Below are 72,089 nucleotides of genomic sequence, written 5' to 3' on the forward strand. Positions count from 1 at the left end.
TTGAATGCCATGTCAACATCATGATCCCCCATGCCATGTCACCACTGATTGACATGTGGCACGAATTGCCATGTCATCTAATCTGCCACATAAGCAGTCCACATCAGTAGGCATGTCATCATTGTCCAGCCAACTACCATCTCATCAGTGCCACATGGCAATTTTACCCTCTGCTGACATCATTAGACCTTGAGTTAGTCAACCAGACCCTAGGGTTAGTCAACCAGACCATGGCTTGGTGAGCATGACCCTGGAATAGGTCAGGCAGTGCCACATCAGCACAACACAATCAGCATTGACCCCTGCCAGAGGCATACACAGTGCTCCACAGGCAATTCATGTGAACACTCTTGCCACACTACCTCATAGGCACAGTTAGTCCATGTGACTCCCTGACTGCCACATCATCATTGAGCACATTTGCACTCCTTTTGCCCCTCCACCTAAATCAAGTTGTATCTCTTGATCTAGGAAGAATTTGAGGGCACTCCAAAAAGAAAAATTACTAAATTTTTTGTGCTCTATGCACTTGTCACATCACACACACACTTTGGCACAAGTGTCACTCACTTTAATGCTTCATCAACAAATCCACTTCCTACATGCACGTCAGCCTCTACATTGATGCATCTAACCTAGCACTTAAAAAGAACAAAAGAAAAGAAATCATTGTAAGAAAATAATACGTCTGTGCTCAACAGATAACATGATCTCGTACGCAAGAGAGAAAACAAGATAGTATGGAGAATCAAAAAATTTGATTACTATAGAACTGATACAATAGATGGCACTGCCTCCCAACCGTGCGCTCCTGTGAAAGAAACTTCGATGGCATGCCAGAAACAGTAGAAGATGGAGGTTGGATGCTAAGGAATCAGGGTTGCTGTGGCCAGTGATGAAATGGGCTTCACGGGCTTGCTCTTATATAGCCACCAATCGTAGCCGGTTAGGATCAATTGGGTGGTCGACCCAGTTCACCCAAAACAGTCGACAGGGGGTCGGTCCTAAAATAGGCCACCGACCATACGATAGAACTGGTGCGCAAAACAGAGCAACTACCCTATGGTCTCCGTTCGGCCCACAGCCATCTAGGATCATCTGAGGCTCCAAACGGGCCCCACAACCTGAGAGTGGGCTGCCTTGGGAAATGCTCCATCTACCCTCAGTGCAGTCAGTCAAGGAATGCCTTCTCGGACTTGCATGTAGCCTAGTTGGCAGTGTGCCAACTCTATCTGAAGCCATCCAGCCATCAGGCCATACATGGCCCCCATCTGGTGTCCAAACCAGGACCTACCGGATAACTGACCTACTCAAATGCCTTCTTCTCATATGGGGGGCTTACAAGTAGAGTTAGCTGGTTCCTGCGTAGTTACATGAGAGTGGAGCATTGATATCTAATAATTATTTGCTATTCTTTCATCGATCGATGGTTGCTATAGATCTAGATCAGAGTAGACTAGATCACCATAGAGGGGAGGCTTTGAATTTCCCCAAGTTGCCAATCTAAGCCATGCCAAAAATTCTCGACTAGTACCTACTCAGAATTAGTCCATAGACTCACATACGGTTTCACATCATCACATTACCTTCATCAGATCGGTGAGCAGACTTTAGAGTGTTTAGAGGCATTGTCGATTGTTGAATGGCCAGAAAACACATGATTTGATTTCACACACACATGCCATCATTGTAAAGCCTATTTGGCTATTTCATGGCATTGTGCACATCATTTCAGCCTTGTAAAGCCTCTTGGCTATTCCCAGCATCATTTGCCACAAGCGTTGTAACAAATCTGATTTTATATATTGCAGTTCTATCTTCACCAACATTTTAGATTTCACTTGCCACAGTCAGTGTTTTGCATTGATTCATACAGAATTTTCATGCCACTTTGAGTAAATTTCTTACACCATGTGTACGACTAGCAACCTCAATCTAGAAGCATCTGCTAAGCTAGACAATTGCAATTACGGCACATGGAAATACCAAACGGAGACCATTATAGTACTTCAAGAAAAATGGGAGTATGTTGATGGATCTAAACCTAGACCATTGGACGATCCAGCTAGTAGTAGCTCTACTCCACCTCATGTCACAGCACCAACAGTGGGATCTATAGTAGGATCTCCAACTACACAAATAGTTTCCGCACCTATAGCAAATCCTGCCATTTCCTGAGCGCAAGCAGAATGGGATAAGAAAGATAAGTATGCATATCATCTGATCAAGTAGAATGTGCAAGATGTCATGCTAGGACAGCACAACACAATCAAGACATCAAAAGAAGCATGGGATATGTTCGCAGCTTACAAGTCCAAGAACACTTCCAGGATTCTCACACTAAGAAACCAAATCAACTAGACTTTCCGCAACAATAGGAAAACCAGTCATCCTTACGTACTCAAAATCAAAGAGTCCTACAACAATAACTTGCAGCAACAGGAGAGACTATGAATCTAGCATAAATGGTTCAAGTCATCCTGAATGGACTAGGAGAGGGATACGAGAATCTAGTCCAAAGTATTGTCATTCAATGGCAACTTTTGACACTTGAAGAACTTCAGTCAATCCTACTTGGTGATGAAGAACTCAGGACTTAGACCATTCATGCACACAAAGGTCATTCTAACGATCAGGCATTCACAACTTCAAACAAAAGTAGAGGTAGATGCAAGGTAGAGGTAGACCATTCCAAAGATGTGGTCATCATCAGCTGACACTATCAGCAAAGTCAGCATCAGCATCAGCATCATCATCATCCTCAGCAATAGACTTAGCAAAGAGGAAATCATTCTAATCGAGGAAGATTCCAAGGGTTAAGGAATGCATCTACCAAAGTGTCAAACATCAAATGTAGCTACTATCATAAGTTTGGACACTATGAAAGAGATTGCCACAAGAAGCAATACGACCAGGGCAATCAATCCAGTAGCAATTGAGGCAATCTTGGTGGTGGCAGAGGAAATCATCATGGTGGACATTCTAGCATTAGGGGAGAATTGGGGTCTCCAAAGGGCCCCCAATTAGTGTTTCTTAATTTCAAGGGATTAGTGAAGTATTTGAGTTGTACCAATGGGAGTGCTCCTTTTTGTGGGGCAATGCCATGTTGAGATGGAGGATGGGCAAACCTATAAACATCCCCTATTGACTACTTGTCTTACATCGGGGACCACTCAAACCATCCCCCCCCTCAACCCGTGCTTGACCCTTCTTCCATCTGCACCTCCACCAAACAAACCTACAAGTCATTCAAGGGGCGGTGGGCCCTTTTGGGCAAATTTTTCCCCCCTCTAAGCTTGTTACAGGCTTGCCCCCTCCTCTTCTCTGGTCCAACTCCATTCTCCCTCCATTTTTCAAATGTGGGAACACATTTGGCATCTTCTCTGCCCCCTCCTGCTCTGGTCCACTGTGTTTCTCCCTCTCCAGCACCACCTATAGCAGTTTCTCATTCTCGCTCCACTCCTAGCTATAGCACCTCCTATAGCAGTAGCTGCTCATCCCCCTCTACTCTTTCTTCCTCCATTCCTAGCTATAATACCTCTTGTAGTGGCTACTCATCCCCCATTCCTAGCTACAACACCTCCTGGAGAAGCTGCTCATCCCCCTCTACTCTTTCTCCCTCCATTCCTAGCTACAGCACCTCTTGGAGCTTCTCTCAAGCTTCAGTTGCACCCTCTATACCTTCTCCCTTTCTCTCCCTCTATCGGAGTTGCTCTCTCCCTCCAAGATGCACTTTCTAGTCCACTATTGCTGTTGTGACCTCTGTACAAGCATGGTGAGGAGACCATACATGTACTTTCTGTCCCACAGGAGAAAAAATGCACTGGGTGAATGGGTGCCTTGCACCTATAGATTGAATAATTGGATAGTCATGAGAGGATCTGCCAAGGGTCCACATAAGCTTCCCAAGAGCAGAAGAGTTGATCTTTTGCATGAATGGAAGGGCCGCATCATGAAGTTCAAGCTTGGGAAGAAAGGATTGCTTTCAAAGGTGCAATACGTCTACATGGGGAAGGACATGCGCCTTCCTCCGTCAAGCAATCAATCAACAATACCATCGCATTGTAAGTCTGCATTTTGTGTAAGACTTTAAAGTGTAATGAGTCAGCTTGAAATTGTATTTTGAAATAGAACCAGTGTAATGAGTCAGTTTGAAATTGTATTTTGAAACTCGGGGGGGTCACTCATCATATGTAACCCTATCACGTGAGTTCAACAGAAGGATATTTTTTATTCCTAAAATTTATAGAAATAAATATACATAAGGGACTATTTAAAATAGTTTTGGAAAAAATTTACAGATTTGTCTAGAAAATGGATACATTTTATTAATGAAAAAATTTACAGATAAGGGATTTTCAATATAGGCCTTGAACGCACGTGATATAGAGGGTTTATACATAGTGACCCCCCCGAGTTTTGAAATAGCACTTGAGCATATCAGATGTATTTCCTTCAGACTTTGAGGAGTGAGAACCAGTCGAGTGCTTCTTAGGTAAGTTTACTGCCATTCATGAGGATTTAGGAAGGCAAATGCATGCTGGAGAGAAGTCCTCTGCTTTGAAAGATAGAAATATCTATTGGTATAATGCCAAGTACATTACTTCAAGGATGGCATCAGTAGCCTATGGCCATCTTCAATGCATTGCAACACCACAACTTGAAGACATGGACTGTAGCATGGTGGACACAAGAACAATGCAATCATACAAGGAAAATATTGCAAAGGACGTGGGCATGGTCATGAAGTTTACATTTGGCTCTAAATGGGTAAGGTTGTCTTGGTTTATGCCTCTACACACTTTTGCTTTTTGTTTTCGTAATATCCAGATGCATAGAACAAAAACCATGTGGTCATGCAAGTGCCTACATGAAAATTCCCTTGAGGAATTGCTTGGGGTGAATTGGGGAAGCAAGTCAAGTGAACAAAAGGGTGATCTGTTTCAATGCCATGTATGTAAGGACAATGTGGTTGTCAAGTACCACATCTCCTACCAAATGTTATATTTTGCTTTCCAATATAGGCACTGGAAGAAAACAAGTGACAATTGGCTCCTGCTTGACTCTAACAATGATGATAATACAGGGGTAAGTTTATGTATTGGTTCTCATTTAGGAGATGTTAAGAATGTCACTGTCATGTCACAGTGGACTCTCAGGGACGTGCGGGAACACCTATTGGTCATGGAGGATGGCATGTTTGAGTCCTTTCACTTTACCTTAAATAGTGAAAAGGTAGGAAAGCGTGCAGAGAAGCTCGTGCATAGTGCCACTTTTATCCCTCCTACAATATTGAAGATTGTCTAGAAAATGTGGGGTGGAACAATTGTGGATTTTGACATTTTCCAATTAATAGTGGTGCAACTAATTTTGATGTTTTGAATGGTTTTGTTTCATGTCAATGTCAAGTTTTTCCCCAAAATGTTATAATTCTTTTTATTTTTTATATTTAGAACATTTGGGTATACATAGGCTATAAAGTTACTTTAGTTTCAAAGTTTCACTATCATAGCCATAGTTCTCCTAGCTACCAAACTACCATGGATTCTGCTAGGTCTGCCTTCCACGATTTCATCTCCTGTACTCCATTAATTGATAGAGAGGAGTTATTTCCAGTCTTTGATAAGAGCATAGATGTCCTAGGCACCTACTTGGGAGTGCGAGATGATTTTGAAGACCTCATCAAGTACATGCAAGACTACATCACGAGTTTTGCATATCAACTTGATGAGTCTACAAAAAGATGGGTCCCAATTGATTATTTGAAGTACTTGTTCAATCAAGAACCCAGGTTCGTGAAGCATTTAGATCGCTTTCAAGCCCAGCTCACACCCCTAGGGTTTAGAGAGGTGGACACTGATGACCTCCTAGCATGTGGTCATCGGAAACATAGGAAATAGGTTCCTATCCTGGGAAATGACCTTCATTTTCCTTCTCCAGGAGGGACAAATGGAAGAGGAGGACTTGAGCTCAAGCCTTGACCTGCCCCTGCCCTTTCCGATCCTCTTATTTCTGTAGATGAACCCAACATCTACAATGAAGAGCCCATAGATGAAGAAGCTGAGGAGCGGGAAGCTGCATTGGCCCTGGAAGTGCTCCAGTGACCTCTTGAACCCCATTCTACTCAAATTCCATCCACCTTGGGCACCACCTCTATTGACCCCGCAACAATGATATGGTTTCTTGCTCCCCTTCTTGTCGATGGAGAACAATACCTCTTTCTCCATGACATAGAGGTTATATTTGGTCTCCAGGAGGACTCGGGGGGGTCACTCATCATATGTAACCCTATCACGTGAGTTCAACAGAAGGATTTTTTTTATTTTTAAAATTTATAGAAATAAATATACATAAGGGACTATTTAAAATAGTTTTGGAAAAAATTTACAGATTTGTATAGAAAAGGAGTACATTTTATTCATGAAATTTTTTACAGATAAGGGACTTTAAATATAGGCCTTGAACGCACGTGATATAGAGGGTTTATACATAGTGACCCCCCCAAGCAGGAGGATGAAGCTCTTGGTATCATGTGTGGATATACGAGGTGGACACGGCTATGCAAGAACCTAGGTTTTTGGGAGTAGATGATTCAATAGAAGAGGTTCTTGCTTTAACACTCGACCAAATCAAAGATGCAGAGACATCAATCTACTTTGACCTACCTAATTTTCTAGAAGAAGCCTCCACATCTCACTCCAGACAGTAGGAGGCCTCTGTATCCATCCTCATTGACAAAGAGGAAGGGATTGAGCATGATGACACCATAGTGGTAAGAAACTATGAGCTTTGAATTTCTTCTCTCTTGGTATACTTTTTCTTTAATGGAATTCTAATGTAATGTTCTCCACAAAGTTTTGGCAAAGTAGGAAGGACACACTAGTACTACCATGACAATGTGAACAGGTACTATGCGCACATATAAAAATACTCGCTTTTAAATATTCGATGCAAGGAAAATAACATGATTGTATTTGTGTTTGAATTAGGTTGTCTATCAACCAATGGTGGATAATAATAGATGGTGGCATGTCATACCTATTATGCCACGTTCCAAAGTATAGTACATTTACTAATATGGAGCGTATGGAGGATGATCATGGCCATGGATGTGATGATGACCGTGATACGAGAGAGAAGGATGATCATGAGATAGGAGATACAGATATTGAGGCCATTACCTGTGAGGACGAGCCTACCATTGGTGATGCTGATTTCGATGAGCACATGAGTAGCACAAGTAGTAGTGGGTTGAATGTTTTTGTAGATCTAAACACTTGGTTGGATTTTGAAGTAGATAGTTTGGCAAGGGTTGATCTCATTGAGGATGAGATTGAACCGTAGCCCATCATTGATATTGGCAAAACTATTTTACATATTGTCTCATTCTCCTCACCTCACTTAATTCTTGTATATGTAGGCTTGCAAAAAAGCATTGATGTTTTTGTTAAAATTATGTGCTTTGGTGGCCAATGTTTGAAAAGCAATGATGTACACCAAAATCTCACTTTCTATATTCTCTGGTTTGCGTCTAAATACGCGTCTAATTCCCAGTGTAAACACACTAATAAACGCGCTAATACACGCGCAAATAGACGCACTGATAAACGCAATGTTAAACGGGCCTGTATTTTCTCAGTTTAGACGTGCATGTTTAGTGGCTCTGAATTTGCTGGTTGTGAACATTGCATTTATGGGAAGCAAGTTCAATTACCTCACAAAAAGAAGCTTATGCATAAGCTCTTGCCGTTAGATTTGGTACATACAGATGTGTGTATGATGCCACAGCTTTCTTTGGGTGGTGGCAAGTATTTTATCTTTTATTGATGATGCTACACGAAAGGCATGGGTGTATCCTATGCGTCAGAAAGATGATGTGTTTCATACTTTCAAGATATGGCTTGCATATGTAGAAAATCAAACAGGCAGGTCATAAACTTAACATTGGATTAACAGCTACTGCAAAGGGGCTGGCATTGAGAAGACAAATAAAAATCATAGCATAAAGAGTCGCTATATAGTGATGTTAAGCAAACGTCGCTATATAGCGATGATTATAAAGGTCACTATATAGGGACTTTTAAGTGTTGCTATATAGCGACACTGAGATACTATTTTATAGCGATGTTTTCTAGAGACGTTTTTTACTCATATAGGCCTATCTGAGGTGCCTACTTAAGGACCTCACTCTTCTTCATTCCATAATGCAAGTAATGCAAGAATTCTGAGTTTGTGTCCACTCTTTCCTTTCCTTTCATCTTACCAACATGGTATCAGAGCCCTTTGATCCCCCTTGAGCCCATTTTTGCCACATCATCATCTTCTTCTTCATCTTCTTCTTCACCATCTCTCCCTCTTCTTCCCAAAGTTTGCTTAAGCTTGTTCTCCTCCGGTTCTCAGCCATTTCCCACGTCCTTCCTGCTGGAGATCCACCTTGAAGGGGCAAACCTCTGGCTGAGAGGAATCAAAGAAAACCGCGCCCGTTTTGTCGCCATTACACGATTTCCGTCGATTTTTCGTTCTGCATTTTCTCTCAGCACACCTTATCTTCCTCTAATTCCTTTCAGGGGTAGATTCTCCATGCCTTGGGCTATCCTCTGCTGAAATCTGAGCAGCAATGGTTGCTTATTCAAGCTGAAAACAGAGAAAAACCAGTCGATGTTGGAAAGGCAAGCTATGGAGTTCTGACGCCTTTTTGCACCTCTTCTTCCCAGAGGATCTTCAATGGTATAACAGCTCTCTTTTTCCTTAAAAACTCCCTTTTCCTTTGCTTTGAAGAGTGAGCTACAAGCCCTCCAAGTTCAGCCTTTTAGTTTTGACAGTTTTGGACAAGTTTTTGAAGATGATGCTACATAAAATGCTACTCTAGCATTTCTGGTTTTTTGAATCTTTCAATAACTTCAATACAAGTGTGGCTTCAGTTTTGTTTTGAATTGCTAGACCTGGTTTTGATTGGAAAGTATTCATTTTAGCCACTTCTATGAAGCATGTAAGAAGAAGCATCATTGTTTGAAATTTGGTCACAAGACTTTGCTACATTAAATGCTTATATTTTGAAGCATTTCAGTTGTTATTATAAGCCCTGTAAGAGAGAAGACACTGCCCAATACCTAGGTTAGACCCTCTCATGGCTTGCTTATGCAAAATATGTGAAAAGCCAAAACATAAAGCAATGTCTTGTTATGCTACAAAGGATGAAAATGCCAACCTGACTTCCTTGTTGAAGATTGCCAAAAAGGAAGCATCTACAAAGCCAGAGATCTACCCTCTCATGGCACTTTTATTTGACTCCAAGTACAAGAAAAAGATGAAGGTCAGATACCTAAGATATGCTTCTCTACACAACTATGGAGATGACAAGATAATTGTTCTCTTGAAAGATATGATTTTCAGATCCACTTGTTCTATAATAGTACCATCTTATAAGGCATCTTATAAGGCACTAGACACTGCCCATGTGGTAAGACCTTGCCTTGACATGGATATTTTGCCTCCACAAGATGAGGCATCCCATGAAGATTATGCATTTTAAATCATCTCTATGTATGCTCCAGATCTCTCTTTTTATGTCAAGGTACTCAGCCTGGATAGTCCTCCAAAATGATTGAAATAAACTATTGTGTTTTGTGTGTTTTGTAAACACCTCTGGTCACCTTATGATGTAGGCCATGTGTATGTTTTGCTCCATGGTACCTCTTGCAGACATTGTGTGCATGTACATGCAGGGGAGATAACCATTGGAAAGTCTTTTTCTATCCCTTTTGTTTACCTTACACCCATGGGAACCCTTGCTAGAATGAGAACCTAGCCATAGATTTATCCTTGACCACCATGAGATGGCATGAGAAACTATGAGACTAGATGTATCCTTGACATAGCCTGAGGCATTCCCTTGAGGGGGGGTTTGTTGGGATATCTCAAGGTGTATGCCTCAGGCACACCTTGGTTTCTATGTGTGAGTGCTAGAGGCACAGTTAGGTGCCCACAAGCACATTTAGGTGGTGGAGAGCCACATAGGATGATTGAGAGAATCTAGGAGCAGATTGAGGAGATGATTGTGGAGCTCTGATCAGTGATGTCAGTGAGCATGTATGAGGTGCCTACTTAAGGACCTCACTCTTCTTCATTCCATAATGCAAGTAATGCAAGAATTCTGAGTTTGTGTCCACTCTTTCCTTTCCTTTTAGCTTACCAACACCCTGGTCTGACTCCTCTCGGACGTAGCACTGCGATTACCCCTGGTCTGACTCTTCTCAGACATAGCATTGCCACTACCGGTGGTTCGAATCCTCTCGGACATAGCACTGTGACTACCCCTCGGGGAACTCCTTTGCTAATAGCACATGGCTTTGTCGGAAGTCCCGATGAGTTTGTAGTACAGATGACCGATGAGGAGGCAACAAGATTCTTCTCTTTGCTATCTCAGAGTACCTCAGCAATTCCCTCTCCTACACCGATGGCTGGACCTATTGCCCAGCCATCCCCACCTGTGCCTTCGACGGAGGGGTCATCACCTGCATGTGCCTATCATAAGGGAAGGAAGAGTAGGAGGGGCCGCTTATGTTGTGCTACTCGGGAGATGTAGACAATCAGCACACTCACATCCCTACACGTCTCCACTTGGTCTTCAGACACAGTATCAGTCAGGTCCCTTGCCCTCTCCTACTTCCACTGCTACTCCTCACTCCAAAAGTGCTTGCATAGCTTCCACTCCTTTCGACTCTGCCACTACCATCAGTCCTCCTTACCCAATCGAGGACCTCTCCTATCAAATCACGGCTGCCAAAGAGATAATAGAAGATAGAAAGGACAAAGTGTGATGGCCACCATGTGGTGGTTGATGAGTCGTCACTCTCCATACTATCTGCTTTTCTCTCTTGCATACGAGATCCTATTATCTGTTGAGCACAGACTTTGTATTGTTCTATTACAGAATCCTTCTAGAATTCCAAGGTGGTATATGGAGGATGTTGACATATGGAAAAGAGAGGGTCCCTATGGGCTCCAAGGGAAAAGACTCTTGACTTTCTCAATTTTTAAAGAGTCATGAGGATCTTGTGATGGGACACTTGTTAAAATGTGCTCAAAAGGACATTTGATTGTGACCCATGTCCTTATGTCACCAGGGGGTGAAGAAATTTACTGGGGTTGAAAATGTAACAAGGTGAAGGAGGGTGAGAATTGCTCTATAAAAGAGACCTCTCTCCTCCCTCTCCAACATCTAGTTCTTCCCTTCGTAGTTATGCCATCACTTGTATCTAGCTTTGCCTATCTTTTCCCTTCTCCCTAGAGCAAGGCTCTCACTTTGTACCCCTCCTCTTGCTTTTGATGTTTTGAATAAAGTTCATGCTTCCTTTTCCTCATCAATCTTCCATCTCCTCTCTCCTCACTCCAAAGCTTAGTGTACCCACATGAGTGAGTCATTTCTAGATCTGTGTTAAGGGTATTCTCTACTTCCTTGGGCGACCTCAATTTGCTATGTATATGGGAAGCTACTTCTCTGCTGAAGGAGATCATTGCCCTTTCCATAACTACAGTCCGGTATGGACAGTTTTGACAATCTTCCATAAAATGGTCATAACTTTCTACTTCGAGCTCCGTTTTGAATGAAACTTATATCAAAATATTCGTCTTTTCAAGATCTATATTCAGATATATGTTTCATATAGTATAATAAAAGTTATTGTTGTCTGAGTGGTTGGGTCTATTGTTTTGAGTAGTTTTGAGATCCTTTCGTAAAACCATCATAACTTTCCGTTCCAAGCTCCATTTTGAATGAGACTAATATTAGAATATTCATCTTTTCAAGATCTATTACTGATGTATTCAAACATTTGTTCCATTTAGTAGAATCAAAGTTATTGCTATCTGAGTAGTTAGGTCTGTTGTTTGGAGCAATTTTGAGAACCTTTCATAAAACCGTCGTAACTTTTTGTTCCAAACTCCGTTTTGAATGAAACTGATATCAAAATCTTCATCTTTTTGAGATCTTTGTTTTGTCCCAACCTTCCCATTCAGCCAAATCAGCCCTATCAATTCACGCCTTTCACATAAGTTCACATTATGTTGAGTCAAAGGATGTTCTTCCAACCACGGCTCGCCCTTACTTTTGGGGCTGACCGATTAGCTCAAATCAATGCTTCCCCTCAGCCTTTCTTATTTCCAATGCTAGAGTACAACCTCACCTTTAACATCTATATCTTTGTTTTGATCTAAGAAGATAGAGATGAGTGTCTCTTTAAAGCTTCATCTAATGCCTAAATCTCTTCTCTCTTCTCCAATTTATGGATTGAGACATGACCAAAACCAAAACCCCAGGTTTGTGTCACAATACCATGACAAAATATGAAGAGGCAAGAGGAGAAGAGTGGAGATGAGGAGAGAGGGCATAATTAGAGAGCACACCAAAAATGACTAACTATACACTAGATTTAGTTGAATATATACAAACCCATTTAGGGTTAGGGTTAGGACATCTAACCCTTTCCTTTATAGCACTCTATTGGGTTAGTGCTATGCACATATGATCACATGATGGAGCTACGCATATATGATCACGTGATGACATCGTTGGCGAGGTTCCCGAAGGAAAAGGGATTGAAAGAAAGATGAGAGAAGAGCAAATGGAGAAATTCAATAAGTTTTGTATCCTCAATAGCCCTGAGATGCAGAAGTGGATTGAGAGAATAAATGCAAGGATGAGATTCAGAGTAATGTACAGGTGATCACAACCATACCCACAAGATCTGGTTCTTCTCCCCACTCACATGTCACTTGATTGGCTACAACTGGCTCTATGTAAAGCCGAATGCAATGGAGAGACAATAAACAAGTGTGAGTGAAAGTTATCATCTGGATGTATGATGCATGTAAGTTTCTTACCTCTTGACGTAATTAAGTAATTATTTGTGGCATCTTCATTGTTTTAATGATGCTCTTTTACAGTACCAAAGGAATTGTGCATTATGGTCATATGGATGTCATTTTCACGTGGAACACATCGATTCAAAGAGAGTCACGTATGAATGTGGAGTCATGGCTAACTTCACATAAGATATCCGAGCAACTGCTTCGAATACCAATCTTCTCTCCTCATAGTTGGATTATTGTGGAACCATACGCGAAATCTATGAAGTTGATTTCAGACGATTTAGTATTTTCATTCTTGATGTAAAATGATTTAGAACTATTTACAATGGTCCCCATGTGACAGTGAGAAAAGATAGTAGCAGTTTCTTTGCAATAGACTCCACCAAACATTAGACTGATGAAAGTGATACTTTTTTCTTCCCGAGCACTGTGAGCAAGTGCATACTAATGATTTAATTAATTGAAGCTTTCGTTTTTAAAGATCCATTGATGCATGTACTTAAGCATAATGTCATATATATAATTAATGACATCTGGCACCCATCTTCAATATAGGTGGTTTTTCATCCGGATGGTTCTGATCCAAGATGATGGTATGTGATCCAAGTTGCACCATGAAGTAAGCAAATTTTTGAAGATAGAGATGTGGATATGGAGATGCCACTACTAATGCCAGATCCAATTGATCCCGATGAATCTAGCAAAGAAGATGATCACAATATGAGCCAAGAGGAAGATGCGCATAATGACATCACACGGCAGGAAGATGGAGATCATGATATTGAGGAAGAAGACAACGATCATCAAGAATCACCACACTTTATTGAAGAAGATGATCAAGTACTTTTAGGTGAACGTATGATGCTAGAGTACGATGGTGATATAGGAGATCAACTCGGTATAGAGTTAGAGATAGACTTACATTAGACTTAACTCAAGATGAAACAGTTGATGTAAATGCTCTTCATTGATTTTTTTCATCTCAAACTTGGACATGAATATATGAGCTTCAAAGGCTTGATGTACTGAGAGTGCTCTCAACGGAAGCAAGAACGGAAGAAGGAGAGAGAGAAACAGAGAGCCACACAAGTTTTGGTGGGTGCAGAACCACCCTAATCTTCTTTTTCATTCATTTATATATGTGTTTGAGTATTGTACATAACCGGGGATAAGGCACAGTGACCTTTAACCCCCACAACCTCCCACTTAAAGGACAATGTGCCTTTAAGAGAGAACAACTAGTGAGCATACTATCCAATGCCCATCAATACATGACAATACTCAAACCGCTGACTAGGTAGACTCTTCGTCAGCATATCTGCAGGGTTATCATCTGTATGAACCTTGACAAGCTCCATGCGCTTGTCCTCAAGTACCTCCCTGATGAAATGGTACCTGACCTCAATGTGTTTGGTCTTTGCATGAAAGACCGGATTCCGTGCTAGTTGAATAGCACTCATGGAATCACTATGCAATGTCGGTACACCTGTATGAATCCCCAAATCTCCCACTAGCCAATCAAGCCATATAGCCTCCTTGCAACCCTCTGTGGCTGCAACATACTCAGCCTCTGTGGTAGACAAAGCAACACACTTCTGTGCACGAGACATCCACGACACTGCACCACCTGCAAAGGTGAACACATAACCAGAAGTGGATCTCCTACTATCCACATGCCCCTATCCACATGCCCTGCATAGTCTGAATCTGTGTACCCAAGTACACGCATGTCTCCTTTACCAAAGCAAATGCACATCTCCTTGGTACCCTTCATGTACCTCATGATGCACTTAACTGCCTCCCAATGCCTCTTTCCTGGATTAGCCATATACCTGCTAACAACTCCCACTACAAATGCAATGTCTGGTCTAGTAGCTATCATAGCATACATAAGACTCCCAACCGCTGATGCATAAGGAACCTTAGCCATAATGGCCCTCTCCTCATCTGATTTGGGACTATCTGTATGACTGAGTTTCACATATGGAGGCAATGGAGTACTCACTGCCTTCCCCCCCTCCATATTGAAACGCTGCAATACTTTTGTAACATACTCTTTTTGTGAAAGCCAAAGGAGTTTCCTACTCCGATCACGCGTGATGAGCATACCAAGAATATGACCTGCAAGTCCCAAATCCTTCATATCAAAGGCCTCATGCAACTTGGCCTTTAATTCATCTAGCTCATAAGTATTCTTGCTAGCCAATAGCATATCATCCACATATAGTGCAAGGATTATGAGGCTATTATCCTTAGCCCTTTTAGTGTAGAGGCAGTGATCAATTTCACTCCTTCTAAAACCCTGGGACCGCATCAAACTTCTGATACCATTCTCTAGGTGCTTGCTTAAGACCATAGAGACTCTTCTTCAGCTTGCAAACTAAATGCTCTTTGCCCTTTTCTTCAAAGCCTTCCGGCTGCACCATGTAAATTTCCCCATGCAAGAAAGCTGTCTTGACATCCATCTGCATAAGCTCCATATCCTCTGCTCTCACTAGTCCAAGCATGCATCTAAGTGTGGTCATCTTCACAACTGGAGAGAATATCTCATCAAAGTCCACACCCTTCTCTTGCTTGAACCCTTTAGCAACCAAACGGGCCTTGTACCTAGGCACATCATCACCTGTGACCTTCATTTTGTAGACCCATTTACATGGCAATGCTTTCTTTCCATGTGGCAAAGAAACCAAGTCCCAAGTCTTATTCTTCATAAGTGAACTCATCTCTGATTGCATAGCATACTCCCACTTGCGTTGATCCTCACGCATCCTAGCCTCTTTGTAGCAAGAAGGCTCCCCGCAATCAGTAAGCATCACATAGTCTACCCCTGGAACAAACCTATCAGGCGGTCTAGACACTCTAGATGATCTTCTCAAGGGCATTTCAGCTTGCTGTCCCACCTGCATAATATCAGCCACATTTGGCTCATCATTTCCACCAATAGATGATCCATCATCTACCCTTGATTGTATACCTGTGGGAGTACTTGGTTGTACCATTTCTTGCACATTTGGTGCATGGACAGCTTGCTGTCTATCAACATATGCAGGTGGATTCACATCCTGGAAAGTGATTCTCCTCATTTCCACATCCCTCATGGGTGCCTTATGCATCTTCTTCTCATTGAAGACCACATCATGGCTGCGTATGATCTTCTTTGCTTTTGGATCCCAGAGACGATAGCCCATCTCTCCACTTTCACCATAACCCAGAAAGATGCATTTCCTAGACTTAGGATCTAGCTTCTTTCGAAGCTCTTTTGGCACATGTGCATATGCCTCACACCCAAATATATGCAAATGAGAGTAAGAGGGCTTCTTGCCACTCCATGCCTCTTCAGGAATACCACCATCCAAACTCTTACTAGGTGATCTATTGATCACATCACTGCAGTCTTCATTGCCCCAGCCCAAAAACCACCAGAAAGACTTGCATTGGAAAGCATGCATTGCAACCTTTCTTGAATGGTACGGTTCATCTTTTCTGCAACTGGATTTTGCTCTAGAGTACGAGGGGATGTGAGCTCCCTCTTAATCCCACATGTATCACAGGAATGCTAAAAGTCATGAGAGAGATACTCTCCACCATTGTCAGTCCGTAGGCATTTAAGCATTCTACTTGACTGATTCTCAACCAAGGCCAGCCATTTCTGAAATACCTGGAACACATCACTCTTTCGAGCTATAGCATAAGCCCACACTTTCATTCTTTCTTTCTGTGTATGCGGAGTCCCAACCCTGATCACTCTTTACAAAAGAACATAAGAGGGAATTCAAATAATTTGAGATTGATGCTAGAAGAGCAAGATATTCCCAGGTCCATACATTATCAAAAAAACAACTATGGAAGTCCTGAAAAAGTGGGAGTCTCTTGCTTACCATGATGGAGAATTTGCTGCCGGCAGGTTGGGAGGTCACCTTGTGCAGGATGGGATATTTATTTGAGGATCTCCTAAGAAAAGGCAACTCCACCAATATTATTGAAAATAAGCATTTCATGGCCTATTTCCAGCTTCAAGCAGATCTAACCACAGGCTATGAAAAAGAGATAGACCACAAGGACACCGATGACATGGATGATTACCTTGAAGATCATAATGTCCCAGTTGTTGATGATGAAAAGATGGACTTACATGACCCATTCACAGAGAGGTTGGTGGATGAAGAGAAATATGATGATGCCCTCTTTGATAATTATGGCTCGCAGGGTTATGAAAAAAGGCCACTACGACAATACTTAGCGGTATGAACTCTCTATTTCTCAACTAAATACAATTTTTTAAATAAGATTTAAATTTAAAGATAATGAATCTAATCTCTCATATTTGTTTACAGGCAATAGAGGGAGAAGAAATGGATGAAGTCAATACGGAGGCACTCCCTTCTACTTCAACAATGCAACCACCTCTAAATTTGATTGAAAAATCAAATTTAGCTGCATTAGATAAAATGGAGAGCTCATTTCAAGTTAAGATCGTTTTGAAACGAGAACCTCAGTATTTAAGCTTTGGTAGAGAGGAGGTTTCAATCCTCTCCAATCCTTTAAAAGAGGTTAATGACAATGTTATCTTGGCCATTCTCAGGTAATGTTTATTTATTTATTGCTACTTCAATAAGCTAACATTTGTTTATTTATTCACAGTTCAGTTATATATCAGTTTCCTAGTGCAGAATGCAAATCAATTCTATGAGCTAATGTTTGTTTATTTCTTGGTGCAGTGTAGTTATTTCTCAACTTCCTAGTACAGTGCAGCATCGTGTCTACATGCTCGATGCTCTCCTTTCTTCTATTCTTAGCTCTCCTCAAAAGACTATAGAAGATGTTTGTACCTGGTTAAGCCCTTTGAATTTAGACGGGGTGCGAGTCATCTTAATGCCTTATCATGAGGCGTAAGTATCAACTCTAACCTTATTTTTACTATTTCTTTGGCAAGTTTGTGTAAAACAATAATCATTTTTATTCTGGTCGTGTAGCTCACATTGGAGTCTGATCTTCTGGGACCTTGAACTCAACCATTTATGGTTTGTGAATTCAATAGAAGGCTATCATGCCAACTCCCCAAGGTAATTATTCTCTTAATATTTTTGATACTTTCTTATTTTGTATCTTATGATCATGACATATTAATATATTTCATATGTCATGCTGGACAGTGCTGCTATCTGTTGTCAGAACAACCACGGAGCAACAAGATCAAGTAGAATTCAAAAGACGTCTGCCAGTGGAGCAAAAAGATGGACATAGTTGTGGGTGGAGAGTCGCCTACAACTGCATGTTGTTTCTTAGAGAGATTTTTGATCTGGAGTTACCAGTCAAAATGGAATCATATACAGAAGCTGATCTGCTAGCATTTTGGGCTGAGAGTATTCAGCATCTAATTACTACCATTGGGAAACAACATGAAAATATGACTACATTGCAGCATGTATAAAACCTTATCTTTATACTTGTATACTTGTTCCAGCCCCTTTAATTGGGATGTATAAATCTCATAACTTTTTTATATTTTCTTCCAAAAGGAGAAGAGAATGAGTTTAATGAAAGCATGCTATCTTTATACTTTTATAATTATTTAAACCATTAATTTTATTTGGGATGTATAAATCTCATAACTTGTCTAATGAAAGCATGCTATCTTTATACTTCTATGATTATTTAAACCATTATTTTTATTTGGGATGTGTAAATCTCATAACTTTTTAAATTTTTCATCCAAGAGAAGGAGAGACTCACTCTAATGAAAGCGTGTATGAAACCTTTTTAAATTTTTGCTCCAAGCAGAGGAGAGACTTACACTAATGAAAGCATGTATGAAACCTTATCTGCTTGTTTAAGCCTTTATTTGGGATGTATACATCGCATAACTTTTTTATATTTTTATGGCAGAAGGAGGATGTGGAGGACATAGCAAGTGAAGAAGAATACGATGTAGACTACTCCCTCAATAAGATGAGTCATAAAAATATGAATCTATTGGAGCAGATTGGAAGTTCATTCACTGCTATGTTGTTAATTCGACAACAACCTCATTTTTTTGAATTTGGTGAAGAAGAGATTTCAATCCTCTTGAATCCTAAGAATGAGGTTAATGTCAAAGTCATTACAACCATCCTCAGGTTTGATGCAGCCTTTTCCTTGGCTTTATACTTTGCTTATTTTGATTAAACCCAAGAAGCTAATACTTTTTTTTAAATATAGTAATGTTATAGCAAATTTTCCGCAAAATATACAAAGCGTTTCATATATGCTCGATCCTCGTATTTCGGAAGTGCTTAGCAACAAAGAAGAAACCATAGAGAATGTTTGCAAGTGGTTGAAGCACATTCCTATGAATGACGCACGAGTTATTTTTACAGCATATTATGAGAAGTAAGCATCAAACCCTACTTGTTTTTTCTATTGCATTGCTAGAATTGTCTCAAACACAGTAATTATTCTTTATTGATAATGCAGCTCACATTGGAGTCTGGTAGTCGTGGACATCCTTGCGAAGAAGTGCTTCTTTGCAAACTCAATGACATCCGTCCATGGCAATGTGTTAGAGTAAGTATAGACTACACTTGTTGTCACTTCTTGACATGTAGATTGATATGCAATGCACATATTCACTGTTGTTATATGTTTTGATATGCAGATCAGCTCGAAAATTAGTAGATGCTATCGACATAGTAATGCGGCAATGTGACTTGGCACAACAAATAGAGTATATAACATGTCAGGTATCACATCAAGATAATAGCCACATCTATAATTGTGGATGGAGGGTGGGCTACAATTGCTTTTTGGTACTTGGTCAAATTTTTGAGATGCAAAATGACACCACACTATCAACATATACGGATTTGCATCTCTATGCATTTATAACATGTACCATTCGAGCAATCATTGATTGCGAAATGAATGCCATCAAAGAGTCAAAGAGGATAGATGACCTCAACTCTACAAACATGGCCTCATTAAAAGAATTGGGAAGCTCTTTTAATGTTAGGGTTATGATTCAACATAGACCTCAGTATCTTGAATTTGGGGGAGAAGAGATTTCAATTCTCTCTAGAGCTTCAAATGAGGTCAATAACAACGTTATGATGGCCATTCTCAGGTTTGATACAAACTTTTTCTCTACTTGATAATTCAATATTTTGATTTAATCTAATAAGCTAATAAGCTAATATTCATTTATTTTGATTAAATCTAATAAGCTAATATTCATTTATTTGTTGGTGCAGTATAGTTATCTCACGATTTGGTAGAGTCGTACAAAATCGTGCGTATATGTTGGATTCCCTCCTTTCTCCTATACTTAGCGATAGCAGAAAGACAATAGCCGATGTTTGTAAATTATTACAGCCTTTACATTTACATGGCGTGCGAGTCCTATTTATGGCATATCATGAGATGTAAGTATCATGGCAACCTTTATTTTCATCTTGTACTGGCAACATTGTGTTAAATAATAATGGTTCTTAATTATTCGTGTAGGGAACATTGGAGTCTGGTGGTTTGGAACCTTGAAGACAACTATTGTTGGTTTGTTAACTCCATTGCAGGCTTTCATGGCTCAGTGCAAACGTAAGTATTCTATTAATCTGTTGTTACTTCTATATTATGTACCTTATGTGATAGATACACTAAGTTTTTTTAATATGTCACGATGAGCAGGTCGATTGAGAAGTTGGTATCTGCTATCAGAGAAACAGGACAGTACAAAGACTCGGTAGACTTCCAAAAGCGTTTAGTAGTAGAGCAGGAAGATGGGCATAGTTGTGGGTGGAGAGTTGCCTAGAACTGCATGTTGATTTTCAAAGAAATTTTCTCACTTATGCCACAGATCTCATCGGAAGACTCTTTGGAGCTCAAATATTCAGAGGAGGATATACAATTGTTTAGGGCTGAAATCATTCGAGACCTAATTGCTGCCATTAGAATACAACGTGCAACTAAAGCAATACCAGAGCTTCCCTTTAAGGAAGAGGAGACTGAGTCTACTATGAAAGCACTGCATACTACAGAAGAAGTAGAGACCCAATGTACACCTACAGCACCACAGCCTCCACTGGAAGCATCAAAAGAGTTGCCACCGCCTCCGCTTGCATTTAAGGAAGAGGATACTGAGTCTACTCCGAAAGCACTACATACTACAAAAGAAGTAGAGACCGAGTGTACATCTACAGCACCACAGCCTCCATTGGAAGCATCCGAAGAGTTGCCAGAGTCTCCACTAGAAGCATCACAAGAGTTGTGATGCATGTATGATGTTGTGTTTGTAGTTTTTGTTGATTATACACCAATTTGTGACTTATTACTTAAGTGGCATAATCATGATATTTATATAATTTCTTTATGCACACAATTTTATGATATGAATGTGTGATGATGTGATTATTTGGAAATAAATCCTTGTGTGATGAGAATTCTGATATGAATATGTGATGATGTAATATTTGTGATATATTTATTTCATGCACACAATTTTATGATATGAATGTGTGATGATGTGATTATTTGAAAATAAATCCTTGTGTGATGAGAATTTTGATATGAATATGTGATGATGTAATATTTGTAATATATTTCTTCATGCACACAATTTTATGATATGAATGTGTGATGATGTGATTATTTGGAAATAAATCCTTGTGTGATGAGAATTTTATTCAGTTGGATAGTCTCCACTCACTTAAAGTAGAGCATTCGCAATGCTTCTCTCACTTTATTCCAACCCTTATCCTTATCATCTCCACTCACTTAAAGTAGAGCATTCAATCTCCACTCGCTTTATTCCAACCCTTATCATAGTGAACACATCGTGCCACTCACTTTATTCCAACCCTTATCCTTATCGTAGTGAACACATCGTGCCTTAGTGCACTTGTATTCTTCCATCCTAGTCCTTCCACAAACACTCTCTTATTTCTTACATCCTAGTCCTTCTGAGTAACTTGTATTCTTCTATCCTAGTCCTTCTCTGCAAACACTCTCAGAGTCTTCTTTCATCCATCCTGATAACCAAGTATTCTTCTATCCTAGTTCTTCCACAAACACTCTCTTCTTTCATCCATCCTAGTGCTTCTCATTAACTTGTATTCTTCTTGTATTCTTCTATCCTAGTCCTTCCGCAAACACTCTCAGAGTCTTCTTTCATCCATCCTGATAACCAAGTATTCTTCTATCCTAGTTCTTCTGCAGACACTCTCTTCTTTCTTGCATCCTAGTGCTTCTCATTAACTTGTATTCTTCTATCCTAGTCCTTCCGCAAACACTCTCAGAGTCTTCTTTCATCCATCTTGATAACCAAGTATTCTTCTATCCTAGTTCTTCCGCAGACACTCTCTTCTTTCTTGCACCGTAGTCCATCTCCCTTTCTTTATCATCTCCCCACCCATGGATGTCCTTGGCATTGTCGAAGACGTGGAGTTCGGAATTAACAATCTCAAAGAATGGATTGCTGACCAAGGAGCACAGAGAGAGGCCAGAATTCGACAAGGTTCTCCTTTGACACACATGGAGAGAGAGGAATTTGCTGCACAAAGGCACGCAGAGAGGGAGGAGACTCTCAAGATAGCAGACAGTGAAAGACTTCTAAGACGTATGATAAAAGCACGACAAGATCTATTAGACTTCTTAAGTAACCTGCGTTATCGCAGCTCTCGTCATGGGCGATTTGATGCGGATGCTGAGAGAACAATAAGAGCCTCTCAGAGAAATTATAAAGAAACAATTTGTGATTGCTTAAACTTCTTCTTCACATGTAATTATGTTGAGGATACAGCTGTGGAGGCAGTGAAGGATTGGGTTGTTGAGAAGATAAGAGAGACCAATGATGAGATCTTCTAGACTTAGATAAGAGAGACTTTTTAAAGGTGTTTTTTGACACCATATGGCTTTGTATTAAGGTGTATTAAGGTGTTTTTTGACACCATATGGCTTTGTATTAAGGTGTTTTTTGACACCATATGGCTTTGAGTAATATGATCTACTTCTTGTACAAATGTGATGTTAAGATGATGTTAAGAGAGACTGTATTAAGGTGTTTTTTGACACCATATGGCTTTGAGTAATATGATCTACTTCTTTACAAATGTGATGTGCTCTTTTTTGAAATGTACTCTAGTTTTCATAACATGTCATGCCATTTTTTCTAATTTGATTTTTTAAAATCTTACTTTTTTGTCTCTTTTAACAATGTGATGTACTCTATTTTTAACATCTCACGTCATTTTTTCTAATTTGATTTTTTTAAATCTTCATTTTTGACTCAATGTTTTGTTTTATAAGAGCCTCTTTTTTTGAAATGTTTTATCCAGAATTATCTCACAAAATAAATTTGGACAGTGCAAGAGTCCAAAATTAATGAAATAGGTGTTTATTATTTAAGTTAGTGAAGTTTTTATTTAAATGTAAAAAATGTATTTACCTTGTTTTTTAAAATCATCTATTAAAAAAAAAGAGATTTAAGTAGCTTTTATGTTAGCTTTTTTTTTTTAAACGTTTAAATTTTATTTTTAAAAATCATCTTTAAGAAAAAAGAAAATAAGAGTTTAAGGTAAAGTTTTTATTTAAATGTAAATAACGTATATATTTTGTTTTTTAAAATCATCTATTTAAAAAAAAGAGATAAAGTAGTTTTAATGTTATTTTTCAAATTAGTCTTTTTTTTCTTTCAATAAAAAATTGTTTAAATTTTATTTTTAAAAATCATCTTTAAGAAAAAAAGAAAAAGAGAGTTTAAGGTAGCTTTTATATTATTTAAGTTAGTGAAGTTTTTATTTAAATGTCAAAAACTTATATATTTTGTTTTTTGAGATTAAATCTATTAAAAAAAAGAGAGACTAGGGTAGTTTTTATGTTATTTTTCAAAATAGTGCTTTTTATATTTAAATAAAAAAGCGTTGAAATTTTTTTTTAAAAATCATCTTTATAAAAAAAAGAAAATAAGAGTTTAAGGTAGCTTTTATATTATTTAAGTTAGTGAAATTTTTATTTAAATGTAAAAAACGTATATATTTTGGCTTTTAAAATCATCTATTGAAAAAAAAAGAGATTAAAGTAGTCTTTATGTTAGCTTTTAAATTACTGAAGTTTTGAATTAAATATAAAAATGTTTAAATTTTGTTTTTAGAAATCATCTATAGAAAAAAAGAGAATAAGAGTTTAAAGTAGCTTTTATATTATTTTTCAAGGAGTACGTGACTTAGTGTAATCAATCAAACAAATAGGATGATTTGAATAACACATTCACGTACACATCATTTTCAAATCGTATGGTGCGAGAGGTTGATGCAAGGAGAGGGTAGATCATGTGGCTAGCAATCCCTTTAGGTGGCACATGAAACTATAGAAATAGGGAACTAGGGAAGGTTGTAGATCTATGCATGGATATAGTTACATAGACAATTACAAAGACTTATGTGATTCCATGAAACCTTGTCATGAGCTTTTGCAAAAATTCAATCAAAAGCGAAGGTTCTGGCACCACCGTTCATATGTAGATAGCGATTTTGAGAGCTGAGATGAGGGCACTGCAAGATGCTAGGGGACCCCCTCACTTGGTTGCGAGCCTAGATTCAGTCATTGATGCTCTAGGTCGATTAGACACAGTTGAGGACGTTTTGGATACCTTTCAGGCACAGGCTGAGGCAGAGATCGGTGGTCATGGCTTGGGTTGGAGAGCCATTCGAGAGTTGTTTGAGCATGAGTCACTGCACAAGCAGGCCTTAGAGGATATGTTTTGGGATGGTCCAAACTAAGGCGATGTGACCATGATCAGGGCAGCGCTTTTATATTTTACGTTGTAGGCACCCCATCATAGCAGCACACATTATCCGAGATATCTCGCTGCGAATGGTGATCGATTGCCTCACAACCGTCAGATAGCCAGGTCATTTGCCATGCAGCTATACGCCGAGTTTCTGCTTGGTCATCGGGTAGACTACCTTAGCACCCATCCAGGATCAGGAGTGGGACATGGTAGGATGGGGCATCAGGAGCGTCAGATTCTCGAGGGGGTCACTCATCATATGTAACCCTATCACGTGAGTTCAACAGAAGGATTTTTTTTATTTCTAAAATTTACATAAATAAATATACATAAGGGACTATTTAAAATAGTTTTGGAAAAAATTTACAGATTTGTATAGAAAAGGGGTACATTTTACTAATGAAATTTTTTACAGATAAGGGACTTTAAATATAGGCCTTGAACGCACGTGATACAGAGGGTTTATACATAGTGACCCCCCCGAGGTCAGATTGCAGGTGTTCGGCGTCAATGCGAGGCACCATAGCTGCACACTATCCCTGTACCGACATTGTGAGCTGTTGGAGGATGGATTAGGGGGGATGTTCATTCAGTGGCCTCATCCTTGCATGACATGGTCTCTGCCCTATCGAGATCACTTTTGATTCCACCTCCCCTACCTCCCACATCTACGGAGCCTCCCACATGTATACCACCTCCCACATCTACACTGCCTCAGCATGAGTTGGAGACTCGAGACACACGAATTGCAGAGTTGGAGGCATTATTGACCGAGTCTAGGAATGAGGTTAGTTATTCTAATTATTTTAGTTTATTTTTTTGTTGTGTGTTTTGAACTGAAGTTTTTTTGTTAATTCTCACCATATACGCGACATGTTTGCATTGCAGGCACATCTATTGCGTCAGGATATGAAGTCTTGTGTACGACTATTGGAGGAAGATTTGGAGGAGCAGAGGATTCGGACACGCATAGCCTACCATCGAGCGGAGCACTATATTTTACAGTTGAGATATATTAGTCGTGATCCATCTCGCCATAAGATCGACCCCAGTGTGGCCCTGTACCCTGCTCCTCCTATAGATGTGCCGACTAGGACACCCATAGACGCACCATTCATAGCCAAGCTTCCTACCAACACTTGCGTCCTTTGCCACGAGGATTTTGACAAGGTAGGGTGATTTGGACTAGGGTGCGGCCACATCGCACATCTCCATTGCATGACCCACCACATGGTGGCACGATCAGTGTGCCCTGTATGCTTTGCTGACATTGATGTGGCCACATACAGAGGACTAGGCATGGATGATCTGTATCCTGGTCATCGTCAGGCCATTGATCCATTTGCTTGTGTGGTCTTGACAGAGCACTATATGGAGGAGGCACAGAGAGCTTTGCTGCAATAGGAGGGTGCTGATACGTCAGTGGTTGCAGCGTGTGTTCCGTGACACTTCTCATATGGTGACTTCATGCCAGGTGACGAGGCACAAGCAGAGGAGGCACACTGTATTAAGCGAGAGGCAGAGCTTCAGATATCATTGTAGCTGTGGGTGGAGGAGCAGCTTGGGCGGGGGCAAGACCAGCGTCTTCTACATGTAGAGACAATTACTCGCGCTGGATTTGAGGCACGAGTATTCGCTAATGCACGACTTTGGGAGCTGAGGCGTGCATACATAGAGGAGGTGAGGGAGGCAGAGATGGTAGCGGTGGCTTGTGCAGCATGCCCTCCTCTTCATCAGGATGAGGCTGGCCCATCTCATGCAGGAGATGAGGCTGGTTGGGCAGCAGGTCATATAGAAGCCACGTTAGAGGATGACTAGAGAATCATATGTGGAGTTATCAGATTTTGATTTAGGATGATTGTTTAGGCTTCACACATATTGTTTAGGGATGCACTTCTGCACGATGATGATGATGATGTACACATTCATTTTGGTACTTTCATGATATTGTTCTTACTTTTAAAATGTATGAGCATTTTGGTACTTTCATGATGTTTTTCTTACTTTGTTTATCTTAGTTTATAGTTTGTTTAAATCTAACATAAATATTTAGAATTAGGAGTATGATTCTGAATTCCAGATATCTCAATTCACACATCTAATACATAAGGTATTTTAAAAATAATGTCGTGTGAAGTAATTGTAAACATTAAGCATTCAAAAGTTGTTCCAGTATAAGGTCTCTCTCTCTCTCTCTCTCTCTCTCATGCTATGAACTTTATCATTTTGAATATCATTGAATTTCGTATAAATCAATGCTTGCAATTATTACACTAAACCTAAGAGCCATGCGAAGTTTCATCCCCATGTGCATATTTAAAATTAGGAGTATGATTTTGAACTTCAGATATCTCAATTCACACATCTAATACATAAGTTATTTTAAAAATAATGCCGTGTGAAGTAATTGTAAACATTAAGCATTGAAAAGGTGTTCAAGTATAAGGTCTCTCTCTCTCTCTCTCTCTCTCTCTCTCTCTCTCTCTCTCTCTCTCTCTCTCTCTCTTTCATGCTATGAACTTTATCATACGTCCACGTGCATATGATAAGTTCACATGCGTATTTGGTTAGTACGTGCGCCATTTTTCATGCGTAGTCACTAGTAGGAATGTAAAAATGTACGCATTATACCTTCCACGTGGCACATACCAAATCAGTTGGAGACCAAATCTTGCGTGGATGTATGTCTAGGGAGCTTGAGAGCCGTGCGAAGTTTCATCCCCAATAGATAAGTCCATGTGCATATTTGGTTAGTACGTGTGCACCATTTTTCATGCGTAGTCACTAGTAGGAATGTAAAAATGTACGCATTATACCTTCCATGTGGCACATACCAAATCAGTTGGAGACTAAATCTTGCATGGATCTAGGTCTAGGGTAGCCTAAGAGCTGTGCAAAGTTTCATCCCTAACAGATTAGTCCACGTGCATATTTGGTTAGTACGTGCACCATTTTTCATGCGTAGTCACTAGTAGGAATGTAAAAATGTACGCATTATACCTTCCACGTGGCACATACCAAATCAGTTGGAGACCAAATCTTGCATGGATGTACGTCTATAGTAGCCTGAGAACTGTGCAAAGTTTCATCCCCAACAGATAAGTCCACGTGCGTATTTGGTTAGTATGTGTGCACCATTTTTCATGCATAGTCACTAGTAGGAATGTCTTGTCTTTAAGCAAAGGCATCAATTCCCATGTAGTGTTTGTTTCCAAGGCATCCATTTCTTCATCCATGGCTTTCTCCCATTTTTCTTTTCCCATGGCTTGCTTAAAAGAAGTGGGTTCTGGTTCCTATATCACTTTGACCATATAGGCATAGTAAATGGCTGTAAATCCATCATATTTCAGCCTATCCACAGGATACCTAGCTCTGGTAGACCTGCGCAAAATAGGCTCACTTCTAGGTGCTCTCAAAACATCTCTGGTCTTCCTTACTCCAGGTGTAACAATAGAAGGAATACCCAACTCATCATCAATGCTCTGTTCTGAGCCACTGGATTCACCATCCACATAAGAGTGACCTGCATTCACATCAAACATGGGCTGATCTACCTTCTCTTTTCATTTTTGTGATACCTGCATACCACTATCTAGATTTCTTTGAGGAGATTGTCCTGATCTCAATCTGCCTGTCCATGGCGAAGTATGTGAACCACTGCTAGAGGACACTGCAGGTCCAGTAATATTTTGTGATTGCTGCTGTAAATTCTGTGCAGCATTACCATTTTGTGCATCTACATCATGAATCACATTTATTGGTTTATATCAGCTGCTCATCTCATTAAAAACAACATCTGTGCTCACTGTAAACTTACGAGTAGAAGGGTTATAGCATCTATACCCTTTCTGCTGCAGAGAATAACCAATAAAGATGCACTTCTCAACTTTTGGATCCAACTTGGATTTCAACTCATCTGGCACATGAACATAGGCAATGCAACCAAAAATTTTCAAATGAGAAATATCTGGTTTTCACAACAATACAAAGCAACTATAGATGTGCTTGGTAGATGCACAAAATAGCGGGTGCATCTATAGGCATTACTTGAGTAGAGGAATTACGGGCATCTAACAGCTCGTCTATTTGCACATGTATTAACACGTCTATTTGCACGTTTAAACTGAGAAAATATGGGCTCGTCTAATATTGCGTTTATCAGTGCGTCTATTTGTGCATGTATTAACACGTCTATTTTTTTCCAAAGACAAATTTTTTTAAATTTTCATACATGTTTGATCTCATAGAGAATAAAAATACGAGAGCATGTACATGTTTGATCCTTTGAAAGAATAAAAGTACAATAGCATGTACATCAAGTTCGATGCTCATATATTAATGTCTACATTTGAGACTTGGCTTCATCTTGAGCCAAGTCTAGTGTGCCAAACAAGTCTATCTCCAATCTATACTGAGTTGATCTCCTATATCATCATCGTACGTTCACCATAGACTTGATCATCTTCTTCAATAAAGTCTGGTGATTCTTGATGATGATCATCTTCTTCCTCAATATCGTGATCTCCATCTTCCTCCCATATGATGTCATTATGCACATCTTCCTCTTGGCTCATATTGTGATCTTCATCTTCTTCTCTAAATCCATTTGGATCAATTGGATCCGGCATTGGTAGTGGCATCTCCATATCCACATGATCTCTATCTTCATATCCACATTGGTAGTGTGAAGGTATATGCACACCACCCTCCTCATCCTGTCTCAAGATTTCGTGTCATGTACGCATGTAATATTAAGCACGAACTCAAATAGAAATGACTTTTTGATGATCCATCACCATGTGCACCACCAACGGTGGGTATTGGTTTGGGCTCCTCCCCATACATCCTCAAGTGGTGCATGACAATATGGCATTGATGTCATACTTCTCGCTTGCAATGAGTGCAATGACAATACAACCTCTCTGTAAGCCACTTTACACTCCCGAGCATTGACGCATCATCTGACAAGCTTTCACTCGTCCCTTCCATCTGCACACCTCTAAAGTCACAACACAAAATGCAAGGAAATCCATTAAGATCCAAAAAATAGCCACCCATGAGCTCCTTCCCTCTCTTCTTAGATCAAGTGCCTTGAATTGACACTTTTAAGGTATAAGTGTCACTATATAGTGACACTTAGGGTTAAAGATCGCTATATAGCAACTTTTAAGGTTAAGTGTCGCTATATAGTGACTTTTAGGGTTAAAGGTCGCTATATAGTGACTTTTAGGGTTTAGGGTTTAGTGTTAAAGGTCGCTATATAGTGACTCTTTAGTGTCGCTATATAGCGACGGAAAAGCGTTGCTATATAGCGATGTTGTGGGTTAAAACCGAAACCCATCGTGACGTGTGGTGCTTTCTTTAGCACTCTCTAATCTCTATTGTGAGAAAGGCAATCTCTCCTCCTACGTATTTCTGATGACCTCCCACTCTATTCTCCACTCCTCACCACTACTCACCCCTCTCCTAGCTCTTGTGCTCCCCCTCCACCCTTCTCCCTCTTTGGTTTCTTGAAACGAAGTTTTTGAAGAGGTGAGTCTCTTTGAACAATGTAGGTAGGTTTTTTGTGAGATTTTGTTTTGTGAGATTTCGTTTTGTGAGTGCTTCTCCTTGTATTGCTAAAGCTGCTTACTAGTTTTCATGCTTGATTATAGTTTTCATGCTTGATTTCAAAGGATTAAAACAAAAAATGAGATTTCAAGAAAGAAAGAAGACTCCTCTCTTTTGTAGGGCCAGTCCACAAAACACCGAGCAGGACGTAATATTCCAAGTAAGTGCTTCCTCTTTTTTCCATTTGTTATTTTTTTTATTTGCATTGGCCTGCAGCTAGCGCCTTAAGCGCTAGCTCCAGTGATGGACGTAGGAACCCTCTCTTCCCCTCTCTTCCCTCTTCTTTCCCTCTTCTCTCCTCTTCTTTCCCTCCTCTCCTTCTCCTTCTCCTTCAATCTTTCAATCTCTTTCCCCCTCTTTTTTCCTCTTTTGTTTCCCTCTTCTTCTCCTCTTTCCCCCCCTCTTTTTCCTCTTTCATGCTCATGCTCTTATGCTCATGCATAAGCATAAGCATAAGCATGAGCATAAAAGTAGGAGACATATGCTCATGCATAATCATGAGCATATCTCTTTCCTTTTCCTCTTCTTCTCTCTTTCTTTCCCTCTTTCCCCTTTTCCAATCTCTCTTTCCTTTCCCTCTTCTTCTCTCTTCTTCTCTTTCCCCTCCTTTTTCCCTCTTTCATGCTCATGCTCTTATGCTCATGCATAAGCATGAGCATATGCTTATGCTTATGCATAAGACTCCTCTTATGCATGAGCATAAGCATAAGCAGAAGAGAAGGAGACATATGCTCATGCTTATGCTTATGCATGAGCATAAGAGAAGGAGACATATGCTCATGCATAAACATGAGCATATGTCTCTTTTTCCCTCTTTCCTTTTCCTCTTCTTCTCTCTTTCTTTCCCTCTTTCCCCTTTTCCAATCTCTCTTTCCTTTTCGTCTTCTTCTCTATTCTCCTCTTTCCCCTCCTCTTTTCCATCTTTCATGCTCATGCTCTTATGCTCATGCATAAACATGATCATATGCTTATGCTTATGCATAAGACTCATCTTATGCATAAGCATAAGCATAAGCATAAGAGAAGGACACATATGCTCATGCTTATGCTTATGCATGAGCATAAGAGAAGGAGACATACGCCCATGCATAAGCATGAGCGTATGTCTCTTTTTCCCTCTTTCCTTTCCCTCTTCTTCTCTCTTTCTTTCCCTCTTTCCCCTTTTCCAATCTCTAGTTCCTTTCCCTCTTCTTCTCTCTTCTCCTCTTTCCCCCCCTCTTTTCCCTCTTTCATGCTCTTGCTTTATGCTCATGCATAAGCATAAGCATAAGAGAAGGAGACATATGCTCATGCTTATGCTTATGCATGAGCATAAGAGAAGGAGACATATGTCTCTTTTTCCCTCTCTACTTGCCCTCTTCTTCTCGCTTCCTCTCTTTTTCCCCCTCTTTTCCCTCTTTCATGCTCATTCTCTTATGCTCATGCATATGCATAAGCATGAGCATAATGCTTATGCTTATGCTTATGCATGAGCATAAGAGAAGGAGACATATGCTCATGCATGAGCATATGTCTCTTTTTCCCTGTTTACTTTCCCTCTTCTTGTCTCTTTCTTTCCCTCGTTTGCCCTTTTAAATCTCTCTTTCTGTTCCCTCTTCTTCTCTCTTCTCCTCTTTTCCACCCTCTTTTCCCTCTTTCATGCTCATGTTCTTATGCTCATGCATAAGCATAAGCATAAGCATGAGCATATGTCTCATTCTCTTATGCTTATGCTTATGCATAAGACTCCTCTTATGCATATGCATAAGCATAAGCATAAGAGAAGGAGACATATGGTCATGCTTATGCTTATGCATGAGCATAAGAGAAGTAGAGATATGCTCATGCATAAGCATGAGCATATGTCTCTTTTTCCCTCTTTACTTTCCCTCTTCTTCTCTCTTTCTTTCCCTCTTCTTCTCTCTTTCTTTCCCTCTTTCCCCCTTTCCAATCTCTCTTTCCGTTCCCTCTTCTTCTCTCCTCTTATGCATAAGCATAAGCATAAGCATAATAGAAGGATACATATGCTCATGCTTATGCTTATGCATGAGCATAAGAGAAGGAGACATATGCTCATGCATAAGCATGAGCATATGTCTCTTTTTCCCTCTTTACTTTCCCTCTTCTTCTCTCTTCCTCTCTTTTTTCCCCTCTTTTTCCTCTTTCATGCTCATTCTTTTTAAATTGTTTTATTCTTTAAGTTCCAATCTAATTTTCAATTTATATGGTTTGTTCTTAGGGTGCAAGTTCTAGCGTCCCATCACTGGAGGCGAGCGATCACCAGGGCTAGGGATCAAGCCAATAAGACGAGGATCAGGGAGAAGGCACAGCTCAAGAGGACCAAGGATCAGGCCAACAAGATGAGGAGGAGGACAAGGATGATGAGGACGATTCGAATGAGTAGTAGTAGTAGTAGTAGTAGTAGCAGTTTGCATATACTTCACCATGTATGTCATTTTGTATATCCACTCGTTTGAGCAGTTTTGTATCACCCTTTTTGAAAGGGTAATTTTTTAACAAACAATGTTGTATATGTTTGACATTATCCTTTTGTTTCTCGATCATTTCATTTGAACGATTTTGTATCACCCTTTTTGCAAGGGAAATTTTGTAATAATTTTTTTTTTTGGTAATTAAAAAAAAAAAGCATTAGTGGGACAAAACATGGCTTGCTATGGCCCTGTTTAGCCCCACTAATGCTTTTTTTTTATTTCTATTAATCGTCGCTATATAGCGACGTTTACCAAGAGGCTATCATTACTTTGTCACTTTTATTGATGATTACAATAGAAAAGTTTGGGTGTATTTTAAATCTAACCTACAAGCTTTGCTAGACCATTTGACCAACAGAAACCAGGTTCTTGGTGATATTCGGGACATGAAATTGGGACAAGATCTTATATTTACACAAAATCTTAAAACAGGATGAGGAGCTGACGAGGGTACGCATATACCTTCACACTTTGAGCAAGATTATAGTCTCCTGGATGATGACGAGGGTATGGTCGACATGATGGATTCTATTTTTAGGGGCACTACATCCCATGTACACGTGATGTCAAAGTATGAGGTCAAAATGCGAGAGTTGCAATCAACACAATTGTACGAGGGTGCTAGGATGTCTAAACTACGTGCTTGCCTCTCAATCTTGAATCTGCAAGTAAAGTATGGGTGGTCAGATACAAGTGTCTCAGCCTTAATGAGGTTAGCTATTGCATTAATTTGACTCATTATTTGGATATTGTTTGTTTTGAGAATAATCATGTATGGATTAGTGTACCGAATCATCATTATTCGAAGCCTATGTATGTTTGAATTGTGATAGGTTGCTCCAAAAGATGTTGCCTGCACTAAATACCATGCCCGCATCAAAAGATGAAGCAAAAAAGATGCTAACAATGGTGGGTATGGATTATTATACCATCCATGCTTGCCGTAATGATTGTATTCTCTTTCATCGTGAGCATGGAGATTTGGCTAGTTGTCCGAAGTGTGGGGAACAATGATATAGAGATGACTTGCAGGGTGAGCAGATACCGGTAAAGGTCTTGAGACACTTTTCCATCATTGCAAGAATACAACACATGTTCTGATGCAAATCCATAGCAGAGTTGATGACATGGCATGCATCTCATCGGTCCATTGAGGATTTTTGTAGATTGTGCAGCTTGGAAGCACATAGACAATTAGTGGCCGGACTTTGCGAGGGAGCCATGCAACTTACATCTTGGGCTCGCCACCATGGACGGCGTGAATCCTTTCGGATTATGCCCAACATCTTGGTCGACATGGCCCATAGTCATGGTGAATTACAATATCCCACCATGTCTAATAATAAAAAGGGGACACCTTATGCTTGCACTACTTGTGCCAGGGAAGTACAAGGCAAAAAATATGGACATGTACATGGCACCTTTGATAGAGGAGTTACAGATATTATGGAGAGGAGTGCGGGTCTTTGATATTTCTAGAGCTCCTAGACATACCAATGATATTTTGGTCAAGGGTATCTTGATGTGGACCATGCATGACTACCTAGGATATGGAGAGTGCGCAGGTACGTGGTTGTGTCTTTACAATTATAATATAGGATTGTGCTTTTATGACTCTCTTTCACATGCATATCTTATACTAACACATGCATGCACACATATAGGACTTGTTACAAGTGGGTACCATGCTTGTACTGTTTGTGGACAGGGTTTGAAATCGCTTGCACAATACTCCAAACATATGAGGAAAAATGTTTATGCAGGTCATGATCGATAGCTCATTGGACCATCTCGCACGTGGAGGTCAGCTTGATCCACCACCATCATATTTGAAGGCAAGTGACTGGATTCAAGCTTGGAGGGCGAATGGAGAGGAACGTCCTCCTGGTATGAAGAGGCTATCAATCTTTCACAAGCTTCCTTATTGGGGTTAGTTACAAAAATCGATCATCTCTTGGATCCCATGCATATCTTCAAGAATGTGGGGGCTACTATTTGGGCACACTTGGTTGGTTCCAAAGGCTCGAGAGGAGTGTGAGAAGACTTGCCTGATATGAATAGGATGTCTCATTTGTGGCCCCAAGTGCATGCTTCGGGAAAAGTTGTCCTCCTGAAAGCAACGTGGATCCTCTCTACGAGGGAGGAGGCAGCAGTCAAGGCGGACATTGCCTCTTTTCAAACACTGATAGGGTACATGCGTTGCTTGAAAGGAGCATTTTCAAAGCACAATAAGCACAATAAGCTTAGTGGGCTCAAGTCCCATGATTGGCACAAGGTCTTACAGGTATTCTAAGCTGTAGAATTAGTGTACCAATAATCGTGATGCATTAGCGTAATTATGATTATGTTATATTGTTGACATGACTTCTTTGTTGCTTTGATAGTTCATCCTCCCAATTACAATAAAAGGGTTCTTACAAGAAGATATTAGAGATGCTATATTCAAGATCAGTGGTATTGTGAGGTATGCTTACTATCAAATCGCATTGATTGCATTTTCTTCAATTTAAGCTGATTAATCTGTAGACTGATTATGAAAATATCTTACATGGACATGTGAAATAGGTGGATATCTCAAAAAGAGATCTCCATATCCAGCAGCGAGAAGGCTAGGGTGGAATCCATCGAAGCCGTATGCTTGCTTGAGAAGCACTTTCTCTCAAGCATTATGACAACTCAAGTCCACTTGCTTGTGCACATAGTTGATGAGGTGGCTATTGCAGGTACCGTTCATAGTCGATGGATGTTTTTTCTCAAGCGGTTTATGAAAACTTTGAAGGGATTTGTAAGACAAAGAGCAAGACCAGAAGCAAGCATGGCAGAAGGATGGCTTGTGCAAGAGTCATTAGTATATATCATGGAGTTTCTTGCATCCACGGATCCCGATATGCCACAAGCTTTGCATAACAAGTATGATGATCTGAGTGTTATCTCTCAACATGTGTGTGTGTGTGTGTGCACGCTCGCATGCATGACCACATGTGAGCACACATGTGTGTGAGTGCATATGTGTGTGCATGCATGTGTGATGTGTGTGTGTGTGTGTGTGTGCATGCATGCATGCGTGCATGCATGTGTGTGTGTGTGTGTGTGTGTGTGTGTGTGTGTGTGTGTGTGTGTGTGTGTGTGTGTGAGATACTTTTTCTAGGGCTTAATGAGAGTAATACCCTTGCTCTTGTAAATTTTAGTATGCATTGAGTATCATTTGCATCATCTTGCATGTGTATTTTCACAATTCTTACCATACATTGTGCATGAGTGGTGAAAATATGCATTGGTGTGGTTCTAGTATATGTGTATGTGTCTTGTGTAGAGAAGAAGATGCATAGGGCACCCATGAGGGATGTGGAAATGAGGAGAATCACTTTCTAGGATGTACTCAATGATAGTAATATATGTATTATTGCAAGGTTTGATGCAGATTGGATTTCATTTTGATTTGGCATGCATATTCCCATAGTTCTTACTATGCATCACACATGAGAGTTGAAAAGATGCATTGGTGTGCTTTGAGCATGTGTGTGTTTGATGGTGGGTATGATACTTTGCATAAGCTTTAATGTGAATAAGATTGTGTGGACGAGAGATCAGTTGCATGGTTGGGAATGCATATTCCACAATCCTTACCATGCATTGAGCATGAGTACTAAAAATATACATCGGTGGGCTTCTAGCATATGTGTGTGTGTCCTATGGGTATGAAAATGACTTAGTGAGAGTAAGATAGTTTTTCTTGAAAATTTTATGTGGATTAATTATCATTTGCATGATCAAGCATGTGTATTCCCACAATTCTTAGCATGCATCATGCATGAGTGTCGAAAATATGCATCGATGTACTTATTGAAAATATATGGGTCTTTGACAAATATGGTACTTCTCTTAGGCCTTAATCAGAATAATATCATTTTTCTTGCAAAGTTTTATGTGGCTCAGGTATCATTTGCATGTTCACGCATGCATATTTCCACAATGCTTATGATGCTTGGTGCATGGGTGTTACTAATGTGCATCAGTGTGCTTCTAGCATATTTGTGTGTGTCCAATGGGTATGATATTTTGCGTGGGTCTTAATGAGAGTGAGATACTTGTTCTTCAAAAATTTTATGTGGTTTTGATATTATTTGCATGGTTGGCCATACGTATTTCCACAATTTTACCATGCATTGTGCATGAGTGTTAAAAATATACGGTGGTGTGTTTCTAGCATGTTTGTGTGTTTGATGGATATGATTCCTCTCATAGGCCTCAAAACCACTCAAACCTCCCTACCTATTGCATACGCAACAACTTCAAAACATAATTTAATCATAAATCTCTCCAAAAAACTCCTCAACAAAAAAAAAACAATCTATTACAAATTTCTCTCTCAACCTCAAAACCACTCAAACCTCCCTACCTATTGCATACACAACAACTTCAAAACAAAATTTAATCATAAATCTCTCCAAAAAACTCCTCAACAAAAAAAAACAATCTATTACAAATTTATCTCTCAACCTCAAAACCACTCAAACCTCCCTACCTATTGCATATGCAACAACTTCAAAACAAAATTTAATCATAAATCTCTCCAAAAAACTCCTCAACAAAAAAAAACAATCTATTACAAATTTCTCTCTCAACCTCAAAACCACTTAAACCTCCCTACCTATTGCGTATGCATATTGCGTATGCAATAACTTCAAAACAAAATTTAATCATAAATCTCTCCAAAAAACTCTTCTCACGACACTTTATTACAAATTTCTCTCTCAACCTCAAAACCACTCAAACCTCCCTACCTATTGCATACGCAACAACTTCAAAATAAAATTTAATCATAAATCTTTCCAAAAAACTCTTCTCACGACACTTTATTAATATAAGAAATCGATTTATAATATTTTTACTCCATAATATAATAAATTTTTATTAACTCATGTTAAAATATAATTTTGCTAAAAATATATATTATTAATCTATAAATTAATATAAATATTATATAATTATTATATAAATAAATATATAAATACATTAATTTAAAAAATATAACTTGAAAGGGAGGTCTTCTAGCATATGTGCTTTATATAATACTTATTCTTAAAACAATGAAGAATTAGTGAATATATTGCTATTCTATACATTATTAACTTAAAAAATAATATAAATTTAAATTAATTATCATATAAATTTAAATAAATATATAAATTATTAATACTATACATTAATAACATTTAAAATTATGTAGATGACTATAAGGACTAGTGCGCTTCATGCAAGCAGCCAACCCAATAACATGTCCTATCATGGATGAAGCGCCATCTGTACCTAAGCAAACTATGTTGCTAACATCAAGCTGTAGTTGTGAGAAGAAGCACTTGCAAGAATCATACAAATGGCTTGAAGTTCCACCTTGTATTTCCAAGAGGCCTAGAAAGACTGTAACAAGCTCACAATCCTCCATGAATGAGGCGTAGACAATCGGATGTTGTATATGACCAATATCTGTCGACTCATCCATCATGAGGCTGAAAAATGTAGATGCTTTCATCCTTTCTAAGGTTTGTGACTAAAAAGTAGTCAATCAAAGAATTGAATTAATTTAAAAAATAAGAAAATATTAAATTTTACACACGTACTTTTAGCATGTATGCTCTTCTTCCATGTGTATAATACTTGTTAGTTAGTCGAAGAATGAAAAATTAGATAATGTATTTGTAAGGTAGGTATTTAAAACCAAAGAATCTAGAAGAGGTTTAGCATACTTACTTATCTTTTGTTACTATGTGTAATACTTTGCAAAAGCCTTAAACTTTGTTTAAGGCTTTGCACAAAACTATAGTATCATTGCATCCATATCATTTTTTTACTTTAGCAACCACCAGATATCCATGGTATCCATGATATGGAATACATATTTCTTCTGAATATTTCTAGAATATCACATACTTTTTCATTTCTTCTGATACACCATGCAGCATGAATGTAAGAAAATATGAATCGGTGTGCTTTTAGCTTGTGTACTTGTCCCTAATCAGTAGGATACTTTGACTAGGTAGACTTATAATTACTTAAAGTAAAGCCTTTGCAAAGGATCGTACCTTCCGATACACCATGCAGCATGAATGTAAGAAAATATGAATCGGTGTGCTTTTAGCCTATGTACTTGTCCCTAATTAGTAGGATACTTTGACTAGGTAGACTTATACTTACTTAAAGTAAAGCCTTTGCAAAGGATCGTACCTATAAACAAAACACTTTGGAAAGCATATAACATATAGTCTATATATATCTAAATTAAATACTTTGGAATGCATATTTTATATAGTCTAGATACCTTAAATCTTACACCCTAAATCTTAAATCCTAAAGTTCCCTAAATCTTAGGTTATACAATCTAAGCTCTGAAACTTATATAATAGTTATAATCCCTAAACCCTAAACCTTAAACCCTAACCTCTATAACTTAAATTCTAAAACCTAATTTTCAATCCTAAACCTTAGATTCTAGACTCTAAGCTCATGATCTTATATACTAAACCCTAAACCCTAAAACCTAAATCCTAAATCCTAAACCCTAAAACAATAATCAAAACCCTAAATGCTAAATCCTAAACCCTAAACCTTAGATTCTAAACCCTAAACCCTAAACCATAAACCCTAAACCCTAAAAACATAATCATAAACTCGAAACCCTAAACACTAAATCTTAAATCCTAAGCCCTAAATCCTTAACCCTAAATACTAAACCCTAAATCCTAACCCTAAAATACATTCAAAATTTAATGATTTTTTTCAATTTGTGCAATAGGTTTGATATATCCCCCAACCTGTTGCAAGTGGAATAGGTTAATGGTGCACTCAACCTATTGAAAAAATCAAGGAATTTTCTTGATTTGTGCAATAGGTTGGATATACCCCCCCAACCTGTTGCTCAAGCGACAAGTTGGGGGGTATATCCAACCTGTTGCACAAATCGAGAATTTTCTTGATTTGTGCAACAGATTGGATATACCCCCCAACCTATTGCTCAAGCAATAAGTTGGGGGATATATCCAACAACAGGCCTCGGTTGGGGTGACCCCAACCTATTGCTCAAGCAACAGGTTGGATATACCCCCCAACCTATTGCTCGAGCAATAGGTTGGATGTCGAGCAACAGGTTGGGGGGTATATCCAACCTTGCATAAATCAAGAAAATTCTTGAGTTGTGCAACAGGTTGGATATATTCCCCAACTGTATATCAAATTGTTGCACAAATAAGGAAAATTCTTGATTTGTGCAACATGTTGGATATATCCCCAACAGGTTGGGGGATATATCCAACCTGTTGCACAAATTCAAAAAATTCATTAAATTTTGGTTGTATTTTAGGGTTAGGGTTTAGGGTTTAGGGTTTAGGGTTTAGGGTTTAGGATTTAGGGTTGAGGATTTAGAGTTTAGGGTTTAAGGTTTAGGATTTATTGTTTAGGAGTTTAGGATTTAGGGTTTAGGGTTTAGGAAATAAATGTTTAAAGTTTACGATTTACGGTAGTTAAGATGTTTTGGTATTAATTATTTAAAGTTTAGGATGTAGGGTTTATGTTTAATGCCTTCTCTGCTACTTTTGATATAGAAGTTATTAAGTAATAATAAGCTCAATGATTATTTATTATGTTCATTTTGAGTTGCTAATCTATTTTTGTACATAAAACAGGTATTCACCCTAACAGAGGGTATGGATGTAAACAACATCATGAGAATATGCTCCTCATGCATATATACAAACACATCATACATGCATCACAAATCTTATGATGCTTCTAGTGGAGACTGTGGCAACTCTTTTGATGCTTCCAATGGAGGCTGTGGTGCTCTAGATGTACACTCAGTCTCTACTTCTTCTCTGTAGTATGTAGTGCTTTCGGAGTAGACTCAGTATCCTCTTCCTTAAATGCAAGCGGAGGCTGTGGCAACTCTTCTGATGCTTCCAGTGGAGGCTGTGGTGCTGTAGGTGTACACTGAGTCTCTACTTCTTTTGTAGTGTGCAGTGCTTTCACAGTAGACTCAGTCTCCTCTTCCTTAAATGCAAGCTCTGATATTGCTTCAGTTGCACGTTGTATTCTAATGGCAGCAATTAGGTCTCAAATGATTTTAGCCCTAAATAATTGTATATCCTCCTCTGAATATTTGAGCTCCAAAGAGTCTTCCGATGAGACCTGTGGCTTAAGTGAGAAAATTTCTTTGAAAATCAACATGCAGTTATAGGCACCTCTCCACCCACAACTATGCCCATCTTCTTGCTCTACTACTAAACGCTTTTGGAAGTCTAGCGAGTCTTTGTACTGTCCTATTTCTCTGATAGCAGATACCAACTTCTCAATCGACCTGATCATCATGACATATTAAAAAAACTTAGTGTGTCTATTACATAAGGTACATAATATAGAAGTAACAAAAGATTAATAGAATACTTACATTTGCACTGAGCCATGAAAGCCTGCAATCAAGTTGACAAACCAACAATAGTTGTCTTCAAGGTCCCAAACCACCAGACTCCAATGTTCCCTACTGCATGAATAATTAAGAACCATTATTATTTAACACAATGTTGCCAATATAAGATGAAAATAAAGGTTGCCATGATACATCTCGTGATATGCCATAAATAGGACTCGCATGCCATGTAAATGTAAAGGCTGTAACCATTTACAAACATCGGCTATCGTCTTTCTGCTATCGCTAAGTATAGGAGAAAGGAGGGAATCCAACATATACACACGGTTTTGTACGGCTCTACAAAATCGTGAGATAACTATACTGCACCAACAAATAAATGAATATTAGCTTATTAGATTTAATCAAAATATTGAATTATCAAGCAGAGAAAAAGTTTGTATCAAATCTGAGAATGGCCATCATAACGTTGTTATTGACATCATTTGAAGCTCTAGAGAGGATTGAAATCTCCTCTCCCCCAAATTCAAGATACTGAGGCCTATGTTGAATCATAACCCTAACATTAAAAGAGCTTCCCAATTCTTCCAATGAAGCCATGTTTGTAGAGTTGAGGTCTTCTATCCCCTTTGACTCTTTGATGGCATTCATTTTGCACTCCTTTGAGCCATTATCTATTTGCCTTGTGGGAGGGTCCATAATGTCGCCCTTAATGATTGCTCAAATGGTACATGTTATAAATGCATAGAGATGCAAATACATATATGTTGATAGTGTGGTGTCATTTTGTATCTCAAAAACTTGACCAAGTACCAAAAAGCAATTGTAGCCCACCCTCCATCCACAATTATAGATGTGGCTATCCTCTTGATGTGATACCTGACATGTTCTATACTTTATTTGTTGTGCCAAGTCACATTGCTGCATTACTGTGTCGATAGCACCTACTAACTTTTAAGCCGATTTGCAAATCAAAACATATAACAACAGTGAATATGTGCATTGCATATCAATCTACATGTCAAGAAGTGACAACAAGTGTAGTCTATACTTACTCTAACACAGTGCCATGGACGGATGTCATTGAGTTGGCAAAGAAGCACTTCTTAGCAAAGATGTCCATGACTACCAAACTCCAATGTGAGCTGCATTATCAATAAAGAATAATTACTGTGTTTGAGACAATTCTAGCAATGCAATAGAAAAAACAAGTAGGGTTTGATGCTTACTTCTCATAATATGTTGTAAAGATAACTCGTGCCTCATTCATAGGAACATGCTTCAACCACTTGCAAACATCCTCTATGGTTTCTTCGTTGTTGCTAAGCACTTCCGAAATAAGAGGATCGAGCATATATGAAACGCTTTGTATATTTTGAGGAAAATTTGCTATAACATTACTATAAAGTATTAGCTTCTTGGGTTTAATCAAAATAAGCAAAGTATAAAGCCAAGGAAAAGGCTACATCAAACCTGAGGATGGTTGTAATGACTTTGACATTAACCTCTTTCTTAGGATTCAAGAGGATTAAAATCTCTTCTTCACCAAATTCAAAAAAATGAGGTTGTTGTCGAATTAATAACATAGCAGTGAATGAACTTCCAATCTGCTGCAATAGAGTCATATTTTCATGACTCATCTTATTGAGAGAGTAGTCTACATCGTATTCTTCTTCACTTGCTATGTCTTCTACATCCTCCTTCTGCTTATAAAAATATAAAAAAGTTATGCGATGTACACATCCCAAATAAAGGCTTAAACAAGCAGATAAGGTTTCATACATGCTTTCATTAGAGTGAGTCTCTCCTCCTCTTAGAGCAAAATTTTAAAAAGTAAGGTTTCATACATGCTTTCATTAGAGTGAGTCTCTCCTCCTCTTGGAGGAAAAATTTTAAAGGTTATGAGATTTACACATCCCAAATAAAAATAAAGGTTTAAATAATCATAGAAGTATAAAGATAGCATGCTTTCATTAGACTCGGTCTCTTCTCCTCTTGGAGGAAAATATAAAAAAGTTATGAGATTTACACATCCCAATTAAAGGCTTGAATAAGCATACAAGTATAAAGATAAGGTTTTATACATGCTGCAATGTAGTCATATTTTTAGGTTGTTTCCCAATGGTAGCAATTAGATGCTGAATACTCTCAGCCCGAAACGCTAGTAGATTGGCTTCTGTATATGATTCCATTTTGACTGGTAACTCCAAATCGAAAATCTCTCTAAGAAACAACATGTAGTTGTAGGCAACTCTCCACCCACAGCTGTGCCCATATTTTTGCTCCACTGGTAGACGTCGTTTGAATTCTACTTGGTCTTGTTGCTCCATGGTTGTTCTGACAGCAGATACTAGTCGATATGCAGCACTGTCCATCATGACATATTAAATATATTAATATGTCATGATCATAAGATACAAAATAAGAAAGTAAAAAAAATATTAAGAGAATAATTACCTTGGGGAGTTGGCATGATAGCCTTCCATTGAATTATCATTTGGATAGTGTATACCGAATCATCATTGTTCGAAGCCTATGTATGTTTTGAATTGTCATAGGTTTTTACACAAACTTGCCAAAGAAATAGTAAAAATAAGGTTGGAGTTGATATTTACTCCTCATGATAAGGCATAAAGATGACTCGCACCCCATCTAAATTCAAAGGGCTTAACCAGGTACAAACATCTTCTATATTCTTTTGAGGAGAGCTAAGAATAGAAGAAAGGAGAGCATCGAGCATGTAGACATGATTCTGCACTACACTAGGAAGCTGATAAATAACTACACTGCACCAAGAAATAAACAAACGTTAGCTCATAGAATTGATTTGCATTCTGCACTAGGAAACTGATATATAACTACACTGTAAAAAAATAAACAAATGTTAGCTCATTGAAGTAGCAACAAATAAACAAACGTTACCTGAGAATGGCTAGGATAACATTGTCATTAACCTCTTTTAAAGTATTGGAGAGGATTGAAACCTCCTCTCTACCAAAGCTCAAAAACTGAGGTTCTCGTTTCAAAACGATCCTAACTTCAAATGAGCTCTCCATTTTATCCAATGCAGCTAAATTTGCAGAATGGGTCTCTATCATAGCTTGTATTCTATGTTTGCGGTCATTCTGCTTTTTCATGGTGTCTTTAAAGCTCTTGTGCTCATGGGATTCTTCAATCAAATTTAGAGATGGTTGCATTGCTGAACTAGAAGCGAGTGCCTCCATATTGACTTCATCCATTTCTTCTCCCTCTATTGCCTGTAAACAAATATGAGAGATTAGATTCATTATCTTTAAATTTAAATCTTATTTAAAAATTTGTATTTAGTTGAGAAATAGAGAGTTCATACCACTAAGTATTGTCATAGTGGCCTTTTTACATAACCCTGCGAGCCATAATTATCAAAGAAGGCATCATCATCTTTCTCTTCATCCTCCAACCTCTCTCTGAACGGGTCATGTAAGTCCATCTTTTCATCATCATCAACTGGGACATTATGATCTTCTTGAAGGTAATCATCCATGTCATCAGTGTCCTTGTGCTCTATCTCTTTTTCATAGCCTGTGGTTAGATCTGCTTGAAGTTGAAAATAAGCCATGAAATGCTTGTTTTCAATAATATTTGTGGAGTTTCCTTTTCTAAGGAGATCCTCAAATAAATATCCCATCTTGCACAAGGTGACCTCCCAACCTGCCAGTAGCTAATTCTCCATCATGGTAAGCAAGAGACTCCCACTTTTTGCAGGACTTCCATAGTTTTTTTTTGATAATGTATGGACCTGGGAATATCTTGCTCTTCTAGCATCAATCTCAAATTATTTGAATTCCCTCTTATGTTCTTTTGTAAGGAGTGATCAGGGTTGGGACTCTGCATACACAAGAAGAATGATTCAAGAGATTGAATCACTATGCCACATTCTCTCTTGCCTCTCTTTGCTGCATAAACACCACTATAGATCTTCAAATCTGATGAATATGCTCGCTCTAGAGTAACTTGCATGGCTTCTTTGTCTTTTTTATCAACAAAAATGACAATGTTGCAATGCAACTACCACTTTGCTAATGGTGGTATATGCTATTCTATCAATGAAGTTATGGATATCATCGCTAGCAACTTCATTGATAAAGAATAGTTGTGGCTTATCCCATGCTGACTCATTCTTGATGAAGTCATCTTCTGAAACTCCCCTGAAGTTCACAAGCTTTCCAGACTCTGCCGTAACCTCTACATTGAATTGAAAGCTTTGGTGCATATTTGTCGGCATCCTTATCTCGCTGATTAATCTTTCCACATATGCAACCACCTATTGTGGGATTTCTTTTCTCATGTAAGAGGTTACTATTTCTGACCCATCTTCATCCTTTTTAATCCACCTGTTTGCCCATAGCTTTACCTTGGGTGTTGACAAAGAAGCTATATGCTTGACCACATTATAGTCAATGTTACAATGAGTAAGTGGAATTTGTTTCTCTGATAGCAAATACTTAATGGCACTATACACAGCATCATGCCTCACCTATACATTGATGCATTCTTCCATGCAGTGGTCTTTGTCTTTCTTTCCAAAAAACCATTCTTTCTTTAAAAGTTTTTGTGCTGCCATGGATGCATACTTGTCAGGTAAGTACTTTATAGGCCTCCACATCCTTGCCGTCAACTCCTTCTTATCCATTACCTTTGACTTTCTAGAGATAAACAAAGGAGCTTCATAGGTCAACTGTCCACGCTCACAAGCAATGCACAAACTTAGCAATGGAGCATGGAAGGAAGGAATAAGGGGTGACGTATCTTTTGGCAATAAGTTTAAGACACCAACAGAAAAGAGAGAGAGAGAGAGAGAGAGAGAGAGAGATCAGAGCGTGTACTCTATTTTAACCTTACTATGTAATGTATGTAACGCAAACACCAACAAAAAAGAGAGAGAGAGAGAGAGAGAGATCAGACTGTGTACTCTGATTTTAACCTTACTATGTAATGTATGTAACGCAGCATAGTCATTGACAACTTAAATCACAGTCGCCTGGACAAAATTGAGGCTTAAGGCACGTATTTTGGCTTTGATATGAACACCCCATTTGCAAGTCAAATCTTCAAAGAAACTGCAAGACATACAAGCTGAAATTCATAAAACATTGACAAGAATGAAAAATTCTTCAATGGAAAGTCAGTTGTTTAAGGTTTGCCCTCTTCATCTGATACAAAGGAAGCAGAAAGATCCAACCAATTTGCGTGTGGATGCATCCCTCTATGTATGTCAAGAATCGTAGAATGTAGTCCTGTTGAACGGAGTGGGGAGATGTGGCATGCCTATATCTTCAGAGAATATATCTGTTTTCAGACTGAATAGCTCTAGTGATCCCCTAGTGGTCAAACTAGACCTGCTTGGTGTGTAGGAATTGGGATTGAGCTCAAGGGGGAGTGTTGAGATATCGAACTCCACTCATCATATGCCAGGGTGACCGTTGTGCATTTATGTCACCGACTTGTTAGCTGCAGATGCGGTTGGTACACCGCCCATGAATAATAACTGGATGACAGCTATCCTTATGTACTCTAGTTCGTGGCTCAGTTAGTTGGGACTCCAAATGGGCCCCGCAACCTGAGAGTGGGCTGCCTCAAGAAATGCTCTATCTACCCTCAATGCGGTCAGTCATGGGATGCCTTCCCGCACTCGCATGTAGCCTAGTTGGTAGTGTGCCAACTCCGTCCAGCCATCAAGTCACACATGGCCCCCATCTCGTGTCCAAACCAGGACCTACCGGATAACCGAGCTACTCAAATGCCTTCTCCTCATATGGGGGGCTTACAAGTAGAGTTAACTGGTTCCCACGTAGTTACATGAGAGTGGAGCATTGATATCTAACAGCATCCACCAATGTGTCAAACATTCAGTGCAATTACTGTCACAAGTTTGGATACTATGAAAGAGATTGCTGCAAGAAGCAGTATGACCAAGGTGGTCAATCCAAGAGGGAATTCCCGAGGCAGAAGAAATCATCTTGGTGGACATTCTAGTCACAGTCATTTTGCAAATGAACATGGCAATATGTTTCTTGCAAGCCAGAAATTGCATCAGACTGATACAGTGTACCTAGACACTGATTTCAATCCCAAAGAGGATTTTAGGTATCAAGTTGACCAAGTGGAATAGGATCCTTGGTACATCGATAGCAGTGCATCATCTCATATGACAAATCATCAGGAATGGTTCATAGAGATGAAAACATTAGAAAGTCAAAAAAAAGTCATCTACACAACAGATAATACACCGAATCTAGTTCAAGGTACAGGTGTTATCCCTATGAGCAATTTCACTGGTACAAAAGGATTAGTGAAAGAAGTGCTATATGTTCCGAAGCTCAACAAGTACCTTTTGTCAGTAGATCAAATGACGGAACACAATTACAAAGTGTTTTCCAGATTTCAAGAATTCAAAGCCATGGTAGAAAACCAGACAGGAAAAAATATCAAGGTCATGAGATCAGACAGAGGAGGTGAATACATGTCTTCAGCATTCATGAACTTTTGCAGAAGTCATGGCCTAGGTCATATACCTCGATTGAGGTATTCAATGCCTCACGCAGGTCATAAACATCGATCGAGGTCATATACCTTGATCGAGGTATTCTATGCCTCACGCAAGTCATAAACCTCGATCGAGGTATTTTATGCCTCACACATCGCAGTCATAAACCTCGATTGAGGTATTCTATGCCTTGCGCACATCGTTCGAAGATAATTCACATGTGCAGATACTCCTTAGCAGAATGCAAGAGCTGAAAGAAAGAATGGGACTTTAGCAGATAGTGCTAGAGCAATGCTTAGTGAAAAGCATCTTCCAAATCAGTATTGGGTAGAAGCAATAGCCACTGCAAACTATTTGCTTAATCGGCTTCCTACCGAACTGATATAGGGTATGACTCCTTAAGAAGCATTCACTGGACACAAGCCACACATTGGGCATCTCTGCATATTTGGTTGCATAGCATATGCCCACATACATGATGATCATCGCAGAAAATTGGATGCGAAGTCATGCAAATGCATCATGGTTGGCTACAGTGAAGAAAGCAAAGCATACAAATTGTATGATCCCATCAACCGCAAGGTCATTATCTCTAGAGATATAATCTTTGATGAGGAATCAGAATGGAAAACCTCACCTACATAGGAGATAGAAGCATCGACTTCACAGTCATCTAGAGAATAGGTTGATGAAGAAGAGCAAGAATTGCCAGTAGAGAAAGCAAGCCACCAATCAGATTGACATATACTCAGAAAGGCAAAGCAATTCAGGTGGAAACCACCAACTATGCTCTTATGACTACCATCATGGCTACAGAAGAGCCAGTGTACTTTGAAGATGCAGTAGACAAGCCAGAATGGCAAACTACTATGAATGAAGAAATGGATGCTTTGTATAAAAATAAGACTTGGGAATTATGCGACCTTTCACCAGGAAAGAAGGCCATAGCAAACAAATGGGTATACAAAGTGAAGTACAATCTAGATGGCAGTATTCATAGATATAAAGCCAGAATAGTTGCAAAAGGATTTGCACAACAATATGGTCAGGACTATGATGAGACTTATGCTCCAGTAGCAAAGATGGATTCCATACGGTTCTTGATATTACTAGCAACACTCAGCAGATGGAATGTGTATCAGCTCGATGTCAAGAATGCATTTCTCAATGGTTATCTAGACGAGGAAGTCTACATGCAACAACCAGTAGGTTATGTTGAACCAAGAAAGGAGAATAAGGTTTGCCATCTCAAGAAAATTCTCTATGGCTTAAAACAAGCACCCAGAAGTTGGTACAATAGAATCGATACGTATTTTGCTGATCTAAGATACATGAAGTCCAATGCAGATCATACTCTCTACTACAAAGTTCAAGGAGAAGAATTACCATTGCTCTTTTGTACGTAGATGATCTGATTGTGATAGGAAGCAAGGATAGCTTCATCAAAAAATTAAAACAAGAATTATGTGGAGCTTATGTGTAGAGTTCAACATGAAAGATCTTGGACTTATGCACTATTGTCTTGGAATTGAGTTCTGGAGAGATTCAGATAGCACATTCATGAGTCAACTCAAGTATGTTGGCAGTCTCCCGAAGAAGTCTCATAGGGCATATTGCAAGATTGCAGCCACTCCCATGGAATAGAGTTTGAAACTTACTAAAGATCCAAAAAAGCCTATAGTCAATGATAGATACTACAGGCAGCTCATTGGATCTCTTATATATCTGACAATCACACGGCCAGATATTTGTTATGCAGTAAGCTCACTAGAACAATTTATGGCAAATCCAAAATAGTCTCACTCAAATGTAGCCAAAAGAGTCTTGAGATACATCAGAGGTACAAGATAGTTTGGGATAGAATATAGAGGAAGTCATCCACGGTTGCATGGATACTGTGACAGTGACTATGCTAGAGATCATGAGACCAGGAGATCGACACAGGGATATGCATTTTTCCTTGGTCAAGGTGCTATATCATGGTTATCAAACAAACAGCCAACTGTTTCTTTGTCTTCGACTGAAGCAGCATATAGAGCACTCACTATAGGTGCATGTGAGGCTATATGGCTCAGAAGACTATTGTCAGAAACAAAAAACTTTGATGAGTCAAAGCCAACAATAATATACTGTGATAATCAATTGGCTCAAGCATTGGCCAAAAATCCAGTATATCACTCCAGGACAAAGCACATTGATGTCAGAGAGCACTTCATCAGAGAAAGAGTGTTACTTGATATCACACTGCAACATTGTGATAGCAAAGAAAATGTTGTAGACATCTTTACCAAACCACTTGGTAAAGAGCTATTTGAGAAACACCGACTAGCTCTTGGTTTGATGCAGAGAAAGGACATTCCCATTAAAGGGGTGTGATGGAATGTAATGCTCGGTCCTTCTTCGATTCCCTAGAATCATCATCTTGAGGAAAGGCCTACTTCATGATGTTGATCTTGAGGGAAGATGTTGAGAGTTCACACTCAACATCATGTGATCATGTGTGCATAGCACCATCACGTGATCATATGTGCATAGCACTAACCTTATAGAGTGTTATAAAGGAAAGGGTTAGATCCCCTAACCCTAACCCTAAATGGGTTTGTATATATTCTATTTTTTCAACTAAATCTAGTGTACAGTTAGTCATTTGTGGTGTGCTCTCTAGCTATGCGCTCCCTCCTGATCTCCACTCTTCTCCTGTCCCCTCTTCATATTTTGTCACAGGCTGTGAGTACTTTGCATCGGGGCATGGGTCACATTTGGCGATTAATCTTTTCAACTTGCCTAGATATGTGCGTAAATCTTCTCTACGACGTTGTTGGATCAACACCTATTTCATTGATTTTGGACTTTTTATGTTGTTTTTGGACGAAGCCCAAAAATCCTTCCCAAATAAAAAGTTTAATTTGTGAAAATCGATTGAGCATTAAATACTATTTTTGCTCTAGTCTCATGCACATCCGTAAAAAAACATGATGCTAGGTATGTTATCCGATCAAGTACTTATGGGATGGGCACGCCACTTTGCATGTAAGTCAATTCCACCTAGTTGAAGGTGCTTTGCATGGTCGATCGAGCATTAAATACCATTTTTGCCTTAGTGTCATGAACATCCGTAAAAAAACACGTTGCTAGGTGTGTTATCCGATCAAGTACTTATGCGATGGGAATGCCACTTTGCATGTAAGTCAATTCCACCTAGTTGAAGGTGTGTGCAAAGTATTGTGCCCATAGGATATGCTTTGCATTGTCGATCAAGCATAAAACACCGTTTTTGCCTTAGTGTCATGCATAATCATAAAAGAACATGGTCCTAGGTGTGTTATTCAAACAAGTACTTATTCGATGGGGGCTCCACTTTGTAACCAAGTCCGTTCTCGGGGGGGGGTCACTCATCATATGTAACCCTATCACGTGAGTTCAACAGAAGGATTTTTTTTATTTCTAAAATTTACAGAAATAAATATACATAAGGGACTATTTAAAATAGTTTTGGAAAAAATTTACAGATTTGTATAGAAAAGGGGTACATTTTATTCATGAAATTTTTTACAGATAAGGGACTTTAAATATAGGCCTTGAGCGCACGTGATATAGAGGGTTTATACATAGTGACCCCCCTGAGAGTCTGTTTCAACTAGGTTGAGGTGCATGCAAAGTATTGTCACCATCGGATATGCTTTGCAAGGTCGATCACGCATTATACAACGTTTTCTCGGTAGTGATATGCACATCCGCAAAAAAACGCACCTTTAGGTATGTTATCTGACCAAGTACTTATCGGATGGGTGTGCTTCTTTGAAAAACATTTCAATACCACCTACATTAAGGCGTAGGAAAAGTATTGTGCCCATCGGATATGCTTTGCATGGTCGATCGAGCATTAAATACCATTTTTGCCTTAGTGTCATGCACATCCTAAAAAAACATGATGCTAGGTATGTTACCCAATCAAGTACTTATGGGATGGGTGCACCACTTTGCATGTAAGTCAATTCCACCTAGTTGAAGGTGTGTGCAAATTATTGTGCCCATCGGATGCTTTGCATTGTCGATCAAGCATAAAACATCGTTTCTGCTTTAGTGTCATGCACAACCATAAAAAAACACATCCTAGGTGTGTTATTCAAGCAAGTACTTCTTAGATGGGGGCTCCACTTTGCACGCAAGTCGGTTTCAACTAGTTTGAGGTTCATTCAAAGTATTGTGACCATCGGATATGCTTTGCATAGCCGATCATGCATTATACACCATTTTTTCCCCCGGGGCATTCACTCTTAGTACAAGGGGGACGTCACCTGCGTGCATCAACTTCAAGAAAACCTCCTATATACGGTCCATATAACATAATAAAACACCCCTATTTAAGCTTATAAGGATACCACCAAAAGTAGACTATGTCCCCCCCTTCCTTAAATCTATGTTCTTTCTCAATTATTTGGATTACATCATAAGAAAGTTCAGATGACATAGATTAGACCATCTTCAAATATTCACCAATGGGTAGTATTCATTTGTTTCCCTACCATGGCCTACATTTAGCTATAGCTCAGGCTTAGTTCATGCGCAATTGGTACATGACCAATTGTCACTAGTCAAATGTGTATGTGTGTGTGTAATTTTTATGTTTAGGGGGTAAAAACTTGTATTTCCCTATACCCCTCCCTCTTCCTCCCCAAAGATGTCAAGGCCCCCTAACTTAAATTTAAGATTGAGAAAAATTAAAAAGGGCCCCCACCCCCAATGTATAAGCTTATGCCTCATCTAAGAAAACCCCCCTATTGTACACTCACGTGATATCATAAGTTTCCCCTTGTGAATCCCCTGGGTTTTTTCCCTAGTGATATGCACATCCGCAAAAAAACACGCCATTAGGTGTGTTATATGACCAAGTACTTATCGGCTGGGTGTGCCTATTTGAAACATGTCAATGCCACATAGGTTGAGGTGTAGGAAAATTATTGTGCCCATCGGATATGCTTTGCATGGTCGATCGAGCATTAAATACCATTTTTGCCTTGGTGTCATTTACATCCATAAAAAAACACGCTGCTAGGTATATTCTCCGATCAAGTACTTATGGGATGGACATGCCACTTTGCATGTAAGTCAATTCCACCTCTTTAAGGTGTGTGCAAAGTATTATGCCCATCGTATATGCTTTGCATTGTCGATGAAGCATAAAACACCATTTTTGCTCTAGTGTAATGCACAATCATAAAAAAACACGATCCTAGGTGTGTTATTCAAATAAGTACTTATCGGATGGGGGCTCCACTTTGCACACAAGTATCTTTCAACTAGGTTTAGATGCGTGCAAAGTATTTTCACCATCGGATATGCTCTGCATGGTTGATTACGCATTATACAATGTTTTTCCGGTAGTGATATGCACATCCGCAAAAAAACATGCCCTTAGGTATGTTATCTGACCAAGTACTTATCGGATGGGTGTGCCTCTTTCAGAACATTTCAATACCATCTAGGTTAAGGTGTAGGAAAAGTATTGTGCCCATCAGATATGCTTTGCATGGTCGATCGAGCATTAAATACCATTTTTGCCTTAGTGTCATGCACATTCGTAAAAAAACACGCTGCTAGGTGTGTTATCCGATCTAGTACTTGTGCGATGGGAATGCCACTTTGCACGTAATTCAATTCCACCTATTTGAAGGTGTGTGCAAAGTATTGTGACCATCGGATATGCTTTGCATTGTGGATCAAGCATAAAACCCGTTTTTGCCTTAGTGTCATGCACAACCACATAAAAACACGGTCCTAGGTGTGATATTCAAACAAGTACTTATCGGATGGGGGCTCCACTTTGCACACAACTCTGTTTCAACTAGTTTGAGATGCGTGCAAAGTATTGTCACCATCAGATATGCTTCGCATGGCCGATCACACATTATACACCGTTTTTTCCCTTAGGTATGTTATTTGACCAAGTACTTATCCGATGGGTGTGCCCCTTGAACATTTCAATACCACCTATGTTAAGGCCTAGGAAAAGTATTGTGCCCATCGGATATGCTTTGCATGGTCGATTGAGTATTAAATACCATTTTTGCCTTAGTGTCATGCACATCCGTAAAAAAACACACTGCTAGGTGTGTTATCCGATCAAGTACTTATGCGATGGGAATGCCACTCTGCATGTAATTCAATTCCACCTATTTGAAGGTGTGTGCAAAGTATTGTGCCCATCGGATATGCTTTGCATTGTGGATCAAGCATAAAACACCGTTTTTGCCTTAGTGTCATGCACAACCATAAAAAAACACGGTCCTAGGTGTGTTAATCAAACAAGTACTTATCGGATGGGGGCTCCACTTTGCACACAAGTCTGTTTCAACTAGGTTGAGATGCCTGCAAAGTATTGTCACCATCAGATATGCTTTGCATGGCCGATCACGCATTATACACTGTTTTTCGCCTAGTGATATGCACATCTGCAAAAAAACACGCCCTTAGGTGTGTTATCTGACCAAGTACTTATCGGATGGGTGTGCCTCTTTGAGAACATTTCAATAGCACCTAGGTTGAGGCATAGAAAAAGTGTTGTGCCCATCGGATATCCTTTTAATGGTCGATCGAGCATTAAGTACTATTTTTGCTCTAGTGTCATGCACATCCGAAAAAAACACGCTGCTAGGTATGTTATCCGATCAAGCACTTCTGGGATGGGTGTGCCACTTTGCATGTAAATCAATTCCACCTAGTTGAAGGTGTGTGCAAATTATTATGCCCATCGGATATGCTTTGCATTGTCGATCAAGCATAAAACACCGTTTTTGCCTTAGTGTCATGCACAACCATAAAAAAGCACGGTCCTAGGTGTGTTATTCAAACAAGTACTTATCGGATGGGGGATCCACTTTGCACGCAAGTCTGTTTAACCTAGTTTGAAATGCGTGCAAAGTATTGTCACCATCGGATATGCTCTGCATGGTCGATTACGCATTATACAACGTTTTTCCGGTAGTGATATGCACATCCGCAAAAAAACATGCCCTTAGTATGTTATCTGACCAAGTACTTATCGGATGGGTGTGTGGCTTTTGAGAACCTTTCAATACCACCTAGGTTAAGGCATAGGAAAAGTATTGTGCCCATCAGATATGCTTTGCATGGTCGATCGAGCATTAAATACCATTTTTGCCTTAGTGTCATGCACATCCGTAAAAAAACACGCTGCTAGGTGTGTTATCCGATCAAGTACTTGTGCGATGGGAATGCCACTTTGCATGTAATTCAATTCCACCTAGTTGAAGGTGTGTGCAAAGTATTGTGCCCATCAGATATGCGTTGCATTGTGGATCAAGCATAAAACACCGTTTTTGCCTTAGTGTCATGCACAACCATATAAAAACACGGTCCTAGGTGTGTTATTCAAACAAGTACTTATCAGATGGGGGCTCCACTTTGCACACAAGTCCGTTTTGTTGTGCCCATCGGATATCCTTTACATGTTCGATCGAGCATTAAATACTATTTTTGCTCTAGTGTCATGCACATCCGGAAAAAAACACGCCCCTAGGTATGTTATCCGATCAAGTACTTATGGGATGGGAATGATACTTTGCATGTAAGTCAAATTCCACCTAGCTGAAGGTGTGTGCAAAGTATTGTGCCCATTGGATATGCTTTGCATTGTCGATCAAGCATAAAACACCGTTTTTGCCTTAGTGTCATGCACAACCATGAAAAAACACGGTCCTAGGTGTGTTAATCAAACAAGTACTTATCGGATGGGGGATCTAGTTTGCACGCAAGTCTGTTTCAACTAGGTTGAGATGCGTGCAAAGTATTATCACCATCGGATATGCTCTGCATGGTCGATTACACATTATACAATGTTTTTCCGGTAGTGATATGCACATCGGCAAAAAAACATGCCCTTAGGTATGTTATCTGACCAAGTACTTATCGGATGGGTGTGCCTCTTTGAGAACATTTCAATACCACCTATGTTAAGGCGTAGGAAAAGTATTGTGCCCATCGGATATGCTTTGCATGGTTGATCGAGCATTAAATACCATTTTTGCCTTAGTGTCATGCACATCCGTAAAAAAACACGCTGCTAGGTGTGTTATCCGATCAAGTACTTATGCAATGGGAATGCCACTTTGCATGTAAGTCAATTCCACCTAGTTGAAGGTGTGTGCAAAGTATTGTGCCCATCAGATATGCTTTGCATTGTGGATCAAGGATAAAACACCGTTTTTGCCTTAGTGTCATGCACAACCATATAAAAACATGGTCCTAGGTGGGTTATTCAAACAAGTACTTATCGGATGGGGGCTCCACTTTGCATGCAAGTATCTTTCAATGACATTGAGGTGTGTGCAAAGTATTGTCACCCTCGGATAGGCTTTGCATGGTCGATCACGCATTATACACCGTTTTTTCCCTAGTGATATGCACATCTGCAAAAAAACATGCCCTTAGGTGTGTTATTTGATGAAGTACTTATTGGATGGGTGTGCCTCTTTGAGAACATTTCAATACCACCTAGGTTGAGGCATAAGAAAAGTGTTGTGCCCATCGGGTATCCTTTGCATGGTTGATCGAGCATTAAATACTATTTTTGCTTTAGTGTCATGCACATCCGTAAAAAAACACGCTGCTAGGTATGTTATCCGATAAAGCACTTATGGGATGGGCGTGCCACTTTGCATGTAAGTCAATTACACCTATTTAAAGGTGTGTGCAAAGTATTGTGCCCATCAGATATGGTTTGCATTGTCGATCAAGCATAAAACACCGTTTTTGCCTTAGTGTCAAGCACATTTGTAAAAAAACACGGTCCTAGGTGTGTTATCGGATCAAGTACTTATTTAACCGACATGCCACTTTTCATGCAACTCAATAACACCTAGCTTGAGGTGGGTGCAAAGTATTGTGCCCATCAAATGTACTTTGCATGGTATATCACGTATTAAACTCCATTTGTCCTCAATGTCATGCGCAACCATAAAAAAACACGCTTTTAGGTGTGTTATCCGACCAACTGTTTATCAGATGGGTGTACCACTTTGCATGCAATGCAATACCATAATTTTTGAGACTCATGCAAAGTATTGTGCCCATCGGATATGCTTTGCATTGTCGAACAGGCATTAAACACTGTTTTGGCCTTAGTGTCATGCACAACCGTCAAAAAATGCGGTCCTAGATGTGTTATTCGACTAAGTACTTATGGGATGGGCACGCCACTTTGCATGTAAGTCAATAATACCTAGGTTGAGATGTGTGCAAAGTATTGTGATGATCGAATATGCGTTGCATTGTTGATTAGGCATAAAACAGCGTTTTTGCCTTAGTGTCATGGACAACAACCAATAAAAAACATGGTCCTAGGTATGATATTCTAAAAAGTACTTGTCAGATGGGGGAGCCACTTTGCAAGAAAGTCAATTTCAACTAGGTTGATGTGCGTGCATAGTATTGTGTCTATCGGTTATGCTTTGCATGGGGGATCACACATTATACACCGTTTTCCCCCTAGTGTTATGCAGATCTGTCAAAGAACACACTCTTAGGTGTATTATCATACCAAGTACTTATTGAATGGGCGTTCCACTTTGCATGGAATACCATACCATCGCTTTTGAGGCACGTGCAAAGTATTGTGCCCATCGCATATGCTTTACATGGTAGATTGAGTATTAAATACCGTTTTTGCCTTGGTGTCATGTAGAACTGTAAAAAAACACGATCCTAGGTGTATTTTTCAAACGAGTACTTATCGGATGGGGATGCCACTTTGTACACAAGTCAATACTACCTAGGTTGAGGAACGTGCAAAGTCTTGTGTCCATTGGATATGCTGTGCATAGTCAATCGCACATTATACACCATTTTGTTCCTCGTGTTATGCACAATCATCATAAAATATGTTTGCAGGTGTGTTATCCAAACAAGTACTTATGGAATGGGTGCCCCACTTTTTATGCAAGTCAATATGACCTAGGTTGAGGCGTGTACAAAGTTTTGTGCCCATCGGAGAAATGTAGATGCGATAATACTAGAAAATTCTCGGTATGTGTATATGTGTGTGTGTGTGGCAAACAATTTTGATACAACAAAGTAAACACCTAGTGCACAAATTATGCACTTCATACCTTGAGTATTGTGTCAAAATAAAAGCTGAAATAAGCTTGTTGATGAGGATAAATATGCCCTTGAATAAAAGCACAGTTGTTATATGACCACAATAGGATTGCTTTGACACCTGTGATTTTGCCCACATGTAAGTTTGCAAATAGTATAAAAAACAATATAATAATATATTAATAGTTTGCAAATGTGTATAGCAAGTGAGTAATGGGAAGTGGAAGTGGGAGTGAGGAGGGAGGAGTGGAATGGGAGAGGGGAAGTAATAGGGGTGTATGATAATAAGTATAAAAATAGTATAATAATATATTAATAGTTTTCAAATGGCAAGTGAGTAATGGGAAGTTGGGGAGGGAAGAATGGAATGGGAGAGGGGGAGGTAATAGGGGAGTAGGATAATAAGGGAGTGAAATGAGTGAGGGGAGTTAATAGGGGATGAAAAAGAGGAGGGTGAGATGGAAAAATATGGGATTTTGGGAAATGGGAGGAGTATGGGACGTGGTGGAAATGTGGGATGGGAGTGGTGGCAATGGGGGAGGAAGAAGAAATGGATGGGGGGAGGGCCAATGGAAGATTGGGATGAGGGATGGGGGTCCAATGGGAGAGGGGGAGTAATGGGAGCCAATGGGAGAGGGGAGAAATGAAAAGCCAATAGGAGAGAGGGGAGGAATGGAAAGCCAATAGAAGAGGAGGAGGAAAACCTAATTTTTCTTATATATAGTCTTCCTTCTTCATTCATTCTCCCCTCATTTCATTCATTGAAGCAAGAAAGCAAGAAAGCAAGGACGAGCAAGAAAGCAAGGAAGGAAGAGCAAGAAAGCAAGAAAGAGCAAACTTACAAACTTTTTCTAGGTACTTGTAAAATGTTTTGATTAATTCTTTATCTAGATTTTTTAAAAAAAATTTGAAGAGAGAGAAAGAAAGAAAGAGAGAGAGGAACTAGAGAGAGAGAGAAAGTTTAGAGAGAAGGAGAGAAGCCTTGGAGGCCACGGCCTCTAGGAGGAAGAGGGAAGTGGAGGGGGATGACAGGGAAAAAAGGAGGGAGGGAGGAGCCAAGGAGGGAGGGAGGAGCGACGGAAGAGGGGAGGGAGGGAGGGAGAGAGGGAGGGAGGTGCGGAGGTAGGGGGAAAGAGGGAGGGAGGTAGGAGGAGGGAGGAAGAGGGAGGGAGGAGGGGGGGAGTAGGGGGGGATTGCCGCCAGGGGGAGGGAGGGGAGGGAGGAGGGACGGGAGGGAGCGGGGGGCGGTGGGGTAGGGGGGAGCAGGGGCGGCGGGGTAGGGGGCAGGGGCGGCGGGGTCGAGAGGAGGGGGCGGCATCGAGAGGAGGGGGCAGCATCGAGAGGAGGGGGGGCAGGGTCGAGAGGCGGGGGCGACGGGGTCGAGAGGAGGGGGGGCAGCGTCGAGAGGCGAGGGCGACGGCGTCGAGAGGGGGGCGGCAGGGCCGAGAGGAGGGGAGGTGAGGTCGAGAGGGGGGGCAGCAGGCTGGGACAGGAGGGAGGGAGAGGGGGGCTCCTGGCGGCCACGGCCGCTAGGACTGGAGGGAGGGGGAGAAGGAGCGGGAGAGGCGGGGTCGAGAGGAGGGGGGCAGGGAGGGGGGGCAGCAGGGTCGAGAGGAGGGGGGCGGGGTCGAGAGGGGGGGCGGCAGGGAGGGACAGGAGGGAGGGAGAGGGGGGGTCCTAGCAGCCGCGGCCACCAGAACGGGAGGGAGGGGGGTCCTAGCGGCCATGGCCACCAGGACTGGAGGGAGGGGGGAGGGAGCACGGGCGGTGGGGTCGAGGGGAGGCGGGTAGGGTCGAGAGGAGGGGGGGCGACGTCAGGGAGGGGGGGAGGGAGCGGGGGTGGCGGGGTTGAGAGGAGGGGGGCGGGGTCGAGAGGGGGGTCCTAGCAGCCGCGGCCACCAGGACGGGAGGGAGCGGGGGGTCCTGGCAGCCGCCAGGATTGGAGGGAGGGGGAGGGGGTCCTGGCGGTTGCGGCCGCTAGGACGAGAGGGAGGGGAGGGAGGCAGGAGGGAGGGAGAGAGAGAGAGAGGAGGGAGGGGAGGGAGGGGAGGGAGGAGGGAGGGGAGGGAGGGGGTCTTGGCGGCCATGGCCGCCAGGGTGAGAGGGAGGGGAGAGGAGGGAGGGGAGGGAGAGAGAGGGGAGAGGAGAGAGGGGAGGGAGAGAGAGAGAGAGGGGGGGTTCCTGGCGGCCACAGCCACTGCCTGAGAGGGAGGGGAGGTGAGAGGGAGGGGAGGGAGAGAGAGAGAGAGGGGGGGAGGGAGAGAGGAGGGAGGGGAGGGAGAGAGAAAGCGAGAGAGAGAGTGAGGGGGGGTCTTGGCGGCCGCGGCCATCAGGGTGAGAGGGAGGGGAGAGGAGGGAGGGAAGGGAGAGACAGGGGAGAGGAGGGAGGGGAGGGAGAGAGAGAGAGAGAGGGGGGGGTTCCTAGCAGCCGCAGCCGCCGGGTGAGAGGGAGGGGAGGTGAGAGGGAGGGGAGGGAGAGAGAGAGAGAGGGGGGGGTCCTGGCGGCCATGGCTGCCAGGGTGAGAGGGAGGGGAGGGAGAGAGAGAGAGAGAGGGGTGAGAGGAGTGAGGAGAGGGAGGGGAGGGAGAGAGAGAGAGGGGGGTCCTGGCGGCCGCGGCCCTAGGGTGAGAGGAGTGAGGAAAAGGGAGGGGAGAGAGAGAGAGGAGTGAGGGGAGGGAGGGGAGGGAGAGAGAGAGAGAGAGAGAGGGGAGGGGAGGGGAGAAGAGAGAGAGAAGGAAGAGAGAGAGAGAGGACTCCTGGGGGCTGCGGCCCCCAGGGATGAGAGGAGAGTTAGAGGAGCAATGGAGGGAGAGGAGTGAGGGAGGGAGAGGGGTGAGAAGACGTGATGGAGAGGGAAACACTAGTAGAGAGAGAAGAGAGATGAGAAGACTTTAGGGAGAGGGGAAGGTAAGCGACTAGAGAGAGAGGAGAGATGAGAAGAGTTGAGGAGAGAGGAAGGTACGCGACTAGAGGAAGGTTGGGAAGGTATGGGACTAGAGAGAGAGAGATATGTGACTAGAGAGGGAGCTCCATCGCATAGAGAGGGAGCTCCATTAGAGAGAGAGAGAGCCCACTACATAGAGAAGAGGAGAGGAGTAGAGCGAGAGAGGTCGAATTCTTACAAGAGCAACAAATAAGATTTGACTTAGGAAAAGAACTTACGAGAAGAATGAAAGGGACGTACGAGAAGAAAGTATCAAGAAAAATGTTGAACAAATTTAAATTCAAATTTCCCTCTCTTTTTTAAAAATTCAAATTTATGCGTGGGAGGAGTGGGCTAGTTTTTTTTATATATACTCTTCTTTCCATTCATTCATTCTCATTCTCTTCTCATTTCATTGAAGCAACCAAGAGCGGAAGAGAAAGGATAAGCGGAGCCTTACTTTTTTCACTTTTTCCAGGTACTTGCATTCTTTTTCATTCGTCTTATAATTCTTTTTCTTTACTTACAATTCTTTTTCAATTAGTTTTTTGTTAAAGTTTTTGAGTTCTATTTCTTAAAATTTGTCTTGTAATTCTTTTTCTTTACTTACAATTCTTTTTCAATTAGTTTCTTGTTAAAGATTTTGAGTTCTATTTCAATTAATTTCTTATTGAAATTTGTGTTCTAAATTTGAAAAGAGAGATAGAGAGAAAGAGAGAGCTAGAGAGACAGAGTGTGTGAGAGAGATAGCACGAGATTAAGAGAGAAAAGAAAGGAGGGAGAGAAAGTAGGAGAGAGAGATAGAGAAAGAGAGAGAGAGAGAGAGAGAGAGAGAGAGAGAGAGTGAGAGAGAGAGAGAAAGACGGAAAGAGAGAGACAGATTAAGAGAGAGAAGAGGGGCGGAGGGAGGCCAAGAGAGGGAGGTAGAGAGAGAGAGATAGACTCGGGGGGGTCACTATGTATAAACCCTCTATACCACGTGCGTTCAAGGCATATTTCTAAAATCCCTTATCTGTGTAAAATTTTCATTAATAAAATGTACCCCTTTTCTATACAAATCTGTAAATTTTTTCCAAAACTATTTTAAATAGTCCCTTATGTATATTTATTTCTGTAAATTTTAGAAATAAAAAATATCCTTTTGTTGAACTCACATGATAGGGTTACATATGATGAGTGACCCCCCCGAGGAGATAGAGAGAGAGAGAGAATGAGACTTCTCGCGGCCATGGCCGCCAAGGGAGGGAGGGAGGGAGGGAGGGAGAGAGAGAGAGAGAGAGAGAATGAGAAATGAGAGAGAAGAGGGGAGGGAGAGAAAGAGAGATTAAGAGTGAGAAGAGGGACAAAGGAGAGAGAGAAAGGGAGAGAGGGAGGGAGGGAGGGAGGGAGGGAGGGAGGAAGGATAGGAGAGATTAAGAGAGAGAATTTAGAGAGAGAGAGAGAGAGATAGAGAGGGAAAGAATGACAAATCCTAGCGGCCAAGAGGATAGAGGTAGGGAGATGGGAGGCTAAGAGAGAGAGAGAGAGAGAGGGAGAGAGAGAGAAGAGGAGAGAGAGAGAGAGGAGAGAGGTGGAGAGAGAGAGAGAGAAATAATTACAAATCCTAGGGAGAGAGAGAGATGAAGAGAGAGAATGATAAATCGTAGCCGCCATGGGAGGGAGAGAAAGAGAGACTTGAGATAAACTAAGCGAGAGAATGAGTGGGATGAGGACAGAGAGGAAAAAACATAAGAGTTGTCAGAGAGAGAGAGAGAGAGAGAGAGAGAGAGAGAGAGATTAAGAGAGAGAATGAGGTGTCTTGACTATGGCTACAGAGAGAATTAGGAGGAGAGAGAAAGAGAGAGAGAGAGAGAGAGAGAGAAAGTTCAGAGGAAAGAGAGAGTTTTATATATTTACATGTTTTATATTATACTTTTAAAAAATTATAAAAGAGTGAATTTATGGTTTGTTTTGAAGGTGAGATAATATTTTTATATATATTCATCTTTTATATTGAAAAATGTTAACTTTTCTTTAGATACTTGTTCTTCATTTCTCTCACATGCAGGTTTAGCCTCTATATCAAAACCCCTTCTTTTGCATATTTAAGCCTCTTAAACCCCAACACATTAAAATGAACACAGAAAAAGAAATTATCTATTGCTTTTCTTCACTTTGACGGTTGGTTTAGCATAGTTTAGCATAGATTATATTGCCTTAGAGGAGAGACAATTCTCCAAGTTGCCAATCGAAGCCATGCTCAAATTTTTCTAACTAGTTCCTAATCGTTGTCAGTCCCTTCGCTCACATGCCGTTTAACACTCATAGCATGCTATTAAATAAGACCTTTTACCATTTACTAAGAAGTTTATCAATGGGCAGATTGAGATAGCAGATATCAGTGGACAGATTACATATATCAGTGGACAGATTACATGTCATGGGACATATTGGAGCTTGATGATTATTGGTTATTTTTATTGCATTTGTATGAATATTTAAGCTCATTTATTTTCATAAAAAACCTTGTAAAGACTTCTAGGCTATTTTTGACATTTATTGCCATATGAAGCACCTTGTAATAAACCCGACCATCCCGACCATTCACTATTTAACTAGTATCAGTGGGCTGCATAAGTGGATATTAGTGGAACAGTATTTAGTGGGTAGATTTTATCAGTTGGGTATCAGTGCATGGAAAGATTACATGTCATCATGAAGATTGAAGCTTTATCACTAGAGGGCAAATCAATGGATGGACAGATTACATGTCTTCATGAAGATTGAAGCTTTATCACTAGAGGACATTTTATTTCATTGTAAAGCTTTATTGGCTAATTTTTTTACATTTGTACAAATATTTAAGCCTTGTAAAGCCTTCTAGGCTATTTCCCACATTTATTGCTATAAAATAATTTGTAAATCCCTCTCCGCTATTGGTCACATTTATTGCCATATGAAGCTTTGTAAAGCCTTTTGGGCTATTTCCCACATTTATTGTATCAAGCGTTGTATATTCTACTTTACTTGTATGTATCTAAATTCTTCATTGTCTTTTCTTGTAGGATTATGGAGCAATCAACTAATGTGGGGGCTATCCTAAATGACTCTGAGATTAGAACATGGGTCTCTGATGTCACTTTGAATTTGAAACGAAAGGAATATAGCCGCAATGGCTTTGGTTAGGTGGACTCGATATCACATGGGTAGAAGAGCTTGGTTTCTTCATCAAAAGGAAAAGAGACTCTTTCTACTTATGTCAAAAAGGGAGTTCAATGATGTTGAAGATCCATGGGATGCTACTTTCTTAAAAAAAGATATGACTTCAAGCCTTGTAGTAGGCATAATGATAGAGCCAAAAGAGACTTTTATGGATATTTTCACAAAGAGTTCAGATCCTGAAGTTGGCGGTCTTCATTTTGTTGTGTGAAGGAGAGACTCAAAGACCTTTGTGATGCCTCCTCCTCAACCATCAAAGTGTCCAGAGCTGCAAAGTGCATTGGAGGCTCTTGCATATACTTGGGAGCAATTTCCTAATGTGGTGGCAAAAAGTATGCATGCAAAGATAATGTTTGAGTACTTTCAGGATGCACAATATGCTCCTCATATTCAAGGGTCTTCACATGAAGGAGATCAAGCTCAGAATTCGATGCAGGGACAAGAAGAACATGCACACTGTCACAAACATGTAGAACATGAGCACAAACTTCTAGAGCAAGAAACGGTGGATGTAACTAAGGATAATGAAACACAAGCCTTGAGTGCACGAGAATTAAAAAAAATTGAAGAAGATCAAGGTCGATCCACTGCAGTTATGCTAGAAGCTCTTGCTAGCAAACCACGACGTGAAATGCAAAAGGCTAGTACTGCAAGAGCCATGGTTCCAAGCAGTAAAAAAAGGCATCGTCCCACTGTAGAGAAAGATCATGTGGATGAAAAGCGGTTAAAAGAAGAGAAAGATGAAGAAGACTCAGAACTCGAGACTAAAGATGATCAGCATGAACTCACATCAATCAAAAATCTTAATCTGCATCTTAATGAAGCAGTAACTGATGATGATGTGGGATATATCTGGGGTCAAAGGACGTGGTTTGTGAATGCCAAAGATGTGGAAGCTGCAGCTATCTTTACTAATAGCCGAAGCCTTGATATATCCTATGCACTGCAAATATACGAGGCTTTGAGAGATGGAAAGAAACCTGTGGCAACAAGCAATGTGGTCCTGCGCCCAATAATGTTTTGTCCAATCAAAAATAGCTTTCTGGATCAAATAACATTTATAGGGCCTACACATTTTGAGGAAATCGTCAATCGATTCTTTAAAGACACTCTTAAAAATATTCCACATGAACAAGGCAAAGAGGCACAAGGTGAGAATATGCTAAAGGAAGCAAAGAAGGAATTCCTCCTTCATTGCAGATTCTAGCCCATTGATGGTCAACATTGGGATTATGCTTGTAATCAAATCGCAAAAGAAGCAAAGGAGGTCAAAAGACTCACTTCATAACAATTTGCAAAGATAAGTTCATTCCATTATTATCCTACAATAATCTGTATATTCAAGCATGAGATTAAGTATTTGATTGAGTCCTAAAGACTTAATCATTATGTCCATGGAAAGCGTAAGATATCCTCAACATCAGAGGTCTTACAGAAGGCAAGGGTTATATGGACAACATTTGGTTCTCCAAATCTTGATTTGAAGTGAAGGGTCACAAAAGCAGACGCCGACACACTCACAAACTTCTATACTTCTTTCAGTGCAGTTGTGCCTAGGGGAACTCAAGAGCGAGAAGAAATATGACAAGCCTCAAGGTGGTGAGGGACAGATATGTTCTATCATATTCATCCTGTTTAAGTGTTCAATGAGATGCTTGAAACGTGCATTGCTTGTGAACGTGGATAGTTGACCTATGAAGCTCCTTTGTTTATCTCCGAAAAATCAAAGGTAATGGATAAGAAGGAGTTGACAGCAAGGATGTGGAGGCCTATAAAGTACTTACCTGACAAGTATGCACCAATGGCAGCACAAAAACTTTTAAAGAAAGAATGGTTTTTTGGAAAGAAAGACAAAGACCACTGCATGGAAGAATGCATCAATGTACAGGTGAGGCGTGATGCAGTGCATAGTGCCATTAAGTATTTGCTGTCAGAGAAACAAATTCCACTTACTCATTGTAAGGTTGACTATAATGTGGTCAAGCATTTAGCTTCTTTGTCAATACCCAAGGTAAAAATATGGGCAAACAGGTGGATTAAAAGAATGAAGATGGGTCAGAAATAGTAACCTCTTACATGAGAAAAGAAATCCCACAACAGGTGGTTGCATATGTGGAAAGATTAATCAGCGAGATAAGGATGCTGACAGATATGCACCAAAGCTTTCAATTCAATGTAGAGGTTACGGTAGAGTTTGGAAAGCTTGTGAACTTTAGGGGAGTTTCAGAAGATGACTTCATCAAGAATGAGTCAGCATGGGATAAGCCACAACTATTCTTTATCAATGAAGTTTCTAGCATTGATATCCATAACTTCATTGATAGAATAGTATATACCACCATTAGCAAAGTGGCAATTTGCAACATTGTCATTTTTGTTGATAAAAAAGACAAAGAAGCTGTGCAGGTTACTCTAGAGTGAGCATATTCATCAGATTTGAAGATCTATAGTGGTGTTTATGCAGCAAAGAGAGGCAAGAGAGAATGTGGCATAGCGATTCAATCTCTTGAATCATTCTTCTTGTGTATGCGGAGTCCCAACCCTGATCACTCCTTACAAAAGAACATAAGAGGGAATTCAAATAATTTGAGATTGATGCTAGAAGAGAAAGATATTCCCAGGTCCATACATTATCAAAAAAACAACTATGGAAGTCCTGCAAAAAGTGGGAGTCTCTTGCTTACCATGATGGAGAATTTGCTACCGGCAGGTTGGGAGGTCACCTTGTGCAGGATGGTATATTTATTTGAGGATCTCCTTAGAAAAGGCAACTCCACAAATATTATTGAAAACAAGCATTTCATGGCTTATTTTTAGCTTCAAGTAGATCTAACCATAGTCTATGAAAAAGAGGTAGAGCACAAGGACACTGATGACATGGATGATTACCTTGAAGATCATAATGTCCCAGTTGATGATGATGAAAAGATGGACTTACATGACCCGTTCAGAGAGAGGTTGGTGGATGAAGAGAAAGATGATGATGCCTTCTTTGATAATTATGGCTCGCAGGGTTATGTAAAAAGGCCACTACGACAATACTTAGCGGTATGAACTCTCTATTTCTCAACTAAATACAATTTTTTAAATAAGATTTAAATTTAAAGATAATGAATCTAATCTCTCATATTTGTTTACAGGCAATAGAGGGAGAAGAAATGGATGAAGTCAATATGGAGGCACTCCCTTCTACTTCAGCAATGCAACCACCTCTAAATTTGATTGAAGAATCCCATGAGCACAAGAGCTTTAAAGACACCATGGAAAAGCAGAATGACCACAAACATAGAATACAAGCTATGACAGAGACCCATTCTGCAAATTTAGCTGCATTGGATAAAAATGGAGAGCTCATTTGAAGTTAGGATCGTTTTGAAATGGGAACCTCAGTATTTGAGCTTTGGTAGAGAGGAGGTTTCAATCCTCTCCAATCCTTTAAAAGAGGTTAATGACAATGTTATCCTAGCCATTCTCAAGTAACGTTTGTTTATTTGTTGCTACTTCAATGAGCTAACATTTGTTTATTTGTTTACAGTGTAGTTATATATCAGTTTCTAGTGTAGAATGTAAATCCATTCTATGAGCTAATGTTTGTTTATTTCTTGGTGCAGTGTAGTTATTTATCAGCTTCCTAGTGTAGTGCAGAATCGTGTCTACATGCTTGATGCTCTCCTTTCTTCTATTCTTAGCTCTCCTCAAAAGACTATAGAAGATGTTTGTACTTGGTTAAGCCCTTTGAATTTAGATGGGGTGCGAGTCATCTTTATGCCTTATCACGAGGAGTAAGTATCAACTCCAACCTTATTTTTACTATTTCTTTGGCAAGTTTGTGTAAAACAATAATCATTTTTATTCTGGTCGTGTAGCTCATATTGGAGTCTAATCGCTTGGGACCTTGAAGTCAACCATTTGTGGTTTGTGAATTCAATGGAAGGCTATCATGCCAACTCCCCAAGGTAATTATTCTCTTAATATTTTTGTTACTTTCTTATTTTGTATCTTATGATCATGACATATTAATATATTTAATATGTCATGATGGACAGTGCTGAGTATCTACTATCAGAACAACCATGGAGCAACAAGACCAAGTAGAATTCAAATGACGTCTACCAGTGGAGCAAAAAGATGGGCACAGATGTGGGTGGAGAGTTGCCTACAACTGCATGTTTTTTCTTAGAGAGATTTTCGATTTGGAGTTACCAGTCAAAATGGAATCATATACAGAAGCCGATCTACTAGTGTTTTGGGCTGAGAGGATTCAACGTCTAATTGCTACCATTGGGAAACAACCTGAAAATATGACTACATTACAGCATGTATAAAACCTTATCTTTATACTTGTATGCTTGTTCAAGCCTTTAATTGGGATGTGTAAATCTCATAACTTTTTTATATTTTCCTCCAAGAGGAGAAGAGACTAAACCCAAGAAGCTAATACTTTTTTTTAAATATAGAAATGTTATAGCAAATTTTCCTCAAAATATACAAAGCGTTGCATATATGCTCGATCCTCTTATTTCAGAAGTGCTTAGCAACAAAGAAGAAACCATAGAGGATGTTTGCAAGTGGTTGAAGCACGTTCCTATGAATGAGGCATGAGTTATCTTTACAGCATATTATGAGAAGTAAGCCGGTGGCCTAGTCGACCGTTTTGGGCGGATTGGGTTGGTCACCCAATTGAGCCCAACCGACTATGACTGGTGGCTATATAAGAGCAAGCCCGTGAACCCCATTTCATCACAGGCTACAGCAACCCTGATTCCTTAGCATCCAGCCTCCGTCCTCTACTGTTTCCACCTCACCATCGAAGCTTCTTTCACTCGACCTAGTCGATGGAGCCGACCAGTCAACCTAGTTGGTGGAACTGACTAGTCATCCATGGAATATTCAAGGAATATTCCCTATACCAAGAAGAGGAGGAGTACGAACAAGGAGAAGAAACAAGTTTGGAAAAGAAAGATCCTTCCATACCTACGACTGGTGGCTATATAAGAGCAAGCCCGTGAAGCCCATTTCATCACTGGCTATAGCAACCCTAATTCCTTAGCATCCAGCCTCCGTCCTCTATTGTTTCCAACTCGCCATCGAAGCTTCTTTCACAGGAGTGCACGGTTGGGAGGCAGTGCCATCTATTGTATCAGTTCTAGAGTAATCAAATTTTTGAGTCTCCATACTATCTATGTTCTCTCTTGCATACGAGATCCTCTTATCTGTTGAGCACAGACGTTGTATTGTTTTCTTACAGATGCATTCCCTCGTCCTTGGAATCTTCCTCGATTGGAATGATTTCCTCTGATGTTGCTGAGGGTGATGTTGATGCTGATGTTGATGCTGGCTTTGATTTTGTTACTGATGATGACCACTTTTCTGATATGATCTACCTCTGCCTTTTCCTTTGCCTGTGCTTCTGTCTGAAGTTGTGAATGCCTAATCATTAGAATGACCTTTATGTGCTTGAATGGCCTGAGTCCTGAGTTCTTTACCAAGTAGGACTGATTGAAGTTCTTCTAGTGTTGGAATTTGCCATTGGATGGTAATACTCTGGACTAGATTCTCGTATCCCTCTCCTAGTCCATTTAGGATTACTTGAACCATTTTTGCAGGGTTCATAGTCTCTCCTGCTACTGCAAGTTGATTGTTGTATTCTTTTATGCGAAGTACATAAGCATGACCGGTTTCACTGCTATTGTAGAAACTCTGGTTGATCTTGTTTCTCAAGGTGAGATTCCTAGATGTGTTCTTGGACTCGTAGAGAGCTGCGAACATATCCCATGCTTCTTTTGATGTCTTGACTGTGTTGAGCTATCCTAGCATTACATCTTGCACATTCTTCTTGATCAGGCGATAGGCATACTTGTCTTTCTTCTCCCATTCTGCCTGAGCTTGGGAGGATTACCAAAAAGCGAGCGGAAATAACCAAGCAAAGTAATTGAACCGAGCGATGAAAAATGAGCAAATTATCCATTATATGAGACATTAATGATCAATTCATAAATTTAATTGAAGCTCAATCAATATAACCAAAGTCTAACTTTCCTCCTCCTTTGCTCAAACATATAAAATCTTTATTGAAAGTTGTTGGCGCCTCTCTTGCCTCTTGGCCTCCTATTGCCTATTGTAGCTACCTTTCTTTATTACCTCTTGCCTCTAGGAGTGGAATCTCTATTTCTTTACACCTATTCCTCATTTAGAACAAATGGTAGCGGCACCAAAAGACTCAATTCTTTATGTTTTTCTCATAACCTCTTCTCTTTTTACCCCACTTCGCATGACTCTGAAAATACATTTTTCCTTTGCCTTTTGCATCATAAATAAAATTAAAAACTAGAGGGAATTATTTTGTATTATTTTAAGGATATCCAATTTTTTAAAAATTTACTTAGAATCCATAGTCATGTACACCTTATCCTCTACACCACTTCAAGGTCAAATTTCAACATGGAACTTGATGGGCGGTAGAGATAGCATATTAATATGTTGTGCAAAGATTGTCCTAGAAGGCTCGGAATCTCTGCTTACAGAGGCCATAACTTTTGCTGTAGACCTCCGATCGAGATGACTTTAAAACCAAAATTGTAGTAATCAAGCTCATCTATGCCACTAGAAGTTCATATTTCAACATTAAGCTTGAGGGTTGGTAGAGACCGCGTATTAATATGCGGTGTAGAATGGTCATCCTAGAAGGCCCAAAATCTCGCTTGTAGAGGCCATAACTTTTTCTACAGACCTCTGATCGAGATGATGTAAGAACAAAAATTGTAGTACTCAAGCTCATCTACAGTATTCCAAGGTCATATCCATATCTCATCATAAATATTGAGGGGTGGTAGAGACCAAGTATCAATATGCGGTGCAAAATGGTCCCAAAATACATGGAATCTCTGCTTGCAAAGGCCATAACTTTTGCTACAGACCTTCGAGCAAGATGATGTTTTAAAAAAATTGTAGTACTCAAGCTCTTCTACACCTTCAAAGGTAAAATTTTAATAATTAACATATATTTTTGGTTGTGCATAAGGGTACAACAATTATGCAGATAAAGTGGGAATGGTATGTGAATTTTTTTTTCTTATTAAATTTTATGCTCTTTGATGGAAATTATCATAGTATTTTGGCTGTGCTTAGGGACCTTACATTCTCAACATCCTTAACCCTAAACGTGATGATTAATGGAAAAAGGATTCACTACTAAATTTGAACCAATTCGTACTCTTGATTGTTTGAATGTTGGGATTCATTTTATCATTTTTTGGTGAGAGTCCACCTTATGTTAATAAAGAAAATGAGGAGAGGACCAATCAAGATCATGGTTTAAGGAATTTCTCCTTTTTGTTGGGATATTTATGATTTAAAAATAATGATGATTCTCTATTTCTAATAGTGTGAGATTAAATAACATTTTTGTTACTAATATCATAGGAGTGAGAGTTGTTGTGGAAGAGATCACCACTTATATATTTTATCCTTTTTCACCTATGGATATCATCATGTGTCATGGAGACAAATTTCTTTTCAATTGATAGTTGGGGATTACATTGCAATGGGATTGGACTTTGCTAGTGAAAAAACGTTTGTTGGATGAAAACATTGTAAGGTGGCTAGAAATAGCATGTCCTAGGTATACACTTGCTATTTGAGTAGTAAAGCACTAATATTTAGAGTCTTCTATAAATTTCCAGTACTTAGAGGTGCTTTTTAGACTCTATAGTCTCTTTACTTTATAAAATGCACAATAAAGTCAAAGATTTTATATCTAATTATAGATATTTTGTTTTACTTTTATGCTACATAGCTAAAATAGCCTTCCACCTTACCATGCTTTCAACCTGATGCTTAAATGCAAGTAATGTGCTAAAATAGCTACATAGCTAAAATAGCCTTCCACCTTACCATGTTTTCACCATGATGCTTACATGCAAGTAATGTGCTACTTGGCTTTCCCCCTAGCTTTGAGATGTGTGGAGATGGGATCCCTATCATATATCTTTGATAGGATATGCATAAAACATTGCACTCAATATATAGTCTAGCAAGAGATTTCTTGCATTACAAAATGAATAGACTTCTTATTATTTGTTTCATCTACTTTGGCATAATAGACATAAATTCATTTGATAAAAATATATTCTTATGAAAGAATGTCCATACATTGATCATGCCTTTGACTTTTTTGGTCGTTTGGATCTATTTACAAT

The sequence above is a fragment of the Dipteris shenzhenensis genome, chromosome 9 (assembly GCF_047967505.1).
Source record: "Dipteris shenzhenensis isolate YYH24624 ecotype China chromosome 9, Dip_SZ_1.0, whole genome shotgun sequence".
NCBI classification, from domain to species: domain Eukaryota; kingdom Viridiplantae; phylum Streptophyta; class Polypodiopsida; order Gleicheniales; family Dipteridaceae; genus Dipteris; species Dipteris shenzhenensis.